Source organism: Rhipicephalus sanguineus, chromosome 8 (assembly GCF_013339695.2).
Source record: "Rhipicephalus sanguineus isolate Rsan-2018 chromosome 8, BIME_Rsan_1.4, whole genome shotgun sequence".
NCBI lineage: Eukaryota > Metazoa > Arthropoda > Arachnida > Ixodida > Ixodidae > Rhipicephalus > Rhipicephalus sanguineus.
The window spans coordinates 75,971,032-76,036,618 of NC_051183.1; the positions used below are offsets into that span (position 1 = coordinate 75,971,032).

The 65,587-nt window shown below is 46.3% G+C and overlaps 2 protein-coding genes and 1 non-coding gene across 3 annotated transcripts in view; 1 reads left to right on the forward strand and 2 right to left on the reverse strand.

The window, feature by feature from the left end:
• Nucleotides 1-18,333, reverse strand: part of LOC119403330 (zinc finger protein jing) — a 179,313-nt gene extending 160,980 nt beyond the window's left edge. Inside the window, exon 1 of the mRNA XM_037670273.2 lies at nt 17,892-18,333. Coding sequence (XP_037526201.1) covers nt 17,892-18,280 — 389 coding nt within the window. The 5' untranslated portion in view covers nt 18,281-18,333. The remainder of the gene's footprint in view (nt 1-17,891) is intronic.
• A 7,391-nt stretch (nt 18,334-25,724) lies between these two features.
• On the reverse strand, nt 25,725-58,453 carry LOC119402111 (phospholipase D1; the record flags this gene model as incomplete). Its single annotated transcript, XM_037669222.2, is given in 10 exon segments — nt 25,725-31,601; nt 32,130-32,477; nt 39,757-39,824; nt 42,759-42,925; nt 44,102-44,193; nt 51,352-51,462; nt 52,759-52,881; nt 54,597-54,715; nt 56,662-56,804; nt 58,395-58,453. Coding segments are annotated over 10 exon segments (1,455 nt in total), but the record flags the coding sequence as incomplete, so codon positions are not given.
• Nucleotides 58,454-59,677: 1,224 nt separating this feature from the next.
• Nucleotides 59,678-59,749, forward strand: Trnam-cau (transfer RNA methionine (anticodon CAU)). Its single transcript has one exon. It is a non-coding gene; the product is annotated as a tRNA-Met (tRNA).
• Nucleotides 59,750-65,587: the final 5,838 nt, after the last annotated feature.

Consider the following 65,587-nt stretch of genomic DNA (forward strand, 5'->3'; position numbering starts at 1 on the left):
ACAGCGACATTGCGACAAAAGTCGGCCACAATATAATACCTCGGCTGTACCTCGACTAAACCAGTACCTGGACTGTACCTCGACTTTTGTCGAGGTACAGTCGGCCGCAAAATAATACGAGACACGCCAGCGCTTGCCGAAATCGCCGTCAGCGCCGTCTAGTCTGCTGTCGAGAGCATTGCTCCGGGCTCGCATTCGCCATAGCAATGCTCTCGACAGCAGACGGTTCGCCACTAGGTGGCACAGACGGCAATTTCGACACGCGCTCGCGTGGTCCGTGTGCTTTTGCGGCCGACTACGTAGATGAACATTAGTGTTTTAAGACATAAAGACGCCCCAGATACAGCCTTTTATGGAGCACAAAAAACAGTCAATTTCTAGGGGGATCCTGTAATCACACAGAATGATAAAGTAGCCTAAACCTAAACACACGGACGTTGTGGCGTTTCCGCTCCATCGAACTAGGGCCGCTATGGGTTCGGGAACCAAACCCACGTCCTCGACAAGCATAGCAGTGCTTCACCTCAGTCACTAAAGCTACCACAACCGGTGTTACAAGAGCTGGCACGAGAGCAGTGAAATCACGCCTTGAGCAGTGCGGAAAACTAATTGAGGGAAGACGCACATATGCAAAAAAAGCAAATAAATTAGAAATATGCAAGCAATGCCAACGCTCCATTCGCCAAGGTCAGCGAAGACAAGATACTGACGCCTAGTGGCACGCGAAAGCACCACAGAAGAAAGGAAAAGGCGAGGCCGATTCAGATGAGTGATAAGCTGACGAAACAATGAACGACCTTTAAAAAAGAACTACGCTCCGAACTACAAGGAGTGGTTGGCGCGTAGCCCACAACGTGACAAACGGTCAGTCAGTACACGACACGCAAAGGGGAAAAAAAAAATGTCGATGATCGGTCAGCGAAGAGTATCCGATAAGGTGTGCAAGAACGAAAGTGTAGCCAAAGGTAAAATAACAAAGAAGAAACGAAAACAAGAACAAGAAAAGAACGGATGAACGACGCGACCACAAAGCCGTCCTTGAGCGGTCATACACCATACGTCATTTCAACAGAAAGGACTGAAGGGATCCGTTGCCAATAGCAGGCTTCGCAAGAGCTCGAAGTACACGAAATGCCCGTAAGGCATGGCGTAATATAGGTGGGGGCCACGCGGTTTCCGCGAAGCACTTCACTACATGTGCGATAGGTTTAACCCTTAGGTACGGAGGATTCGCACGTTGATTCTCTTCACACCATGGTGACACTGCACCAGCGTCATTCGGAGAAAGACTCGCAACAGGCCTTATAAAAAATAGCCATTGAAACTATGCTGCGCTTCTACTGAACTGATTGCATCAGTAGACTTTCCACTGAAACCTCATACTTGAACTCTTAGGTGCATGCGCAGCTCTTATGATCACGCTTAAAGGGACACTAAAGAGAAACAATGAATTGGTTTAGATTGATAAAGTGTGCTCGGATAACTCTTGTGCAGTTTATTTCACCACCATAGGTTCATTATTAGAGGAGAAAACCAAGTTCAAAGTTTCATTTTTAAATTTCGCGCCGAACTTTGTAATTCGTGACGTAAAAAATTTCAAAGAGCATTTAACGTGTTTCGGCGCCACTGGCTCGACGAAATTTCCACAAACTCGTTATGTCGCATTGTCCTCTGGTCCCCTCAGAGGACAATGTACTTCGATTTAACCGATCAGGAACTACGTAGGCCCAAGCAGGCGCCGTCAAAAATATGTGACGTCACGGCAAATGGTGCGGGAATTCCAAGGTGGCGTCGCCACCTGTATTTTCTTTTTGCGCGTTTTCTCGCTTATTAGGCGTCTTCGCGCAGAAAGCGTGGTGTTTTTGGTATCGTGGAAGACTACTTTACTAATGCGAGAAAAATCGTTTTGCTCTTTAGTGTCCCTTTAACTCTTGCGGTCACGTGCGCTATTAAGATCACGCTTTACTTTGCGATCATGCGTAACGCTTACTATCACGCATAATTCTTCCGACCATGCGAAACTCTTACGATCACGCATAATTCGTTCGATCACGATTAACGCTTGCTATCACGATCAAAAATTTTAGAACTCAAATTACAGAAACCCCTATTCAGAAAACATTCTTTAAATAATTATAGAGATGCCCTTCAACAATATCCCCCTTTTTTTTTCTTTCGCACGTTCTTCCCAGTCTCTTTCTTTACTTCTTTCGAAAATTTGGAAGGCTGAATACTGTAGTGAATACGCATGAACAGTGCGTCGCCACTTAAACGTTATGCGTCAGTGCAAAATGTATCGTGTTTGTAAATTGACGCAAACAATTTCCGAGAATGTTGGGAACGGTTCCAATACAACAGATATCGAACAATGGTAGCCACGGCCAGCTTTAGAACCGTGACGTCAGCGAGCACCTTTCGTTATAGTCAAATCACTCTGATAGCATTTTATTATCTTTTTGCGTTTGTTATTACTAAATGGATGACGAACATAACAAAATATTCTGCAGCATGTGACACTCCCCGTAACCCTTAAAGGGGTGCCGACACGAATATTTTCAGTTGTTTTTTTGCGTCAAATGAAAGGTCAAGACCTCAAGAGCCTAGAAAAGGAAGTGCTAAGCGCGAGTGCAGCCAGAAAAAGTAATTACAGTACGTTTTTAAAAGCTAGTTTCGGTTCCTACTGTACCCTGACGTCACTACACGGTATGAGCTTCTCGTCACGTGCTGGCACAATATATAGTGACGTTTCCACGGCCGCTCCTCATCGTGGCTCCGTTGATGACGCACAAGCGGCCATTTTGGAAGTTTTGATGATGAACAAGCGGCCATCTTGGGAAGTTTTGGTACCTAACGTCATCACAACTAGCCAGACTGCGGCGTGAAGTCACCAGAACTTGTACTGTAGCCTGACGTCACGCTAGTGTCGATGTCAGTAGGTGCGCCATGGAAAAATTGACTTTAATATCAAATTAAAATATCTTATCAGCATTTGCCGAGCTTCACATTTGCTCACAAGCCGACTCTTCATACAGGAGATTTTTATGGCAAACTCGCCTTCGAAAAAAATGGTGTCAGTACCCCTTTAAAAGTGAAAAGGCTGCTGCATGCGTAGTAAAAAAAAAAAAACATAGCAATTGTTGTGGTTTCGCGTCCGAAACCACGAGGGACGCGGCAGTGGAGGGCTCCGGAAATTTGGACCACCTGGGGTTGTTTAACGTGCACCTATATCTAAGTACACGGGCCTCTATACTAGCATTTCGCCTCCATCGAAATGCGACCGCCGCGGCCGGAGTCGAACCCGCGACTTCGTAAAATAACGAGGCTTCCTGTAAACGTTTCTTGTCCACGAAGACCAATGCTTTACGCTTTACGTGACAACAGAATTTTGACTTTATGACTGGACTGCCTAAGTCAAACGAATGAGTGTGGGGCGTATTTCAGTGCAGCTGTTTACCACACTCATCGGCTCAGCAATGCTGTTCTCCCTGCTTACTTATTATTGCTATTATTAGTATTTACGGGTAATCATTTATTGTTATATGCCGTTATTATTATTATATTCTCATTTTATTAATAGATTAGTATTATCACTATTACTATTATTATTATTAGTAGTAGTAGTACTTGTAGTGTAAACAACCTACATGTTATTTTTTCCCTGTTGGTTATTATACGTAACAAACTTTTCAACGTACACTGCTGCGTGTCATGTCTTGTTTGCCGATTGCCGGGCCTAGTCCTGCAAGCCACCTTTTGGCTTTGGCAGGCGTTTTAGCTATGATGCACCATTCAAGATGACAATAAAGATTTTTAATGTTATTATTGTCATTATTACTATTTGGTAGCAATGAATGTACAGCGTGGTAAAAGTAGCTTTTAAAATCGGGGGCCGGGATTCGAACCCGCGCCATCGTGCTTAGCAAGAGTAACACCTTGTAGCCTACGAAGTGAGCACGGCCGGTAGAATATAATCTCGCACACAAAGGGAAAGCGCATATGCAGTGAGCGCAGTAGTCAAAATTAGCCCACTTTTTCATTCGATGACTCACGCCGCGTGGTACCCGCTGACTGGGCTTCGCAAAAAAGTAATAAAAATAAGGAAAAGAAAACGCGTTTGACTGAGCTTACAAAAAATTACAAGAAAACGCATTTGACTGAGCTTGCAAAAAAAGAAAAAGAAAGAAAACGGGTTTTAAAAGATAGTCAAGCAACGCGGAAACGGGAAACCGACGGCTGCTTCCACGAGGAAAAAAAAAAACGTGAGGACAAAGAAAAAGAAAAAGGGGGAAAAAAATAAAGAGAAAGAAAATGTGGAACAATGCAACGGAGAAGCGTGCGAGCCAGCGAGAGAGGCGGCTTGCACAACGCGACCCTAAAAACCGCTGCTCCGCTTTCAGCCGGTCGAGCAACGCTGGTGACGAGATGGGAAAGCGTCCCCAGGTATGAAAAATAACAAAGAAAGAAAAATGCAATAAGAAGGCAAAGAAGCGTGGTCAAAACGGCGGTGCGAAAATAACCGCTAGAACAGTCCCGGGTGGAATAACACAGGCAACTGTGCCGAATCGGGAAGAGGGACTAAAAAAAAATAATGGGTCGCATTTGTTGTGTATGTGTAATATGTAAAGCCGAATTTCATTGCGAGAACAGGGGATCCGGGGCGTCGGCAGAGTGGTGCAAAGACGCACCTACCATCCCCCCTGCCCTCCCCGAAGCAGGTCAGGTGACCTGTCCTCGAACTGTCCATTTCGGCCGCCGTTGATTGGCCGGAGCCTGACGAGCAGCGCGCCTCCTGTTACCAGTTCTTCTTTCGCGACGTAATTTTCACGTTGCGGAACTTCCACAATTCCAGACACAACTGATAGCAATGGAACACGCTCCAATGAGGCGAACGCAGCCTCGCGAGATCCACAGTCTTGGCCGCCCGAATCTCGGAAGCTCGTCCATTAACTCTGTTTCGGTGATCGTGTTGGCCCTCGGAATTAGGTTTAACGCGGCCTCACGTTTAACGCACCTGCGCGATTACGCCACGCCTTGTGGCTTTTTGCAGCAACTGAACGAGCTGTGATGACGTCAGGCCGAAGTGGAAGTGTCCACATAGCTATAGTCGGATACAACTTTAGAAGTCAGCGGCATTTCCTCCTCAAAGGCGAATGAACACAAGCCTGCACCAATGGGCGCGCACTCGGGACTGACGTCATCAGCGGGACAGCCGGTGGCTCCGCCTTCGGAGAACATCACGCCTGCATGAGCGGGACTATTTCTTTAGTCGCGGAGGCGATCGGCTGCCGCGCTTCGTCGCCTGGGCGGGGCCTCTCCTGACTTCTTAAGTTGTATCCTATTATAGACACTTCCAGAATATATCCCCAGGTGCACGCCATTTTAACCAATCACCGGTATCACTGTACAGCGACCGCTGCGCAGTCATCAAAGTACACGGGATGTCTGCGCAAATGATCCGTCAACGCCTTCACACTGCGCACAATTCAGCAACACGATCTGCGAGGGAGACAGGCGACAGAAGGATTTCTCGGCCGCTCAACGGCGAACAGGTCTGCCGACACGTAGCCCAAAGCGGCATTCTCTGCGGGCCTAACTGAATGATGGCCCGTCCGTCAGCTCGCCAACTAAAGCATGGAACAAAGAGAGGCGTAAGAAGCCCAGGAAGAACGGAACAGAACGGAAAAGAACAACACTTGCAACGGAACAATACCGAACAGAACAGAACGGTGCTAAACAAACAGAACACGCGTTTCCATACCCTAGAGCACAGAATATCATACAGTAGTGCAACAGAAGGAAGTCTGGCGCCAGTGTCTACGGGAGCTGCAACGCATGACGCTTCGGCAAGCGTGGGAATGATGGGTAGAGTACACGAACCTGTCTGAATGTCGTTCTTTCGGCCCGAACAATGATTATAACCAAAATGCTGATTCAACGAGAATTATTTGCACAAATGTAACGGATATCAGCAACGTTATAGTGGCCGAATGTTGCACGTAGAGTTACATGTGATGGCTTCTGACTCTGGCACACGGTGAAGCCGTATTTTCTCGATGTGACATTATACACAATATGAGATTCAATCATCAACTCTATCGGCAAAGAAAGCATCACTGAACCCTCAAGAAATTTACAGTAAGTCTGACGGCCGGCGTGCTTCTGCTAGCAAAATAGATGCGTAAATATTACAGTAGTCAATAAATGCTTTAATGGCTTAGTCTCGGAAAAAAATATCTGTGCGTAAAGATTTTTTGTTCACTTTAACCTGTATAATTACCGCAAAAATTGCGCGCGTTTATGTCAAGGCGTTCAAGATCATACTCGCTCGCTCAGGAGTTCAATAACCAAAAACTTAGGTGCATTTGCAGATAGAAAGAAGCCTGCAGATAGTTAGATAAGCCTAATAAACTTTGTAGCAAACTATAATAAAATGTCGCATATTTACAAATTTTTCGAAAAATAGTATCTTCGCTCTTCAAGTTTCGAACAATGTTACTTTACTCTTTGTTGACCATACATTTCATACACAACATGTCTTTTTTTTTTTAACGGCAATATTTGATTTTACATAGTCGTGAACTTTCGAGAACGACAGGTAATGAAATGTTACGTAATGAATATGTTCCTCCGTAATAATATGTTCGATATTTTTTTCATCGTAAATTATGCAGTTAATATGAAAACTAAGTTTCTTTTAGGGCTACTGGGTGTTATGCGCATAAAATGTAAAATAATCAACCAAATATAACATATTCATTTCCGGATCCGCGTCGATCTCTTGTGGAATCACCCGTTTGCGGTAACCACGGTTAGGAGATTAACTGCGGTTATGTCTGCCGTGTAGCTACCTATAACCGTGGTTAGCCGTAACTCTAGTTAGCTTATCCGCGGTTAAAGCTGTTCGTGTGATAGCGGTATTAATGGGCTTTGCTTGAGACAGAGCGATGCCAACTAAGACAGTGACTAAATGGAAAGAAAAAAATCCGACGTTTCGCGTCCCACTCGCATTCTTTTTCAGGGTTTTCTTCCTTCCGTAGGGTCACGCCTAATCTCCATGATGTGCAGAATTCCGTTGAGGCAGACTCTAGATCGGCAGCGCACCTCTAGACCGCGTTGACATTACCGGCTGTCGCCTGGATAGGCCAGGATTCCATAAAAAGCCGCTTATAGTAATTGACCACTGTCGACGACGCGGGAGTTGTCAAATTCGATGCAGTGGTCGTTCATCATGCTGTGCTCGGCGAGTGTACTCGCTTGTCACTGGAACTTGCGGACGCCGTTTTTATGTTGTCGCAGCCTCTCAGGGATGTTAATTCTTGTTGCCCCCACGTACTAAGCGTCAGGGATCAGCACATGGTATGGTGTAAACCAGCCCTGCGCTTTCTCTTCCGGAGGCCTGTCTTTTGGGCACGAAAAGGCGCAGGTGCCAGCAAGCCACCTGCTACAATCCACTTCCACGAAAAGCATGTCCGTGCAGTTTCTCATGGCGGATTCCGCCGCTTTCTTCAAGCTTTGTGTGCCGATGGCCCAACCCCCCCAAAAGGCAGTCGGCGCGTCTTAAAGGGCCCGTAAACAGGCTGCGACTTTTTTTTTACACCCGCCAACAAGCTCGCTAATCCGTACAGTAGACCGCGGCGATCACGTTTTCCGAATATTACAGCGCTGCGCGCCCGCGCAGACCCTTCATTTCGAAAAACAATTTCCACGCTTCCTTCCTACGCCTGACCAATCCTCCTCGTACGCGCAGTGACGTCAACTCGGCGATCGCCGAGTTGACGTAGCACTGAGCTCGTCGATTGGTCTAAACCAGGTCTCAACAAACAATTGTCAAGGTAACGTCAGTTCCTGTTCCCACCCACCGCTACGAAACTGCGCCTTGTCAACACCTCCTAAAATTCTTCAGGCCTGCGCCTCACGTGACATGACGTCAGCTACGTCATCACTCGCCGTCCGACCGGTCCTGCGGGGGCGCGCCGCTTCTGGCACTCCTCCCGCAGTGAAGCAGTTGTATCGCGATATCGTACGCGGTTACGCGAATAGTTATTCTCAGCAATATTGTTTTTTTCTCGCGTCTGAATGTCTTCAAAGACACTAGGGAGGGTGTTGGAACTGATAAGAAACTTGTCAAATATTGACGTGGAAACTTCCTGTAGTAAGAGTTAGTTTATTCAACATTTACACACGAACAAGGACACGAAGCAATAATCAAAAAACACAAATAAATGAACATACTAATAAAATTACAAATATGATACATGAGCACTTTATTTTGGAGCAACAGTTTTCAGTTTCCGTGCTTTGCGACAGCTTTCGCATCAGCTTTAGCAACAGCAGCTGCGTCATTCCTCTCTTTGCAATAATTATTTAGCATAACATTTGTTGCACTTTTATCAACATATTTATTACCAAATCTGGGATCGTGCCATTCGCACCAGGTCGCCAGTTACTCAAATGCTGGCAGGCTCTCCTTCACAAGCTGTTGAACAATAGCTCTGTGATTTCGTGTCTGCAGAAAGCCCGCGGCATTTGTTTCATTCTGGAGCAACTTTGTAACAACACTTCAGTGTGCATCACTACTGTCACAACACAAGCGTTCGGAAATTTCAAGCCACCTCGATTGAGACTGCTATTAACGAATTAGCGTCACCATCGCAGCTTTCAGCAACAAGGTTCTCTTGACAGTAGTTGCACTTCAACGTTTTCACCACAGAGTTAGTACAAAAAGCCTCCAACATAAGCAAAAACAGCGACGCGTGTGCTTAAGCTGTCAAGGTCTTCAGGTTTGACAGTACTCTGAAGTCCTGTTGATTTGTGGCTGTTGCTGATGGAGGAGCCTCGTCAATGAAAGTCGTCACTAGCTCATTATAGGAAGAGTATTTTGTAGCGAATCCTGCCTTCACTCGCGTACAGCTGCCTAATGCTGATGTGGAATGACCACCAGCCATTTGCCTGTACTGGCCAAATCGGTTTTCGAGCCCGTCTGTCTGCAGTTTGCCGAGCAGGACATAGTTATAACGAAGCTCGACAAGGCAGTACTTGGTGAATTCAAGTATTGCATAGGCGGAATGCCATTAGAGCAGAGTGAGTTTTTCTCGCGTGAGGATGCCGTTGTCGTGTTTGTAGGATTCCCACACATCCAACCAAGTGACAAATGCATCGAGAAATTCAGCTTAGGGTCACCATTCAGCACGAAACTGGCTCTTCATAAACATCTCTGTGTGATAGCCTTTGTGAGGGTTTTAACGTTGACAATCTCCACCAGCGGAGAACTATCCTGATAAAAATTTGCTGTTTCTTTGGCATGCCATAAAGCAAGAAAGTTGGCAGTGGGCCTCCAGTGCCTCAGCCACAAAAGCATGGAATATTTGTAGAAACTAGTTTAACATTCTGCCTTTCGAAGTTGCTAGGATTTAGCGCCTTTGAAGAAAGGCGATAGCTGTATTTCAAAAGCTGAGAAGCCTCTAGCTTGTGCAGCTCCCGAAGATCTTTGAATGATGCCCACTGTATGCAGTCGGGATGGACACTGTTGTCTGAGAGATCGAACATGGAAAATATAGGTTTGTCCCAAGATTCTTTTGATTTATCCAGTTGTTTCGGATGCATTTTCAACAAGTGCACAGAATCCACAACATAAACATAGGTCGTGTTGCGTCTTTTGGATTTGGTAGACGATGCTCAGCTTGGGCGGATCTGAAAAACATACTGAGTGCCTTGCGATTTATTGCGTTGTTGTCTGAAACTACTGCAAGAACTTTAAAACCTATTTGCTCAAGGCCAATGATTACATTTTTCAGGACAGCATGAAGAGAGTGAGCATTCATTGTTCGTGCAGGCAGAATGTGCACGACCTCGCGAAAAGAACTCAGCATGCTTTGCAGCATAAACACATGAGCAGACGTAGCGGCCTCTTCACGCTTGCTGCTGCCCCTGAAATTTTTCCACCTTTAAAATCAAAGAAAGGCTGGATGTGAATTTCGTCGAGCATGAGACCACGGCACTTTCATGCGGCTGCAATTGTTTAAATCTGTGTTTTATGTACCTGAGAAAATTTTGACTCGCTGACTCGGTGTCAGGGTGACAAGTGAAACGAGGAGCAGACATTTCGGCAAGTACTGGGATGCGGCATGGCAAAAAAACCTGATCCCCTCAGAAATTTGTAGGCGTGGTGGAGATATGGTATGCAGTATGCAAGCAACCACCATACTTTCGGAGGAATACTGCAACCGCTGTTTTCCAAGCAACGCCACTTGTTCTCGCAAGAACCGAATGATCCGTTTCTTACTGTCAATGGCATCTCGTTCAAGTTGCTCAAGAAGGCTAACGACTACGTCACAAAGACCTTCTGAGGAGCATTTTTCATCGAGGATGCTTTGAAGCTTACTTAAGATGGCAGACAGGACATTCACATTCCCAATGCTTCCTGGCACGACATAAATCACCTATACGGCTTAATTTGGTACCATGAAAACATACACTGATACTCAGGTCGCTGAAAACAGTAACAGACGACCGCAACATCGGCATGCTCTCATCGACAATATTTAAAAACAGGGAACAGTTTGGGCGGTGAATTACAATCCACTGATTTGGCACAGGTGCGCTTTCAAACATTCCATAAGCTCAAGAAGCGAAGAAAAACAACATTTCGCTTCTTCATCGCGATAAGTAGCCTCCGATTCTGCGATGGCACGAGCGAGGTCAGCCGCTTCTCGGCGCATTTTTTTCGTTTCCGGGCATTCTCTCGGAGAGGGGTCATCCTTCGACAAGTACGAAGGACATCCTGGGAACAGTGTGGGCACTGATCCTGAACGCAGGCGCGGTACTTTCAGTGAAACCTCTAGCACTCTTCCTGTCATAGGATCCGTGTAGGACGACATGTTCTCGAGGCATGACTCGGTGAAATGCAATGCGCATACCTGCATACCACAGCAGTCGCAGAGTGTCAGCGAACCTCGCAATGCGTCTAAACATTGCACAAGCGCATCGCGAACTGTTACAATGAGTATGATTTCACCATCAGTGTGATGCAATGGTGACATCCAGTTTGCTCTTACCTTGTTGTTTTCCGTCGGGAAGAAATCCTTTCTTGGAATAGCACTGAGCCACTTCTTCCTTTGCACTTCATCCTTGGGGAATGAAAATACTTGAACTTTCTTCCCGGTCTTGTAATTACTTGAACATGCCGGCACACAACACTTGTTGGGCATGTCAGAAGCTTCGTGCAATAAAATTCCGGCTGCAAAATTCACTGCAAACACAACGCAAAGAAAATGGCTCGGCAGACTCGCGAAAAACACACGTGCAGCCCGGCCGTCACCACTGAAGCGAGAGGGAATTCGGGAATGCATGACGGGACCGGTCAGAAGGTGTTGGACCGGTAGGACGGCCGGTGGTGACGTCACGGCGGAGGAGGTGTTGGCCTTGTTTTTTGGCCCTGCGGTGATGCGGTTTCGGCCACGCAGTTGTCGCGCGTATATTCCTCGCACTGCATAACACCTGCACGCACTTCGCCTTCGACATGTTGTTTGTGGTTATGTAGAGGAAGAGACGCTTATTTCTGCAACCCAGTCGGGAGCACGGCGCAGCGTCGGCGAAGCGTTGTTAAGTTGCCGGCTGCAAATCGAGCGAGAGGGGAAGCTCCGGTAGCTCGGACGGGTCGCGCTTGCTCGCGCGGCAAGCGGGGTTCTCCAGGCTTTTCTCTCGCGCCCCTTCGACGTCTCGGAAAGCAAGCACGCATTCCTGCTGCATTGTGAACTGTCACAATGGTTTAAAAATAGTGAAGAGCCGAAAACTACCCGTCAAGTTACGGAGCACGTGCGACAATATAAACAATAAACAAACCAGGAGCCGCAGCAAGCGGAAGTGCATTGCTCGCCCATGACGTCATTTGTTGACGTCGTGTCACGTTGCCGAAGTGGGCGGAGTCACGACGACGGGCTACGCCTTTTCTTCCATGTGGCGGAGAAGGGTGGTGAGGCCGCGCGAAAATTTGAAACCAGCTGAAACGGATGTTCTAACCCCTGTAACTTCCTTATTATAGCACGTACTCGCAAAATTCTTGCGGCACCATGTTCACATAGCAAAAGTGCGCATATTTCTTTTCATTACAATTTTTGGACATCGGGGTTGTTTACTGGCCCTTTAAGAAATTGGTCGCCACAATTTGCGCAAACAAAAGCGATTCCGTCCGCGCTTTCTTTTTCAATGGCTGGCAGGCAGACAGCAGTCCGACGCTGCGACTAAAGAATTCGTCGGGTGGGCTGAAATTGTTATAATCAGTAATAACGCAAGATGTGTTTCAGCCCATTTCAGACACCACCTAGAGGAACTTTCTTTAAATGCGTCAAATCGACACGTTACTTTAAGGCACTCGATATTCTTTTGCAACAAAAATGATGCCAAAATATGCTAATTTATGTGTGTTGTAGTAATTAGTTTTAATTAAATTGTTTTAAGTCTGTATTCATTGCGAAGTTCTTCGTGCTCCTCTTTTGAATTAATAGGATGAAATATTACGCCAGAAATATAAGGCAAATTCGTTTTTCGGGTATGTCCATTTGGAGCAAAGAAAATATATACTTTTGAAGTGGCTCGTGGGAAGCGGCACGCCGAACGACTCGTCGAACAGTGTAGTGCCTTGAGCAAACTGATCATATACAACAGTACACTGCAAAAATGAAGTTAAATGAAGACACATTCATTGTGCAGGACGTTCGTTTCATCCAAAGCTTATGTATGTTGCTCTCGACCTCTTAGCCCCTAGTCGTTACAAAGGGCAAGGATGAGTGGTGTACACAATTGCGTACATAGCGTGTCAAAAGGTTAAAATATAATTTCGACAACATTTTAATTTAGCCACATTAAAAAAAAGTAATAACTCATAGAAATCCATCACATCACACTGTCATACCTCAGTGGGATTCGCGCGAGAAATTTATTTTTACAGCAGACCTTTAACCTTAATGTATTCTCCTAATAATGAAGGTACGAGCGCGACATTAGCAACAGATTTCTAAAGGAGTAATGTATCACTCAAAACTTGTCTAACGCTGCGTTCTTTAATGACCTCGCAAATGAAGAATGATCTATGGGGACGCGCGCAGGAACAGATGCTCACTTCAACCTTGCATATGACCTTCCACTTCTCGTTAAAGCGTTAGGAAGAAGAAAAAAAAACGGAATAGTCGTACCTGGAACAGCAATGAAACGTTGATGCTGTACGTTGTGCAGCGCTCTAGCTTTCACGGATGGCACGAGCGCTGCTCTTAGATCACATTCCTGGTGAACAGCTGTGCGCGTGCCGCACCGTGGTTAACGTCGAGCTAAAAATTTCTTTTTTTTTTTAAATACGCGACACGTCCATTGGACGCTAACTAATGCACACAATTTCCCTTCGGTCTCCTGCTGTGTGCGGTTGCGAAACGACACTTAATTGCGTGCATCACCCCTAGGCACGTACGCTGGACACTAAAAAGAAAACGAAAAGGTGCTTAATAATCGAGAAAACGTGCAAAAAGAAAATGAACGTACCATGTTTAGGCCTATTTGTGGTAAGGGGTCATAGTTTTATACATTTTCAAACATGTGCTGACAGAGGTCCACCTGAGGGTGACTTTTTTTTTTTTTTTACTTTGGGAGCTCCTTCCATATTATTTATCTTGCAGTTCTACTAATGCCTAATAATAATTGATTTATTGAATGATTGGGTTACTGAAGTGTTATAGTCCGTAAGACATTTCGCCTACGGGAACGCCGTATAAGAGAAGATAATTTTTCAAGGCGTTGGCGTCCAAAAGCCTGCAATCGCCTCGTTTGCAGCGCTTCTACGAGGTCTCATTTTCTGGTCATCCCGAACATCGCCAAGCGAAGACAAAAAGAAAGCAGAAACGAAAAAAAAATACGCAAAAAGAACACTCAAACACAAAGAGACAAAGAGAGGGAAACGTGTGCTCGCGACAGACAAGCAATCGGCCGTGCCCCAACCCAAAAAGCTCCACACCAAAAGGCTTTCTTTCTTGGCACATGCCACTGTCCGCTTAACTCGACTCCAATAAAGACGACAGGACCAACAAAGTAAAAAAAGAAAGCAAGAAAAAATGTTGGAGGGGGAAGGGAATGCGGCACTGGCTTCACTTTCGAGAAAATTACCGGCGCGCGCAAACTGCTCCCCTGAACGAGACGGAGAACGACGCCAACTGGCTTGTCCGAAACGTCACTCGATGGAGACAGCCATCAACAAGGAGAGTTCGAACGCGAGCCCTTCTACATTGCGGGAGAGGGGGGGGGTGAGCGAAGGACAAAGTCGCGTTGGGCGCTTAGGCATGGGGGAAAGTGTAGTGCCTTCCCCCGACGAGTTCTTTCCTTTATCACCCGAATACTTCGTGCTTACAACGGACACATTCTTCGGGTTCATTGTTCGAGGCCAGGGACGGAGCAAGGGGGCTCGGAGACTGTTTCCTAGAATTTACAACGTCGCGCGTTCAGTTACGGGAAAATGTCCAAAAGAGCTTGTTAAATGCCTCTAACCGTGTGTTAGACGCTGCCTTAATGAGAACCAACATACAATCAAGCCAAGGAAACTGTAGGAGTCATTATTTGTAGCAGGGGCGTAGCCAGAAATTTTTTTCGGGGGGGGTTCAACCATACATTATGTATGTTCGTGCGTGCGTTTGTATGTGTGCGTGCCTATATACGCAAGCAAAACTGAAAAATTTCGGGGGGGGGGGGGGTTTGAACCCCCCCAACCCCCCCCTTGGCTACGCCCCTGATTTGTAGTAATTCTCATATAATTACGATATCAATGTCAAGAAATTAAAGCGGACGAAAAGACAACTTGATGCCAGCAGGGAACGCACCTGCACTCCTTTCGTATGACTTCGCGTGTGTCGTTCGCCCTCTTTCAATGTGAAATGGAACCGTATAATAAGCAACACTCGGTTACAACCTAAGCAAACATGCCAGCTCCGCGCACAGAACCGCGGCCTGCCCTTCACCCGTGAAAGGCAGTCGTGCTAGCTGGGTTCCACTGGAACCGCAAGTACTTTTTCTCGGCTAATGTAGATACCACGGTTACTAAGAATTAAAGGTTCGTCGTTACCACCTAAAACATCACGTTTAGCTGAGCATCGATGCCAGTCTCCCCGACGAAATTCACCAGGACGTTCAAGTTTCCGACCCTCAAAGCAGCGACACAAACGTGTTTGAACATTCTTCAAACAGCGCAACGACGACGAGGACGAAGAGAAAAGAACCACAAACCACAGGGAAGTATGTTCAAGTACGGTCACCAACTAGCCCAGCTTTCAATCCTCCTATCCAAACGTGTGTCTGTATGCCCCCCCGCCCCTTTGGAAGGAAGAAGCACTCGAGAAGGGCTTGATGTCACCAGAATGACTAGGCGCGATTGCAGGGAGCATTTATGCCAATTCTCTTTGTGAGGGACGGCATATGCTATGGGAGACGAGATATCTTTCTTAGGTCGTCACCGAGTATAGCCTGGTTAACGACCTCGCTACGTTGTCCGCAACTATAACCCCAATGCCCCCTTGGCCCTTTTTCTAGAGTATTGCAGATAATGCGGTTATGTGGCTGGGATTGTGTACATTATGACTGCACTTGATGCGCGCTCCACGGCTGCTAAGCCTCCTCTGCTTGTTGACGGCACCGTTTGTACGGACAAAGGTTGGAAAACTTTGCGCTGTATCGGCGGTACAGATAAACACACACGGAAGGCACGGAAAACACAAGAACGGGTGCGCGCAATCTTGTTATGTTTTATTCCGTGCCCTCCATCAGTGTTTATCTGAACCAAACCAGCGCAGAGTTCCCCGACCTTTGTTCGACATGCACGAACTATCGCAAAAGAGTGCTTTACTGAAGGTACTTGAGGCACATTCAAGCGGTATAGCGCAGCCTTTCGCCTGAAGGACCCCCAACAATTTCGTTGGAAAATAAAAACATTTCTGATTTCTTTCTGAATGTTTTTTTTTTCCACCGTGCTTGGCTGTACAACAATAGGGTGGCCTTGGTGGCGTCAGCGCATACCGCCTACATACCTCCCTGACAATGTCTGCAGCAGCGTTAGCTCCAGAACCGCCTATGTACAAACGTCGACGAATTATTTATTTTAGACGATTGTTTCAATACGCAGCAGGCACGATTTGCGAAAGTACATAAAACGATGGTCACGAGCAGGCGTTTAGATTATATCGACGCTTATCAAAGCGCCTTTCCGAGACAATAGGAAAAAAAAAAAAAAAACGGAATGATTTCATATTCGAAGTTCTTTTCCTGTACACGCCCAGAGTCTCATAACAATGTGGCCGCATGGTTATCACATTGAAACATGTAAAGCGCAGTGTGATTACGCTGCATTTACGCCATCAAAGCCGCCATGTTGGTGCACCAGTACGTTATGAAGCTGCGTCGCACGATTATGCAGCGCTTGTCTTTCTTTCTGTCGCCACGTTGTTGTTCGCGCTGAACGTAACGTTTAAAAGAGGACAAATCGCAGCGATCAATACACAAGTGGGTCTGGATAGATTCTGTGAAACTTGCGTGAAACGTGGTAAACGCACATTCTGTAAAGCAAACGCAGCATCTGGATTACTCGAGTTCTTCAAGAGCGGTTAAGATTCACTATTGCTGCTCTATCACAACGGCCAAGCGATAACCGCCCCAGTATACCTAGAATTAAAACAGGTCCAAACTGTCGAACATTTCAGTATCTCGGCACAGCCGTACTGTTCTGTAATTACGCTACACCCCCCCCCCCCCAAAAAAAAAAAAAAGTTTTATTTACGTTCTCTACGTGTAACAGATACCTTGTAGGATATAAATTTTATCTCGGGCAGTCGTGGCGGGCAATCGAAGTTGAGGTCTCGACCTTAGCAGCGCAGAACACGTTAAGCTATGCCATGACGGGTACACCGAGATCGCGTGAACGGTAGATATTGACGCAAGCAATAGCGTGTGTAGTAATTGGACTCGCGACGTTTCGAAAATGAGCAAACCCTAGCTACACGCCTGCCTGAGCGACGCTAAAGTCACCTGCAAGATAATGCATCGGTTGTTGATTTTTGCTTAGTTCGGTTTTAAATCTGCACACCCTCTAGAGTTTGTTTACAAACGAGTTGCCCTGAACGGTGTGAAATGAAAGTTCCTTACTTCAGCCTAAGTCGCTTCTAATCATTGAAACCAAGTAAACATTCATAATCTGGCGTGCACGCGACGGGAAGGAAATGCCCTAGTCTCTCTTTTTTTTCGGGCAGCGTTTTGAGTAACACCATCACAACACTGCCGTCGCCGCCTTGGGTTCGTATCAAGCGGGAAAACAAAATAAAAATCACCAGCTCGGCTCCAACGACGCGCCCGCATAATACGTTCTCTCTCCTAGATGGACGATAAGGTGTTATTGACCCGGTTACCTCGAAGCAAGTCTCCCAGGAGATGCCAGGAAGGAAGAAGTGGAGGAGGAGAGGCAACAGCACTCAGCCTTCTTACCCCAATATCCACGATCGAAAGCTCGATCTCTCGTTCCCTCCTCACCCCCCCCCCGCCCCCTTTGGAAGGAAACCTTGGTACCTCGTCCTTGCCTCCCCCCTTATTTCCGGCTCTGTTTAACACACAACTTCCTCTGAGACCGCCCCCTTCAACACTTTCGCGCATTCTTCGTGGCTCGAATCAAAACAACGCGCACGGCGTTATGGGGTCAAAAACAAAAACGCTCCCAAATGGAAGATATGCGAGCTCACTAGGGATGCAGTTGCGTGTTTCCGTATCGCAGCTCCCTAGATGTAAAAAAAGAAGTAAAGAACAGAACGGCTAGAGAGGAGCCCCCTCAAGGCTAGGATAGACAAAAGGTAGAAGGCGTGCTGTTTTGGGGTACCGACCTGTCCGTGCTCGCAGCCCGATCGTAGCGATGGTTGCGGCGCTGCTCGGTCTCAAACTCCGGCGGCTCCTGATCACCGTCGTAACCGTCCCGACGTACCGTACTCGACGCTAGGCCTCGGGACGATGCAGCGGCGACGACCACTTTGTTGTTCACCAGCACAGACTGAGGAGCACCGCTGCCGAGCCTCTCAACGAGGCATTTCGTCAGGCCTGCCGGCCCTCCGCTAGACGCAGGCCCAGCCGTGGACCTGACGTAGTCGAACTCTGCGCCTCCGCGCTGGTGGTATATCCGTTCGGGTCGAATCATGTCGAGAAACGACGCCTTGCACACGCCGCCGTGTCCCAGCTCTTCGCTCCGTTCCCCGTCCAAGCATCCGCTGGCCGCCATGTTGGAAACACGCACAGACTCACCCTCTCTCCTCGCAGCGTCGCTCTCTTTCTCTCTTCGTTCAACCCTCCTCACCCTCGACTGTGGCGCCGCCGCTTTTGCTCTCTCGGCTTTACGCGAAGTGAGGAGAGGCTGTAAAACCCGAACGGAGAGGAGGTGTGCGTATACGAGGGAGTGAGGTGAAATTGTATTCATCCACCCCTCGCATCATCTCACCCCCTTGCTCCGCGTGCAACTCCTTGCCATCGACAGTGGCGCCGCCGCTTTCACTCTCTCGCCTTTAAGTGAGAGCGGCAGTAAAACCCGAACGGAGAGGGGATGTGCGTATACAGAGAGTGAGGGCGAAATCGCTTTCACTGCTGAGAGAGCGATGATGCCCCCTTCGTGCAAGGGCGCACTGCGCCTCCGGGAGGGGAGAACAGACCTCGCTGGCGGAAGGAAGCTCCCCGGTTCCGGGTGTTATGCAAGCGCATCCCGCCGGCCCTTTCAGCGGCGCTGAAGTCGCAAGCGATTGCGTCGTCGTCGTCTGCTGGGCTCGCTCTTCGCTTGTTTTGGTTTTAACGGCTTCGTCTCTGTGTGCGCTGTTTTCGCTCTCTTTCGGCGCTATTTTCGTCGGCTAGCTGTAACTTTCTATAAGCGGTGGCGGTTGTTTATGTTCCTGTTCTCTTTCTTCTTTCGCTGTCACTTCGCACGTTTCCTTATTTGTGAGATGCCATTTTACCTGCAATGGAAGGAACAAAAAGTTTCTTTCCTGACCACGTTAAGGACTTCTAAATGGAGATGGCTTGGGCGTCCTCGCAGTTCGTCGTAATGCAGAAAACACATTCGCATAAAAACGAACAAGGCACATTTGAGGTTGTCGCTTGCCCTGTCTTGACCTTGTCTTATGCTCATTTTCACGCTGTTTTCTGCAGCACAGTTTGAGCAATAACGGTGGACTAGTCAACCAATGACGCAATGTACAAAAAATTTAATTTTATAAGAATCCTTACATTGAGAGGAGCTCATTGAAAAAAGCCAAAATAAATATTTTACGTGAAACCGTTCATTTCTTACAATCAATGAATTCCTCCCCGTTCACATTTCAGACTATTTCCTGTACGTCTCGAAAAACCATCTCACGAAATTCACTTCTGCGAGGCTTCAATCGAATCGCATGCGACTCGTCACTTCTGGCGGCCTTTCCTGGCAACTGAAGAAACACAACATAAAGAGAACGGCAGCACGAGAACAAGCGAGCCTCTGTCGCATGCTCTCGCATCTAGTTTTTCCTCTTTGATGATGGCCGCTGACGCAGGAGCTCCCCTCGCCCAGGCGGGTGGTGCTGCATATCGGCCAAGAAATATACACACACAAACGATAAATGCAGAGAGCAAACGCGGCGGCAGTGCACGTAACAGCCTTGATAGGGTCACGTGCTGGCTACGTCACTAGTGCACGTGACCCACAATCAGCGGAAGCAGCGCGGGGGCCCGCTCCCTGGCGCGTGGGGGCCGTGCCATTGTCATTCATATTGCCGCTAGTTCCCACGCTTTTTTTGTGTGTTCTATTTCTTCTACCGCTGACGCACTGCAAACAGTGAAAGCGTGCGCGCTCCAGACGCGACGTGCTGCTGCGTCCCGTTGGCCCGTCGCCATGTTTGCTTGCGAGTTCGTTGCTTCAAGAAAGTCGGTGGGAAAGAGTGAGTTGAAAGAAGATGAAGTGAGACTGGAGGAGGGGTGTTTAAGAAGAGAAAGATTAGAAGTGACACTCTGTGGTAGGGGGAGGGGGGGGGGGCATCCGCTAATGACAGACACACGCCGAGAGTGCGACACGTTTATAATAAACACTGTGTGAGCCCTGCGCGCGCGGAGGAAAGTTAACAGGCGACGGCGTCGCACGGTCTCTCTTGGAAGAAGGCCGCGAGGCGTAACTGAATGCGCCCAGAACGTGCCGTAGTTCTTGCTGAGGGGATGCCCTAGCAGCCTTCCGCTGTGTCAGTGGTGAACGTTACTTTTTTTTTTTTTTAAGCCGTGATGCTCCCACGCAATCCGCCGCTTGTTTAGCGGCTTTGGCGTCGACCTGCAAGGCACGATCGAGGGCGCGGGTTCGAATCCCGGCCACAGAGACTTCGGTTCAACGCGGTTTAAGTGCAAGAAATCGGCTCGACAAGGGTACAATAAAATGCCGTTCTGAAAACCTTCGCGCTGTCATGTTCTTCAAATTTCCCAATTTCTGATATGTCCACAAGGAAGTACAAGGGCCAAAACGGTCAAATTTAAACTTGGCAGTAATTAAATGGCTTGAACAAGCAGTCAGCTAACGTTTTCTATTTGCTAGAAGGCTTTTGCCATATCTCATATATAGGACGTCTTTGAAGGGGATTTTCAGTGAGGATTCGAGATGCATCGGTACCGATCTCCAGGGTGAGCGAAATCTGGACGCCGATTCATATTTTTCGTTCCATGGTATATGTTTCAACATGGTGACGACATGGGGCGCTTCACGAAAAGAATGCTCGGGATCACTTACGTCTGTGTAACACATGAATATACTTATTGGGAAAATAATATATATATATATATATATATATATATATATATATATATATATATATATATATATATATATATATTGGACGAAGACTGGGATGTGCAGGACGGGCCGCTAGTAAAAGGTTCGCGGACCGTGGGTTTGAGACCCCTGACCTAGAAAAACACCACATCCGGAGCTGAAATTGGTTTTAAAAAAGAACGATTGTGACGTAAACTAGGTCATATAAAACGACAAGGAAAACGAATTATAACCTATAAGATAAAATTTCAAGGAAAACACCACTGTGAAGTCGTTGCGGGCTTATCTGAGGAGTAAAGTCCTTGCGGAAGCGTAACGCTGACTAATGTTGACCCGCATTCTTAAAGGGACTGTCTACCGCTCGGAAAAAAATTTTCTGATTGTGGTGAAAATGAGAAGATTGTTCGTCAGATCGGCGGCAACGAGCACGCTTTTTCCTCATAAAAAAGGAACCATGTTTTTAATTTTATGTTGAAAATCGCGAAAGAATGACCGCTAGCGTCACTCAACGGCGATGTGGTTCAACCTACTGGTAGGACAAGAAATCATCGCAGGTAGACTCATTTCGCTTAAAAACAAATATGTATAACTTGAAATTATATTTTACGCACTTGAGGCAGCTTTCGGTTGCATCAGAGTCAGAGAGTAAATTTTTGCTTCTTTTTTTTCTCTGACGCATCCAAAAAGGCGCCCGGTGGCGCTGCTTGCGGCGCCGTCTTCGATTTCGTCTGCTTAAACTCATGCGCTGTCATGCGGCCCTCCGCGCTGGTCGTACGGTGCCGCTGTGTTGTCACATGTGCTGCGCTGTGAAGGCGTGCATTTATTGTCCCTTTTTAGACCAATCAACTTGGCTTGGATTGCGGCAGCAGTGCTAAAATGAACGTATAGACTGCGATTACAGCAAAACAAGTGTTCTGTAATCGTATAATAAGGCGTCGTTTAACCGCTAGCGGGCTGAAAACGACTGTTACAATTCATTACATTAGTGTTCAGCAAAAATAAAGTAATCCCACTGAAGTCACTTGGGTATTCGGTTTTAATTTTTACCGGCACTACAATCGTCATCGCGTCCACCAACCAGTGTTGCGGGCATGTTTCACGCCAATGGAAGGAGACCGAACGCAGATCGAAAAGTTCTGTTTTAAAAATTTCTGCTCATATTCCAGAAAAACCGCTGCAAGGTTGGACACTTCAGACGGTACGCTTTCTATTGCGGTACAAAACAGAAAAGCGGTGAAGGACGGTAGACAGTCCCTTTAACAATGTTGACCAGTGTTGACCAGCTGTTCGCTAATGTAGGGCAAGCAGAATAAAAAAATTCTGGAGGCGCCCATATAATGCAACACTTTGGTCGATGGAGGTAGTGGCGCTCGCATGTCGGCATTGTTAGGCCCTGGTGTATTCTTTGGGTTAACTTTGTGTTTCGCGCACTGCCATCGCGGATCTCAGAGGCCACATAGAAAGAAGCGCGTGGTTGAGATTTACTCCTCCAGGTGCCGCCACGATCCCAGCTGCTCACAATCCTTCATTGAACTGAATCAAATAATGTTTATCCCAGCAGTTCACTAGTCCTTATCTTAAGTCGCGTTATCCTCCAATATCATATCTATCCAGATATGATATTGGATAGATATTGGATATATTCGACAGATGAGAAGTGTTGCCGCTGAATGGCATGAGCAGCCAAGGCTTTCACACGCATAACAGCTTCGGGAAATCGATGGTATAGTTTGTTGAAGCGCCCATCGGCTTCCCAGTCGATGCGGTTGGAGACGGGGAAGTACCCAGAGATCTATTTTGCCCCGCGCCTAAACACGGCTGTGAACTCATCGTCGGGATCGTCACTTCTCGTCGAATACAGCTTGGTGGGCTCACTGTCAACGTCGCTGAATTCGCTGCTCCGTCTCCCCGACGAGGTCACCGACTGGGTTAGCATGCCCGGAGGGTGCGCAGACTATAGTATACTTCCGGTGTAGCCCGATGAATTACGGAGGCTTCGTGACTAGTAATGACATAAAAACTCACAGGTCCTTTACACATTCTCCTAAGACGACTTCAAGGCGAAAGCCGTCTTATTTTTCTTCTCCTACCCTGCCCCCCTCCGAAAGCTTTCTGCACCTAACGTGGTTTTGCAATGCCTCCAGGATCGAAGGTATTGCAAGCTTTCGGCACCTCACCTGCTTTTACAATGCCTCAGTGATCGGCCAACATTTGACCAAGCGACGATGCCACGCGCTGACGTCATCATGTGACGTCATGGTGACTTACAAGTGGCGATCTGTGACGCCCTGGTGACGCCGCATGGTGACGCGATCTCGTGATCATCTTTTGCGTCACTGGTGACGACGCCGACGTAGCGGGATGAAGCTCGACGACGACGGTCAATCATCAAATTAGATGGGGCATCTAAAGGCTTTCGCCTAAAGAAGGTCAGCAAATCCAGTCACCCGTTCAAGACAGCTCTGTGCAAGAGGCACATTTCGCCGAAGGGCTCAAGAAAGACCCAACCAGATGTAAGGGGGGAGTCCATTTGCGCATCAACAACGGGCAGTCGCGTGACCTGAGCCGAAACGTCATGTAGAACGTCACTGGCAGAGCGGCGTGTCACTGTTGACCCCGGTTCTGGCAGTAGTGACGCTGGCAAAGAGAACCGCGAAGTGCCACGGCGTAACCTGTCAGTGCGTACGGCTCAACTACTGACACTGGCCATATAGCGATACTTATGCAACGCCAGTTATAACCTTACCTTTCATTCAAATTGTGCGGTGGTGGTATGACGTCGATCGTGACGTTTCTGCTTAGGCCACGTGACTGAGCGACTGACGGGAAAATGGACTCTACCAAATGTAACTTTGCCACCGTCTGAATTACTGCTGTTATTGTGTGTTGATTAGGATAATGCGTTATACGAAGATGGCGACCAATTATAAAGCATTCCTATCTGAGGTGAAAGACACGGTTAACAAATTAGCTGAAAGATTACAGGGGCCTTGCTACCGTTCGTGAAGCTTCGGGAAATGTTTTATCTGCAGTATTTTCTTCCCACATCGTATCAATAATTCTGCGCAAGGGCGTAGCCAGAAAATTTTTTGGGGCACATTAGCGACCGTTTATGCGATCCTTTATGTTTGTATTTGTTCTTTTGTATAACACATGTAAAAGTGCAAATTTTCCGGGGGCGGGGGGGGGGGGGCGTGGAACCCCCCTCCAACCTCCCTCTGGTTAAGCCAGTGCGTCTACGGTTTCCGTTGGCTACCTATGACAAGCAGTTTAGAGAACGTTTTAGAACAATGACTACAGAGCATGGAAAAATGTGATTTAGGGATGAACTTGCGAAGAAACTAGAGTGCCTCCAGACATTCTGAAACGATGGTTCCTATGATGAACAGTTCGCAAAAAGCAGCTCTTTCCCACAGAAATTGATAGCTTGTTTCCACTCGCGGTAGAGGAGTGCCCTTGAGTCCCCCCTCTACGGTCTTTCTCTCATTGAAGAACTCTCCTAATCCCATAGAGGGCTAAGCAGATAAGTTCCTTCATCGCACGGTCTCGCTCTCCACTGTGGCTTTCAAAGTTATACCATGGTATTGAGGGACCATGGTCATACGGACGGCCTCCAATCTAGGAGGCTTTGCTAGCCTCGAATGCGTAATTAGTTCCTTTTCGAAGCAAATAGTTACTGAGCAACTTCTTGTGGACCGTACGCAATGGAAACGTGTTTGCCGCTCTCTATTTAATGAAGAGCTAAGGGAATAGCTTTAATTCAAGCAATACAAAAGGTCTTTTGTGCACTGCTAACTTGCACACTAAGCAAAGGTACAGGGTGAGGGGCAGTTATTGCGCGGACGCGTAGATCTTCTAACCTGTGGCTTAGCCAGGGTCTGGTTTCGGGTATTCTCTGCCCCCCCCCCTCCCCAAAAATAATTATCGAATTTTCTATGTATATATACGCGCACACATACAAACACCCGTACGAACATACCGAGTCGGAACACGCCCCCTGAAAAAAAATTTCAGGCTGCGCCCCTCCTCATGACCGCAAATGTTTACGGCAAGACGATTTGGTTCGTGACCAACTACGGGCTGGTACACTACCATCGATTCAATGTGGCATGTGATAGCGCGCATGTGGCTACATTCGATCAACGTTGTTACGCTTGCACAAAATGTCTCTCGATTTAATTGTTTGTTGTTTGAACCATTGCGTACAGTAACGCGTTATGTTTCATCGGCCCTCTGTGAAGCTGCCCTCTCATCCTGGTCATCCTCGCAATTGCAAAATGAATTCAATTCAATTTACGAGATGCCACGTAAGATCGAGTTCAGCGGTAGATGTCCAGGGTGCGTGAGGGAATGGGATACTGTTGTGTTGCTGGGGGGAGGGGGGACTATCCCTGGTTTCGTGATATCTCAATCGCTCCCCCCCCCCTCCGCTATTTTGTCTTGTGTGCCCCGAAGTCGAAATCGGTGGCTTTCAGTTCGACAGTGATGTATTATGATTTCTCGGTTAGAACAGCACTCCCGGAGGACATTCTCGCCAAATTCCACATTGCCACTGTCTCCCCATGAAATTCCCGAAACCACCTACCGACAATTAGAGAACGCACATAACATGTCCAAATAAGAAGCGACTTAATCATCTCGTGCCTATAAAGCACGGACGTACCGTAGAAAATCAGCCAAGTTTTGGTTAAATCGAACGCACTTTACTATAGGGTCCATTCCAGAAAAGGAAAAAAAAAACCTTGTGAATCCAGCCCCGGTGAGCTCTCGACCTGCTGTTTATAATAATCCGCTGCGGCAGCTGCTTTCGCTTTCAGAAGTGCTCTAGTCGGAGCTGCTGCTGCTTGACGCCAAGGAACGAAGACCAGGAAATTGGCAGGACGCCTAACTATTCGATTTCGAACTTTTTTTATTTCAGCTTTTTGACAAACAGGTGAAAGCACGGAGAAACGTACCAAAGCACCTGCAAGAGCAGCGCGATCGATGCACATGGTCTGAGGGCAGTGTCAAGACATGGTGCTTGCACCAAGGATGATATCATAGTGGAAAGAAAGCCCACAAAAGGCAAACAGATCCCCACAATTCACACATAGTGGACACCTTAATTTTTTTTTACATACGTTATTACAAATAAGAATACACCGACTTATGAAAGATGACATCAAAAAGTTAGTCAGGAATACATCTAGTTGTTGAAAAGAAACAGTTTCATAGCGGCATGCGAGGAGGTTTTCATCAACATGAGCCTGAAAGGCAGAAAAGATGGCGACATGACAACATACAAGTATAGAGATGGAGCAGTTCTGGTATGATCTTGAAAGCACGATAAAAAATAGTAGACCAGGATGGTAATTCCAGACGGTTTGACTAAATGCCAGCTACATCCAATACGTAGACATGGCAGGCACAAGTTCAGGAGACGTGGAATTTTAAACGAGCCCCTTAGCAATGCTACTCCACTTTATGTTAAATGTAGAGCGATCATGACTCATCAATTAAGAATGCAGTGTTTTATGTTGTAGAAGATTCTAGTCAGAGTGAGATGGTAGACCACGTGTAGTGTTTATAAACCTCCAAAGCATACAACACAACACAATAGAACAAATATGACATGCGAGAGACATCTCCTTGCTTAGAACAACACAGGTTACTTAAATGTTTCACAACATGTCACGACCCACCCAGACATTAATAGCATCACGTGATGGATACCAGATACAGAAATAATGCAACATATAGTACAGGTCAAAAAATGACGCTGAGGCACGCCAATGAATGTACTTTTATGCACGAAGTTTTGCCGAAGATGTATGACGTTTCTAAGCACAACCAGAACAAGTGCAGTGCTTTATAAACCACGGCTAGATATAGGCTATAATTTTTCTAACTCTCCAGCTCATCCATAAGCCGATGTGAGCATCCATATAGTAGTGCAGAAAAATAATATCCGGCGCTGCACATAAGAAATGTATGACCAGATAAAAGCACCGAAAAGGACTATGCCTCAAGGACAAGGAAACACCGGGAATGATGATAATATGAATAATAGTCATATTTTTGTGGCGAATAATTAAAAACGAAAAAAAGTTATGTTTGTGTCATGGAAAAATGCTAATACAATTTAGCTTAGAAAATTGGCATACTGAATTACAGAAAGCAATTCAAACAACACGCAAATAACCAAACGGGTATGCCTGCATCAATCTTTCATGACACATTGCTGACAACTTCCTTAATCAGGGAGGAAGTTTTATTAGAAAAAAGAGACCGATATCAAAAGTTGACATCTCTCTCAAGACTAGATAACCATGGTTGTGCTCACCCCTTATGCGTGCCCATTGTTCTGGTGTAAATGCTCACTTCTAGCTGGACTTTACATCAGCACTATATGTCAATAAAAAGGCTCGACACCTCTGAGTCATAAGCAAATCGGGTGAAGAATTGAAGACGCAAAGAAACGATGTTCAGTGAAACGTTCGGATTAAAATTCCATATTTCACACCGCCGTAAATGTCATGTGGGGACACTTAAAACACGCACCAACTTCTTGACAATGTCAAGCCCCAGGAGCTCAGGCCCCAGGAGAAGAAAGTGCACACAGACATACAGCCAAATAAAGTATTCAGTACACAATCCCCCACAATAACAAAGGGACACAGGCTCACAGCTACGAAAACTTTTAACTATAACGTTGCATCACTGCTCCGGTAAAAACTTTATTAACAGGCTTACTTGCAAAGTTGTTGTGCGTATACCGAAAGCACGTTTATGCTAATTTCACCACTGCAGTAGCATGCGTCTCAAGGTGACTAGCAAAATGTTCGCTGTGCAATATGAAATCAGCTTAGCTGTTTACTATCACACATAGCTATAGTCTCACTGGCGCAAACATTAAGCAGTAGCGCTTTCCTCGTTAGCACAATCCAACCGCGGAGAGACGGGAAACATAATGCACACGGCTGGCAGCAATCCCACAGTTGCTGCGATTCCTGAGTACAGGCTCACCGGGAGCCGCATAGTTTCCGTAAGCCTAGGTAACACATTACACATAGTTATCATTTCTAAGCATTGTAGCAGTGAGATTAACAAAAACAAAACAGTATATAGCAAAGCCCCTATTAACAATTAGGCACAAAACCATGTCAAAGTACAGATGGTGTGACAACAGTCGGCCTCAATTCACCGGAAGTTCTTTGCTGACATTCAAAACATGCTTGCAGAATATGATGAAAAGCCTCAAAGTAACAGCACAGCCTGTTTTCTTCACCACTGCAGACCTCAGCAATGAAGTTTCTTCGTGCACTTTACTGCAATGCTGCAACAATGCTTCCATCCCAACAAAGGCACTTGCTGCCCTTCCGGCAGCCGTCCAGAGGAAGGGCACGTCATATACGTGTCGAAACGCAGTGAAAATCGAAAGCTGAACAACTAGGGCCCTTAACATGACTTCGCGTCCGTGCCCTAAGTAGAAATACCATTCAACACCCAAACTGACAAACGAGGTGATAAATTAATCGGATGGATGTCGCGTTACCGCAGTGAGAAACAGCGCGCACACAGGTTGTGACGGAGAAAGATACAGAAGCAACGATACCCAAGCTTAAGCGGCTGAGCTTCGGAGCTGAGAAAAAATGTTTGCTATAACTTGGATGAAACCAGCAGCACGTAGCCAACAACATGCCTATGTACGTTTTACTTCCCTGCTTTCTTGTTTCCGTGTTTGCTGTGGAAGCTTCGAATAGTCGAAAAACTTGTTAGTAGAGGGTTTTAGGAGTAGAGGGTGGGTTTCTGCCATGGACTTCAGGTGCCCACCACTCTGCGGGTCTGGTCCAGCAGGCCTCTATGCGCCTGCATTTCAGCACAGACGAGAATCGCGTCCGAAGACTTCGTCTTTAAGTTTTCGCTTAATAATTTGGAGCTTAGGGATTTCTCTTTTGGCTCTGAAATCACACGTAACCTGAGACAGAGATGGCTACTCTCCGCGTCATGGACAGTCGGCCCTGGACCTGGAAGACCAAATGGCGTGCTACCACCATAGTTGTGGGTAAGGGTGTGTTTGTATTTTTCGACGATCTCTGGCCGCTGGACGATCTCTTTTGGACGATCTCTGGCCATCGCACGCCAAGAGATGTCCAAGAGACTGCAGAGTGCGAAGCAGGTACTGCAAGTTGTCGCTAGCGAGCTTAGGCGTGATGTCACTCGGGGTTTGAGATGGAGGTCGTATCCCTCCTGCTCGGATGTCAGCTCCACTAACCAAAGTCTCTACGCACTGTTTTCGTATAGAGCTTCCTGCCTGGGCAACATATAACGTTATGTGGTGTAGAAAATTTCCGCCCAGTATGTCTAGCACAGCCTCAGATATTCTGCCTTGTAATAAGATTCGGCAAACTGCCTGGGGATCTGTAAGCCAACTGTTTCCTTTTCACTCATGTTTTAATCGCTAAGTTTCTCCCGAAGGTTCCTTCAGGGAAGAAAGAAAGAGCACTGTTCGCAGGATAATTTGTCATGGCATGCTGCTGGTTCCATCAACAAAGCTCATTGTGTTACTGTGCAGTAATAGAAAGATGACGCACAAAACGTTAAACATAGCGAAGGGCGAGAAATCGCGCGTATTTATAGCGTACATACATCCCTGAAGATTTTGGAAATGAGATAGATCATTCACCCTCCAGCAGCAATAAGGTGGCTATACTAGAGTGAATGGAAGATGACAGATCCAGCACGAATGAAGAGAGCAGCAGAAACAACCCCTAAAATTCCATTCTACAGCACTTACATAATTTCTCACTTTAAGATACCATAAAGGACGTTTCTGTGGGCTTTGTCATGCATTTCTCAAGTTATGGAAGCAGGTAGACTGAGTGAAAGTTTGCACATACGTTCATTTCAAGCTTCATTCGTGCGATTCAGCAAACGAACACTGAAAACTGGCTTTTACAAGTGTTATACCTGGTGTTCTATAAGTAGCAACAGAAAGATCAAACGACATATGTATTTCGTTTCTGACAGCTTTCTTACCAGAGGCTCTTAATATGATTTAACTGAGGAATAGCAAGCACAGTCGAGCAATACATGAAAGCAGTAGTGTAGCTTACACCTTTAAAGCACTTATTATAGATTTATACTCAAACAGCGATGGCCTGTCACATTTTCAGTTTCTATGCAGTTCCAACACTCCACACGCAAAAGTACAATGTTCCGATAGCTAACCTTACAACAACTTCCCCACTGCGCAATGAAGGCCGGGTAACTGATGCCGCAGGCTTTAGGCCAGAAAACACGTGTGCTAACAACTGACCACTGCTCCACCAGTCATCCCTCCTTCCCACCTCTAAGCTAACTTGAACCTCTGCCTCTGACCTGCACAGATGTGAGCTTTCCTATCACTCAGATCGGCAGAACTGAAACACTCACTCATCCGATCAATTTGTTTTACATACACGCTTTTCGGAGAGTGCACTCTGCGCGTAACAAAAAAAAAAATGCTCCAATGTGTCCGACATGTTTTGCTATTACTGCTTACAGCTGTCGGTGCTTTTCATAGAAACTGAGTTCACGCACAATGATGTGCCACTGTATTATATGTTTATGAAGATGAAAAGCAATATTGAAACAAATTTCTAAATTAAGGCATTAGAATGTTGCTATTTCTAGTTCCTGAAGTTTTCCCACACAGGTGATCACCTTCTAGGTAATATTAACATGATCGCATGGTAGAGCCAAAGTTGCTAGAACAATGCAGCCTATGTATAACGCCTAGACATCTTTGGATTGTATTCTCACAGCAACTGCACTGTGAAAACGGCATCAGAACGCGAAATCAAGATGCCAGTTAAAATGTCTTGTTCGTAACGTCTCACTCAATACACCTGAAATAGGTAACAAGAGTGTGCATAGATAGATGTTCTTTAGAAAGTATTTCTTCATTGTTGTTGAACATAGTTGAGCTTGAAATGCAGATATACTCGAAATTGAGCAAGCCTCAATTCTCTCCACATGGGAAGCCCAGCACAAGTGTATCAAAATTAGAATTTTATGTCTTGATACCCCCTCCCCACACCATGAGAAAGCAGGAAGACAGCAAACGGTTGGCGAAATAGAGTTCCTTCCTGCCCTTTGAATCAATCGCAGCACCAATACGCCAAAGCAAAGTGAACGTAAGCACTTTAGAAGCACATTTAGTTCAAAGTTATGTCCCCGACCTTCGAGACCTGCTTGCTGTGAAGGCATAAGATTCTTTTTGCGCATTCACGTGTGGCCTTGCGTCTCAGTGCCCACCGATTCACAGCCACAGCTAGACGAACAGTGCAATTAGCCGGCACCACTGAATCCAATAACAACACACGGTAAGCAAATACATACCGCGCGAAGCGCCAGAAGGTTACGCAGCTTGTCTAACAAGCGCTTACGCATATCAGTAAACTCCTGACGCCGAATAATCGTGCCTCACGCAGTGGGAAGACAAGGAAAGCTTTTTCAATGTACGGACATTGAAACTTGCTGTGCACAAGTGTCCGATGCTCAGAACCTCGAAATGCCTCTTTCAGGTCCAGAGAGCAACAGGCATGAGGGCCTCCTTGGTACCGGATGCCGGCGTGAGGCTCTCTTCAGCAAGAAAATCCATGGGCATGTCAACCAGGTGCCCTTTGACCTCACGCAGTTCGTTGCGGGCCTGTTCAGGGTCAGTCTCGGCGAGACCAGGGATGGCAGTGAACTCCCGCAGCCCCACGAATGTACGCACGCTGTCCGATGGAATACAGCGGAATACCTGCGTTAAACGAAGAGGGCATGCACAGGTGTTTTTCGTTAAGTGATGCCCTGTCGTGTCAGCAGTCATCACATACCAACTAGCCGAATCGAACGCAGAGATTGGTGGCTATCGGTATCCAGGTAGCAATCGGTATTCTCGGTATCGGTAAGTAGTGCATGTGTGCGTAACGTGTGTAACTTGGGCCAGTTGTTGTGATCATTTTGCCATGTGTTCGGTCGCCGCCACCAACTCTGCCTGATGTAAATAGGGCGTTGAGGACTTATTCAAGCGATCAGTCGCCCTTTTTTCACTCCCTCTGTCAACATTGTACTGTATTGGCGGAAATAGGTAACTATTATTATATGTGTTGATAAAGGTGACAGTTATGTACAGCGATCGCAATACGAAGTTCAAATAACTAATGTGGTAGCACCCTAAGACATTCAGTACATTGCTTGACAGAGAACAGAGCACTACCAAGAAAAAAAAAAGCCACAGTTACACCCAAAAGGAGAACCACTCACTGCAATAAAAACGTATCGTCACCTTCTCGAAGATCTGCGCGTTGCGGCGAGCCGTGGTCCTCCAGACGCCGTCGTAGAAGGAGGACGCCACAGGGTCCCTGATGTCGATGCCGTTGGAGCTGCCGTCGCCTTCCAGGAGGCCCAGGTGCTCGCGGAACAGGGTGCGCCGCAGGGCTCCGGCGAACCGTCCCGCCGAGTAGGTGCGGCCGTCCATGATGCTCTTCTCGCGGTCCGTGTCGTGTACCACCACGGCCAGCTCACTGTCGCGCCTTCCCAGAAGGCTGCGGTCGTTGATGTTCGCCGAGCCGATGATGGTCACCTCGTCGTCTACGATCATCAGCTTGCTGTGCACGTACACAAGCTCCTGGGTCTGCGAGGCGAGCATGCAAGAGACATCAACCACAAACAACCAATAAAGTACCCAATAATAATTGCTGGAGTTTAACGTGCCAAGACCACAATATTATTATGAGGGACGCCGTAGTGGAGGGCTCCGAAAATTTCGACCACCTGGGGTTCTTTAACGTGCGCCTAAGTAAGTACATGGGCCTCAAGCATTTTCGCCTCCATAGAAAATGCGGCGGCTGCTGCAGGGATTCGATACCGCGACCTTCGGGTCAGCAGTCGAGCACCATAAGCACTAACCAGGCACGGCGGGCAAGTAACCAAGGGCGCCCTTCAACTTTCACTCTAAATTTTATATAAAACTCTTGGTCGTGCGAAATTGTAGTGCACGTTCATCTTTTCAGATATATGCACGGGCATCTAGTGTATATATATATATATATATATATATATATATATATATATATATATATATATATATATATATATATTAGGGTTATGGGAAGTATCACGGAGGCCCTGGTACTGTAGCAAGGTATTTTAGACACGACGTACGGAGGAGTTTTATTTCGACGTTTCGGCCGTGGGACCGGCCATCGTCTAGGATTTCCTAGACGAAGGCCGGTTCCACGGCCGAAACGTCGAAATAAAACTGTGCTCTGTACGTCGTGTCTCAATTACCTTCCTATATACATATATACCGGGTGTCCCAGCTATCTTTAGCCAAGGGTTAAAAAATACAATATTAGAGGCAGGCGAGTGAAATCAGTCGCAAATTGCTGACAGCCACTTTGCGCACTACAGACAATGTTTTGTTTTGTAATTAACTAATTTGGTAATCAGGACAATTTAACTAAATTGCTAAATATTGACTTTAGGCAAGAAATGCTGCTTGCAAAGTTCGAGAGCGTCTTCAGAAACCCCAATTGCATTATTTCCGATGAAGAAAGTCTCACGTATACCATTTTTTCCAACTTGCAAAGAAAGCCCGCGAAATACAAAAAGAACCACGTGACTAGAGCTCGCGCGCGCCGCGAGAATGCTGCCCTCAGCCGTGGCTTGAGCGAACGAAATCAGCTGCGGCCGCGACTCGCTGGCTCCGTTGCAGCGGTAGGCTGATAAGTGGGCGGTGGTTTCTTGGCCCGTTGCCAGCCAGTTGGCGCGCGTGACGGTGCAAGTTGTAGCGAGCGCGGGCCAAGAAACCACCTTTAACTTATCGGCCTACCGCTGCAACGGAGGCGGCGAGTCGCGGCCGCAGCTGATTTCGTTCGCTTAAGCCACGGCTGAGGGCAGCATTCTCGCGGCGCGCGCGGGCTCTAGTCACGTGGTTCTTTTTGTATTTCGCGGGCTTTCTTTGCAGCTTGGAAAAAAAATGGTATACGTGAGACTTTCTTCATCGGAAATAAAGCAATTGGGGTTTCTGAAGACGCTCTCGAACTTTGCAAGCAGCATTTCTTGCCTAAAGTCAATATTTAGCAATTTAGTTAAATTGTCCTGATTACCAAATTAGTTAATTACAAAACAAAAAATTGTCTGTAGTGCGCAAAGTGGCTGTCAGCAATTTGCGACTGATTTCACTGGCCTGCCTCTAATATTGTATTTTTTAACCCTTGGCTAAAGATAGCTGGGACACCCTGTATATATATATATATATATATATATATATATATATATATATAATATATATATATATATATATATAGAGAGAGAGAGAGAGAGAGAGAGAGAGAGAGGGATGATTGAAGCCGAACTGGGTTATGGGTCACGGGCTTACGCGGCACAGAGCAGAATAGAACAGCCGGTCTAGTGAACAGGCGTTGTGTCTATTTCTCTGCGTTTTTCCTTGACAATGGCGTAGTCTGCTCTGCTCGGTGTTATTGCAAGTGACCTTAGTGATCATCTACCAATATACATGGTATTGCCGCATGCCCACAAAGTCCCAAAACCCCGATCTGTAGTGCAAAATATGTCTTCTCAGAACTTCGAGCGTTTTCGCGAATTGCTGCATGACTACTTGCTGGACTGAGGTTCTTACTTCTAACGATGCTCTGAGGCTTGTGATAACTTTCCTCGTAAATTCAAAAATTTATGCGACACACACTTTCCATATAGATACTACACACGTCCTCGAGAGATACGAAAGCCTTCGATCACTCGCGAGTTACACGCTAAAATTAAAACAAAAATTCCATGCATAACTCATTAATTCTAATTCGTGACCCCGCTTTACTTAAAGAATTAAAAAATTACCGTAACCATTTAAATAAAGAAATTCAGCGCGCTAGAGATACCTACTTTAACAATATGTTTTCAGAGGTGTCGAAGGACGCTGGTGCAACATGGAGAAAGCTTAACTCAGTACTCGAGAGAAGCAATAATATTACCACACATGAAATTAATGTAAATGGCGAAGTAGTTCGAGGTACCGAACTAGCCAAAGTGTTCAGTGAATATCTTTCAAATTTATCTTTTTCTGCAGCTCCAGGTAATCCTTTAAGATACTTGAAAGGTGGCCATGTTGATTCGGTGTATTTAAACCCCATCTAAGAAGTTGAGGTTTGCCTTCTGATCAAGCAGTTAAGAAATAGTAGTTGATGTTATATCTTTGGAATTCAAGTGCGTCCTGTTAAATTCATTGCAGATTTAATTCCTAAACCTCTAGCTCATGTATTTAACCTTAGCATTTCGAACGGTATATTCCCTGTTACACATCAAAAGGCTACAGTTTGCGTCTTTACGCGAATTATAGACCAATTTCAATATTGCCCGTATTCTCCAAAATACTCCAAAAAGCTCTCTATTCTCGGTTAGTGTCATTTACCGATAAAGACAACATAATCACAGAATCTCAATTTGGCTTTCGTAAAAACTATTCCACGCAACTAGCACTCCTTAATTAAAAAGAACTTATACTGCAGAACATTAAAGACAAGAAGTATGTACTTGGTATACTTACAAATATTGCGAAAGCATTCAATTCTCCTAATAGAGATATTCTTATCCAGAAATTAGAATTCTGTGGCATTCGTGGTGAAGCTCGAAAAATTTTCCTATCTTATTTTAGTCACCGTAATCAGTGTGTCTCTATCGACAACACAGTATCTTCATTAAAAAGCACTTCCTCTGGAGTGCCGCAAGGTAGCATTTTAGGACCATACCTTTTCAATGTATACATTAATGATATAGTTAATGTGGACTCCAATGTTAAATATATTATCTATGCCGATGACACGACGCTTTTTTTGGCCGATGATGAGAGTGACCGCTTATACCAGCGTGCTAATCAGGTTTTGCTTAAGCTGGCAGAATCGGCGTAGTGTAATGGTCTAGTTATAAATGTTTCCAAAACGTGAGCTGTTTTATTTCTGGCAAAATCCAAGAATTTTCTACCGTGCAATTTACTCCTGCTAAACGGAAGCCCCATTGAAGTTGTTAATTTTAAAACTCTTGGTGTAGTATTTAATCAACATATGTCATGGGACTCGCATACTGAGCATGTAGCTAGCAAAGCGGCTCGTGTATTAGGACTTCTCTATCGTCATCGCGACTCATTGCCAATAAAGAACAGACTTTTGATTTAAAACTATCTATTTATGTCCTACATCGAATACTGCTTTATTGCTTGGGGAACCACCATTTCTACAAACATATTGAAACTTAAAAGAATCCAAAAGAAAATAATAAGGGTAATTGCTAACACTGCTCCCCATCATTCAGCTGAACCGTTACTTAAAAGTACGGCTTAATTAGCTTAGACAACCTCTATAATTTTAAACTAAGTTTGGCACTGCGGAATAAAATTAAGAAAGACACTCATAGTCTACGCACCATGGTTAAACTAAAAGTAAACGCGCGTAGCTATAACACTAGGCATCTTGAATATTGGGATGTGCGTCTCAGCAGAGCGAGCTATGGTGAAGTTGACTGTGTTGTCTCATTCCCAGAAAGTTCAATCATTTTTATGAACAGGACATACATATAGAGTACTTCACATTCGACCAGCTTAAACAAAATTGCATATAACATTAACTGTATGCTTTATTCTATTTTTTATCCTCTTTTTCGTGACTTTTCTTTCTTACTTTTATTCTGAAATAAACTCAAAAGTTTCACAATTTGTCTGCTGTATAAGGATGCATGCAGGATCATGTATTATTTATTCACTGTATTGTTTTCGTTTATAATTTGTACTACTTTTCTCGATGATAATAGTGTGCAAACTTGTTATTTTAATCATTTGTATATATGACTTTTATATATTCTATTGATGTATTGTATTAACAGTATGTCTGTGGCCAAATGCTGACCCGAAGTCCAAGATACACTGGGTGAGAGCTTTCTCAAGCTGCCTAAAAGCAGCTTGAGAAAGCTCCTCTCCCTCCTTATGATCTCTATTGCTTATGAAATAAACATCTATTCTATTCTATAGTAACGAAACATTTTGATCCCACGATGACTGGCTGCTGTCAACACTGCGGTGAGGCGGCTGAAACCCAGGGTTGCCAGGTTTGGCCATTTTGCGCCAATTTGGGAACATTTTTAGGCCGGCAGCGGCAGAAAAATTCGACTTGCTTGGCTACTTGGCTCCTTTTTGGCTACTTTCTTGTCCCCTCGATTTGAGCAAAATTATCGATATCTGGTGATGTGGCAGCCACTGGTGTTCGAGTATATGATGCCAAAACATGGCAGTCAAAGCGTGCTTCCAGCTTCGAAAATGGAATTTTCACCTTGATTACGCAGATAATGAGCTTTATTGAACAGGATGGCGCAGTGGCCTAAGCAGGTGTAAGGGTCAATGGTCGATCATAACATAAATATCAAAAACTACACGTTTATAACTTGACAGTCAAGCAGGCCTCCCGTGCACACAAAGAAAATGCTTTTGAATGCTTGATCAGGGCTTAGCGGGAGCTGTTGCATGGGGCCTCATTTTGCAGATCACCCACTGATGAACGCGGCTTTAAAGCACAATTGCAAGTAAGCAGGAATCGAAAGCGCTCCGCCTCTGTGCTCATCGGCATTAGAAATCGGATATGCGGCATTTCAAGTGAGCACTGAAAAAAGGCCAGGCCTGCGCTGAAACCGCAGCACAGTCACAGCGAAAGCTGGAAGAGCGGCGTTTCTAGAGCCCGTTAAGCTCTCTTGGGGCTACAACACAAGTACACTAGAAAGGTACCCACTACGTCATAAATCACAATTTTTGTGAACTTGCTTCTGCGGAGAAGCGAGGCACCAGCTACACGTCTGTAAGGCATTATGTGCACTTTGTTGACGCGACGAATGATGACAATGAAGAATTATGGCTCAGCCCTTTGTAATGGGTTGGAATCTTTAAACGGCCCACCAGATATGTAATTTGCATTGGGTGACGCCCGGTCGCTATTTCCCTCTCCCGTCATGCTGTATAACATACGTTGACGTGGGAGAGAGACGGGGGGGGGGAGGTAAGAAGAACTTTACTGAGACCCGGAGGAAATGGATCATGCGCTTATGGTCTTCCTTGACAACCAATACACGTGCACTTGCGAGGAACCCACTACGCTATAAATCATTGTAATTTTACTGAGACCCCGAGTAAGTGGATCATGCGCTTATGGGCTTCCTTGGCAACCAATACAAGTGCACTTGCGAGGAACCCACTAGGCTATAAATCATTGTAATTTTTTAGAAGTAGGGCAGCAGGCACTGTGCCATTTTTCGTCATTCTACGGAGAGCGTTGGTACCTGCTAAACCCATGTAAGGCATTATGCGCACTTTGTTGATGCCGTGCCTGATGACGATGAAGAATTATGGCAGAGTCCTTTGTAATGGGTTGGAAGCATTCAACCTACTCGTTGCGCAATTCGCATTGTGTGACGCCTGGTTACAGAATTCGCTTGTGCGACGCTTGATGCTTATTTTACTCTTCTACCACGCTATATTGCATATGCTAATGTGGTTCCTTCCCGACATGAAGCCCGTATAGGACCTTTTTGCAAAGCAGTGTCAAGCACCGGCATGGCTCAGAGGTTGAATACTGGGCTCCCACGCAGAGGGCCCAGGTTCGAACCTCGTTCCATCCTGGAATTATTTTTCTTATTTAGCTTTTTTTCTTATTTTGAGCGATACTGGTTATGGACACCGGCGGCGGTGGCGGCGGACAACTACGGCGCCAAAAACGGCCGGTGAAATGATCTCATAACAGCTTTCGCTGTAAAACCAGGGCACAAAAGGCAAAGGCGCCAACAAAAGCGCTCACTAACAACAGTGCGCGCTTATGTTGGCACCTCTGCCTCTTGTGTCCCGGTTTTTTTTTTTAGTGCGCTCTTTAGAATGTCGCACCTACTCGCCCAACAAACATCTAGGATATCCAACGAACTGCTCGCATCATTTCTTAGGCTTAGTACGGACTGCGACTCTGGATTCATCATCACGGAAGAAATTTTTACGAAAGTGGCTTCATTTTATGCTTTAATGCAGTAAATGAGATTTTGAGCCCACCCATCATGCCGTAAACTCGTTTTTATTGTCGCAACTTCTTCTAAATTCAAGAAATGTCATGCAAGACGCGTGCAGAGCATGTCATTTTTTTTTTCAACAGCACGAACACAGCGTCGTCATGCATGAAATGTTTGCTAAAGTCAACAATTTATTCTCGGATCTCCGCAATTATGATTGCGAATTGTTCATGCGGCCCATATTTGCATTTTCGCCGAAAGGCTTTTCCATTTAGTCATTTAAATAAAAATGTGGAAGGGGTTTTTTCACAAGCGTGGCTACTTTTGGCTACTTTTAGTGCCCTTAGCTCAGTTGGCTACATGTTGGCTAGTTTTTCCAATTTTCTGGCTATTTTTTGCCTTTTCGACCTGGCAACCCTGCTTACACCTATCACTTGGTTCGGGCCTGCCAGCAAAATTCAGCTCTCACCCCCCCTCCCCCTCAACCTTACCCGATAGGGCTGGGAGGCGGCCCTCCTGGGTTGTTGAGACATTCAGGCTGAAAAGGCCCTAGTCAAGAGAGCCAGACTGGCGGCTTCGAGCAATGGCGTTCCAGGCTGAGGACTCCACCTAGTATGTTAGGGTCGTAAGGAATCGACACCTCTCCTGTTTATAAATGCTTTACAACGCCACCACCCCTGCATCTGTGTTTTTCCACAAATATAACCTAAAATGCGCATGACGTCGAGGGACGCGCAATCTACTGAGAATTACATGAAATTCAGAAGGTAGATTGTTGAGATCAGAAGCGACATTTAGTATTCGAATATTCATACAGCTGATACAGAAACAGGTGATGGTGATTCTTTGATGATGACTATACTCACCAGCTTTCCGTGCAAGTCGTCGTGTTTCCTGAGTCCAAAGAAGTCTATGTACTTTGTCGGGTCAAGAACTGCGCAAGAAGAAAAAGAAAGGTTGCAGAGAACTGCTATACAGATGGGGACGGTCACAAGTGCCACCGGAAGCGGCTGAAGTTGATGAGAAGCACTATACGGAAGTTTACGAGAAGCACTGAAGCACTGAAGTTGATGAGAAGCACTATAGCCGCAAGAAATGTGATGACAATGACTGCTTGATGACGTCATGGTATTTAAACAAAGCAAATCCAATACGGCAAATGACAAAGCGTTCGTTCTGTGTCTTTCCCTGTCGATGACTCGGACATGACACCATCATGGTTCAAAAATGTCAAACTAGACAAGGCCGCGAAACAAGACCGCAATCCCATCTGATTAAGCACAAGTATATAGTTCCGTCTCCTTTCGGTTTTTACCTAGTAGTAAATAGTGGTGACGATATCTGTGGTGAAAATCACTTTGACTGACGCTGACAAATTTTCTGATGCACCCTCTAGAACAATTCGTCGAAAATGGCCACACTAAATTGCCCACGATACTCCCACATCTGGACTATTGTTACGCCCCTTAGATCCCTGTTATACTTCTGCGAATAAAGCCAATTTTACATTTACAGATAAATTATACGCATCACGCGTTTTGAGAATCAGGGCAAGCATTTTAACAAGAAATACAACGTAACACTTAATGTTCGTTCGTAAAGAAAGCTAGCTGACGCGAAAGACCGACATGAAATATAATTACCCTAGCAGCGCGCAATGTTGCCTCAACGTTGAAGCAACATTCTTAATGTGGCGGCAACGTTGTGTCGGCATTTGGCACTACTATGGTATATTGATGGCATTCTGATAAGGCTGTGTCATGCCTTTATTCCGCAGAAAGTTTGATCAGTGGCGAACGTGTGAATGCCAAACGCCGTCATTCTATAATTTCTCATTTAGCACGGTGGCCACCAACGCTCGGCTTCGTAGATATTCGCAACGCCCATAGACTGTCGCGCCGCCAAGCGGAATTCAGGAGCGTCCTCTCGAGGAGGGTTAGCAGAAGACAAAATGGCAGCACTACGCTGTCGCTCCCTTGTTCGGCTGTGCTAGCCTCAGTGTCAACGCGTTGGCAAGAAAAGAACACTACCATTTTGCATGGTTCCTGCATCAGTGAACAAACCGGGCCCTCCGTGACACGAGAAATCTGATTCGTTATTGCGAGACGCGAAGCTTTCGTAACAATACGTGGCAACTCGCGCTTTCAATGATAGGCCAAAGCGTACACATTCAGCTTCGCGAGGTTTTCTGTAGCCACGTAGGTTATTTAAATGTTATCGTCTGACATTTTCAGTTGAAACTGTTTTACTTCCATACAGCCCTCGTCAGTGTTCTTGTAGTGCATGAATCCCGTAACATTGTAAGCGGGAGGTCGCAAGTACTCGCGATGTGCTCTTCTATAACAGAGCAGTCTCAAGTTGGCGATACATTTAAAATAAGGCCTCTATCCTTTGTCAGGAAAGAGCTGTTATGAATCGTGCGAGCGACGTTTCAGTCATTCGAGAACGCGTCCGCTCCACGCCTTTCGTGGAACGAACGCTCTCAACACCGTCCGTCACCAGTGTGTTGGTTTCATAGCCAGCGCTGCGCTGCTTGTTTTTGTACGTTTGTTGATAGGTGGCAGCACACTGCAAGCAAGTTGCTTGTTGAACGGTTTGAGAGCAAAATGTTCTCCGCGCCCAGCCGTCTCTCTAAATGTAAACATTGTGTCGCATAGTGGTCGAAATTGTTATGCGGTGGAAATTCTTCAGATTGCTTTCAGCAGTGATGTTCAAAGAAACCATCTTGACAACGAGGATTTTACACTGGATATAGAAGGCTGTGAAAGCACCGAGAGTGACAGCGACGATGAACGATCAGCTGTTAACTCACGAGGAGCGAGTTGCACTTCACGTCCCCTCGTGCGTTAATGTTTTTTCACGCTCGTAAGTCACTTTGATTGTATTTAACGTGTAATATCCTTGAGCGAGATCAAAATAAAAGCATAGTTTTTCTTGTGCATTGCATGTAGCGCAATTATTGTGGATATTACGGAGCGCCGCATGCAGCCAACACGCTCGAGCTCAATCAGCGAAGCGAAATGGTTAGAGCGATGAAACGTGGAGTCCCGGCCACAATCCACGCCTCTCGGCTAACTTCTCCTGCATTTGTTGTTCGACGGCATTGTTGTTCGACGAATCGATCGCAACGTCGAAGTCTTCGACGTTGCGAAAAGCATACGTGTGCATTATTCTTTTCGATATTAGTTTTTAGATTGTGCTGATCGAGCCTGCAACATCCTAGTCAAGTGAATTGCACACGGCTAGAGTCTGAGCATGACTGTGACACTAGCGCTACTGAATTGGATGCTGCGGAAGAAACGACGATGGCGTAATATATGTTTGGAAACCATCGACGCGTTAAACATGTGGTCCCGTGCAGCAGCGATGGCTCTACTCGCTAGCGGCCTACTACTGCCGCAAATCCATCAGGCAGGCTCGGTACGTACTACCTCGGAGTGCCGTTCATTTCATACGTCAATTCTAGTTCATGCAGTCTTCTGTAGCACGCCCGAGATTTCGCGAAGCATCGTTGATGCACGGTAACGGAGCTGAAATGTAACCTTTCACACCGCAGCAAATAATTAGGTCGCGAGCACTTAGCACTTTCCATGGTTTGGGAAAGTATTTTGGTCTCATATCCATTTCAGTGCAGCTCATGGATTCAACCAGTGAAAGTGGCACGGGCCGTACGTCAACACGTTCTATCTGTTCCCATGCTAGGAAACGAGCTGACCCTCCTCCGGGCGCCATCTTGAATCGGACGGCGCGCCACCTATAGTTCGTGGGCATTGCGAATAGCGTATATGCGTGACCTCCGTGATAGTGCAGTGCAACAACGCGCATCGCACGATTTCAGAGTCCATGCTGTTTCGCGTGGCGAGCTCACCATCGGCCGCCTTGAGGCGCTCGAGAATCGAAGAGTCCCCACGGCACATGGAAGCGTAGTTCCAGTGTGTGATGGCCTGGATGGCCACTCCCGTGTCTGTGCCCACTTCGCCTTCGAAAGCCGGAAGCAGCGGCATCACCACGTACACCCGGAAGTTCTGCTTGTTCCTGCGCGGAAGTAGAGTTGATTATTAGGATGACCACCATCTTTATCACTCTTTGCGACACGCATTATGATCGAATGTCTATACATCCGTGAAATTCACATAATTCGTTTCGCAGGTTTTGAACTAAGAATTTATTAATAATATCAATAATAATAATAATTGTTGGGGTTTAACGTCCCAAAACCACGATATGACTATGAGAGACGTCGCAGTGGAGGGCTCCGCGGAAATTTCGGAAACCTAGCGTTTTTTAACGCGCACCTAAATCTAACTAGACGGGCCTCAATCATTTTCGCCCCCATCGAAATGCGGCCGCCAGAGCCGGGATTCGATCCAGCGACCTTCGGGTCAGCAGTCGAGCGCCATAACTAGGAAACCGCCGTGGGGGCTGAAAAATGTAAAGCAAGTGGAAGTGTTAGAATAAATTACAGTATCTTACAACAATTAATTTTAATTACAACGCAAATAATTATCTAATGATTGTACAATCAGTAACGCTGTACTTCTTCCAAACCTAATTCGACTACCTACTCAAATTACATGCGATAGTTATCTGCTGGCAGCAAGCATACCTAGAAATGCAAAAAGTAAACAAATCTAATTCTTGCCGAAACGTCCCGTCCTACGTTTCGTTAAACACGGTACTGCCTTCACCAAATTGGTCGCGTGTAGCAAAATATTTTTAAACAGAAGCTATACAAAGAAACTTCAGGCATCAAGAATGCTTAATTTACTATTAACTTTTAGTTTGTGGTATCTTCCTTGCCAATGGGGCACAAACATGACAAAAGTAAGTTGCGTCTCCGAATGAGTACGCCGTGTCGCAATAAAACGACTGCCGATCTCCGCAATCTTTAGTTACACCTACCTTCTGCAGGATATGTGAGGCTGTATCTAAGAAACCTTGCGTAACGTATCTAACGTAAGCGCATTCAGATTAGTAAACAGACTACATATAAAGCTCAAGAGTATAAGTCCCCTTGCGCGAGCTGATTACACATCTTCCGCACGCGACATGATAGCTTTCTGCTTTCGAAGAGTACGGCGCTTTCCTGCATCAACGATTATGGTGAACAGAATTCGTTGACGTAGTCATGAAAATGAGTGAATACTCGAGTTAGGGGCCGTGATGGCAGCGCCATCGCAGAGCGATCGACGACAAAAAACGCTTTCTGACCTGTGCGCCTTGAGGATTCTCTGAAACAGTGCCTCGCCGATTTGGTTCTCGACGGTCGGGTTGCCTTGTTCCAGTGTGATGAAGAACTGGTTCTGAAATAAAAGATTGCAACGATAATTAATTATCAAGGAAAATCAGCGCCACGCGGAATGTCCCGCATGTAGGGGCCTTTGATACTCTGTGTGTGCGTGAGCATTCGTTCGCGTTTACGGTTTGTTCATGCCCATATGCACAGTGTTACCCGAATATGTAATCGTGACGTGAATTTACCGCTGTGATAACATGAAGTAATTAGCGACTATTAATAGTTCGACAGCACAATGCCACAGCATTTCCATTTTTTGTTTGATGTGCTTTTCTAACAGAATCGACTCGATATGCCAATGCACACGGCACCTATAAATAAAATCAGCCGAAACCAATTGTTGGCTAATCATAATTTACTAGTGTTAGTAACCGTAGTTACAGTCTGGGTTGGTGCCATTGACTAACTCTATCAGGTAGCCAAGTGTACTACCAATTTTACAAACTCCACTTACGAAGAGGTTAGTCCTTGTTGTGACAAGTAAACGGTTAATAATAATAATAATAATAATATAATAATAATAATAATAATAATAATAATAATAATAATAATAATAATAATATCTGGGGCTTAACGTCCCAAAACCACGATATGATTACGAGAGACGCCGTAGTGGAGGGCTCCGGAAATTTCGACCACCTGGGGTTCTTTAACGTGCGCCTAAATCTACGTACACGGGCCTCAAACATTCTCGCCTTCATAAGTAAACGGTTAGTGTTTAGGTAGTGAATATGCCGGCGACGAGGGCACCAGCTGGTTTTCGTTCGAAGCAGAAGTACTTTTCTTGTGCTAATGTAAATTCTAGGCGTATGTCCGAAGTATTTGGTTTGAGCGAGTACTGATGTCAGAATGTCCGGTAAAAATTTGTCGGCACGTTGAATTTTTTTTTCTCTAAATCCAGCGACGCAGACGGGTAAATTCGACTATATTCAACACGCACAACCTTATGTCGCGAGAATGAGTGAAGCTAGTTGGCTGGAGCGTCTATGCAAATTCTTTTTTTTTTTTTTGCGTTGAACTGCGATGGCTGTGGGCAGAAATTATCTTCCGCCTTAAAAAAAAAAATTGCAGGCAGTTCCACGTCGTGGTACCGTGATAATAGTGAATAGTGATAGTAACAGTAATAGTAATAATAGTAATAGTGAAGCTATCTGAAGTCGTCACCTATTTCGTCATATATTACACTTTGCTCCTAAATTTCGGCGATTTTTTCACTGAGGATTTTTGTGATGTATTACACTTTGCTCCCAAAATTTCGGCAAATTTCTCACGAAGGCTTTCTTTGTTCTTTCTTCGTTGTTTCTTTTTTCTTCGGGTTAAGCCATGTGGATACCGCGCGACGATATTCCCAAGTACGCTTCTTTTGTTACTCTTATGCAACTGATCCGTTGCGCCCGTAGCCGCTGCCTTGAGCAAGCCGCGTCCTAATGCCTGGGAACCTTCCAGATTATTTTAGAATCTTCTGATTGGCTTGAGCAAACAAACGCGAACAGTTGAGTTTATTCTAGAACTAACGCGGACGCCAGCGATAAGGCTCGAATGTTCGATGCCACATATATAAATGCCGTCGCGTCTTACCGTAGATCAGTTCATTGACGACCGACGCTCTGTTCGCCGCTATCAGTGCCCAACGTGTTTTGCTTGTTGTTTGACTTATCGTTTCCCGGGCACAAGTTCGCCCAAATGAGGAGTTTTGTCCTGAAAACGCTGTCTACTGCCATCGTCAACGTCACGACCACGTGACTATATGCTCATTCATGGCCACGCTGAAACTGTACGGTGTGCTTAAGTGCAGCCGTGGCTGATTCCACCTGCACACTCGCCCAATAGACGTATTACTAACCCGGCTGCGCTGGAACGCAACCAGCGCTGCTCCTGTGCGTGACATGCACGCCGCGCTGGTCGCGTTCCATCGCGGCCGCAGCTATCACACGCTCTTCGGTCACACTTCCTCTCCGCTGTCGATCACGTGACATTCTTCCCTTGCCCTCTCTCACAAGACTCCTCCTTTCCCCCAGGTGGCGTAGCTTATGTACAACGCATTCATATGCTTCCCATAAATTCATGTTGTGAAAGCGCCCGGTGGTTATAACACATTTCTTCGGACCGTGAGGGCCCGGGTTCAAGCACTGCCTCCACAAGGAAATTTATCTTGTTTTATATATTTCTTTATTCAGGCCCCCTTCAGTTACCCCTCATTTCCTCTCACGAGGCTTCTCTTTACTCAGGGACATGCGCCTTGCTTTAGCTAATTATGCCCAAGGAGGAGGAGGAATAAACGTTTATTGCACGAAACGATATCGCGGTGCTGGTTCCGCTTCTACCCTAGATAGGAGGTCTCCAACTTCCAGGAACCCTCTGGCCTTCGCAGCCTCCTTGGCCCTGGTGACGAGACGTCGTTGTAGGTCCATATCCTCTGAGGCAAGCTTGGCCTGCCACGTTTCGAGAAGGTCTTCGTTTTCTTGACCGACGTTTTAGGCATTTGGCGAAGGCGATGTGTCTGTGTGTATAATGCACGGGCACGCGAGGATCATGTCGGCCGAGGTGTCAGGTACGCTGCGAATTTGGCAGACATTCGTGTAACGTTGGATACAGTCTGTGCATTAGTATACCGTGCGTGTAGGTGTTGCTCTGAAGTCTTCTCAGTATGGTGATGTCCTCTTTGTTGAGCTTTGAATGTGGTGGTGGGTACTCTCTGCGTTCCAGCCTTTGATGTTATAGTATCGCAGAGTATGTGATGGGTATGGACTCGGCCTCCGCGGACGCACTCCTGGCGTCTAGAGAGTGGGAGGGGATAGCCCGGTAGGAACCCACGTCACAGAGGTGTACGGCATAGTAGTGCTTCGGCGCTTCAATAGAGTGTTTGAGAATTGGTGCCCCAAGGAGCTTGGGGACCCAAGAAACTTGCGAGCCTCCAGGGCGCATGCGAAGAAACCAAGCCACTCTTGGGCTCTTGCGTTCGCGTTGACCCAAGAACCAAAAATCTACAATTAGCGTGAGGCCCCAAGGCGTCTCGGGTTGCAGGAGAGACGGCGTAGACGCAACGTGGGGGCATGATGAAGTATGGCCCGCGTCTCGCACATATTTAATTTCGCCACGTGTGGCGCCCCGTGCGTTTGACCCAACGCAGCTTGCGTATGACCCAATTTTCAAACTCTGCTGCTCCTCCGAAATAAAGAGTAACCAAGTGTCTTGGGTCCCCAATTCTCAAACTCTCTAATATCTTGAGTGCTTGGGCCGACACCCGACCTTTGCTGTAGTTTCACACGGCTGCTTGCGAATCTGTAAAGACGACAGCTGCATCCAAGCACGTGGTGGTTGCCAGTGTTGTTGCCACCTCTTCCGCAGTTTCTGGGTTTCGGGCACCAACTGTGGCAGATGTGAGCCCTATGCCCCGAGAATCTACGACGCTCAAAGCGTAGGCGTTTCTATTGAAATATTTGGCTGCGTCTTTATATCTGGCGTCCGGATCATGGATGTGATTTCGACGTGGAACATTCACTCGGGCTTGCGTTCTTTCCTTGTGATGCGTGAGGTGTATATTGCGTGGGATTCGTGCAATGCAAAAATATTCGCGGATGTTTGGCAGAATTCGTTCTTTTCGATCCCTGTCTGTGTCGGCTACAAAAGCCTTTGCTGTAGTTTGGCCGTTGAAGCACTGATCTTCCAGTGGGCGAGAGCTTTAACTGTTCTAATTGACTAGCCTTCAATATTTTTAAAATCATCCTTGATTATGCGGGCACAGGGTCGTAAAATAAGCTGCACTGAAAAATGTTTGACACTTCAGTGTTCAGCGTACTCTACCACGGTAGAGCGGCAATCTGTCTCAAGTGCTGCGCTTATAAAAAAAAAACTCGCAGGGTCTCTTATGCACTCTTTTCAGACGACTTGAAGGCGAAAGCCATCTTCTTTTAACACAAAAATGTTTTATGCCGGGGTCCATGAAGACTTCAGTGACGTATTTCCGTTACGGAAGTGACGTCGAAAAAATGCACACGATCAGATGGAAAAGAAAAACTTCTGGAGGCATAGCAAACTCGCCTTTTATATCTCACACTTCCCTCTCGCAGTGCTCTTGGTCGGCGGAGCTGCGCCTCCTGGCGGGGTTGTGTCGCTTTCTGGGAGTGGTAAAGTGAATTAATGCTTCATGACCGTAGCCTCCGCGATTAGCTCCTGCAATGTGTCGTTGCTACGCGTCCGTCCCATTCGGCGCGTTTCCAATATGAGAAGTGCAATTTTGTCAAACCCTTAACACACCGCGACGTGGCGACCTTAGCACATGCCACGTACTCGCTCACAGCAACCATCCACATTACAAATAGCCTTGGATGTAACAACGCCTTCCCCGCTTACATTCGTCCCGAGAGAAATCGCGGCCGAGCTAGAGGGGAGACACGACGCGCGACGCGTTTCCCTCTACTCCGACCGTAGTGTTCTTTTAGCTCTTTAACACGCCGCGGCATGGCGACCTTAGCACAAGTTCGGCGTCCAATCAGCGACGACCTTCTGGCTGTCACGCCGTTTTCTCTGTTTACACTCTCGCCGTTAACTACTACAGCTACCACAAACCTTTAATAATTGACCATGAATGTTGGTCGTTGGTATGGTGATATGCCATCAAGCGTCAACGTGAGTGCATCCGCGTTAACAGTGCTATAGCTGCCAAACACCAATAGACATTGTGCAAGTTCTCTTATACCTATGTACAGTAAACATTCAACTATTTCTGTAAAGACGTGCTTTAGAATCGCGTTACACAGATTCCTATGACGGAAGGATCAACCACGTTTTTTTCCTTCTCACTCGATGTATTCATCCTGTCCCGCCACCACCCGAAAGCTTTCTGCATAGTTAGGTACACCTAACGCGGTTTTCCATTGCCTCCGTGAATGGAGGCACCGCACCTGGTTTTGCACTGCCTCAGTAATCGGCCCACCTTTGACAAAGCTGCGATGTCACGTGATGACGTCATCATGTGACGTTACGTCACGTGACGTCACAAATTTTGGCGATTTTGGCGATATCACTCGTATTCACGCCGCCTGACTGGGGCGGGCGCCGACGAGGGACGCCGGTCAATTTTCGCGTTTGCTTCCGCCTTAAAATGTTCGACAATTTAGAGTACTGTGTACTCTATTATGGGAGAGCGGCAAGCTCTCTCTGCGACTCGGGTCAGAGCCCACCCTTACGTCTTACTGAAGTCGCAACAAGCCACTGGAACTTCTTTAACTTACGCACAGTACTTGTAATATTCGCTGCATGTCGTCTTGTAAATTGGTCGCAGTTGCTCTGGCAACGACCGTTATATCACAATATATAGTCAGATGACAATTTGTACTTACAGCAAGACAACCAATCAGCTTCACAGTGCTTGGTATGCAGCTAATGGCCTTTTAACGAACATGACAACATGAAAACAGCCGCTTTTGAATGGCACGTACAAAATGAGAGGGCGGATGCGTAAACTTAAGCTTACTCATTAGAGAGCTTGAGAATTCGGGTGCCAAGGAGCTCGGGGACACAAGATGTTCTCGAGCCGTAAGGGCGCATGCGCAGAACCCAAGCCACTCTTGGTCTCTTGCGTTCGCGTAGTCCCATGACCCAAAAATCGAAAACTAGCGGGGGCGTCTTGGGTCGCCAGCGAGACGACGCAGACGCAGTGCGGGCCACGAAGCATATGGCCCGCGTCTCGCATAAATTTCGCCATGTGTGGCGCCCCGTGCGTTTGACCCAACGCAGCTTGCGTTTGACCCAATTCTCAAGCTGTACTGATCCTCCGAATGCAAGGCAGGCTACCAAATGGAGCTTGGGGACCCAGTGTCCTGGGTCCCCGATTCTCAAACTCTTTTCTAAGCACCATTTTTAGCATTGTTGTGCTGGGTGAACTAAGCCGTTTCATACATCAGGTGGAACATTGTAGAGGCTAGCGAGAATCCTTGCCATGCTTCTTTGCAGTAATTGCTTTCGCACCTATAAATATTGCGATGTTTTTACCGCCGACAAAGTGATCGCTTTTGCTTTTCTAGGCTGAGTAATGCATGAAGATGTTCAGTGTCCTAGAAAAAAAAAGAAAGGAAGCTGCCTTATACGGCTATGAATATGTCGTTCCACATCACAGCCTTTCGCTGTTTTCGGTTCTCGTGTTTAATTTGCAAACGGTCTCGATGCCTCACGCGCAGGCTCGTGCTTGAATCGCACAAGCATTTACAACCACGAAAGCTGACTACGAGAAGTGCGGAGTTATATATTTTGCTGACGGAACTTCTTGCATAACTTCCACAGCAGGCAATCTGGGGCGCACTCTCGTACACGTTCTGTGATAGAACATTCTATCGCGCCGCACCGGATTGGTCGAGGATCGTTCCATGGTCAGATGTGAGAACAACAACGGAAAAGGCAGTGCTGTCAATCAATTGGCCATCTGCCAGGAAAAAAAAAAAACAGGCACAGAACGGACGGAGACACCGTTCCATCCGATAGAACGAATACAGAACGGTTTCCGGACGACTTCGATCGAAACATAAGCGCTCGGGCCAGAGAAGCTAATTAGCCTGTTTTGTGTCTGACTTAATCCAATCGCGCGCCGACAGTTTGCGAAAATGGCCACCCACCACCATTGGGTGCCTAGAGTGGAACTTTGACACCACTTAGCACCCAATGCATACATTAAAAAAAATATATATGGTTGAAGTGATCGCGCTCTTCAATTTCAAGCTTTGAAAAACAATGCCCCCAAATATTGGTACTCAGTTACACAAGTACCATATTTTTCATGTGTTGAAAACGTTTCTGAATTAATTATACGGTCCCCCCGCAGACGATCAAATGGTGACGCATTCTTCCGGGGCGCTTTCCCTTCGCCCATTGGCTGTTTGCTCGCTCTCGCTCTCTCGTGACGTTGCGTTCCGTTCGATCACAAAATGCGTATAAGATTTCGCCCCAGACAAGACAATCGCTATGCAACGCTTATGACGCGGGACTATCACTTTCCCCAGCGGTACGAAACGCGCGCAAACCGGACTACCTTCGCGTAGGGGTACATGTCCACAAGCTCCGCCCCCGTATATTTCACTTCATTGCCACGAAACGTTGTCCGCGAGTATACCTATTCCTTAAAACAATGTCATGGGTGGTAAACGTTTGACTTGGTCGATGATGTACTGACCTCGATGTAGATGTAGTGCTTGGCGTTGACGATGTTGTCGATGTAAGCGGAGTGGATGGAGGACTCGACCGCCTTGATGCCCGTAGACCAGTTGCTTGCACTGCGCAATATCTGAAAAGAGTAGCGCGGTGGAATGGATAGCTTGCACGCGACGTCGTGGACGCAGCTTCATAACGTACTGGTTCTCCAAGATTGCGGCTTTGATGGCGTAAAGGCACCCTCATGACGTTGCGGTTAACCTGCCTCGATATGATAACGACGCTGCCGCAACGTCATTGGCCTCTGTGCGCCAATAACGAAAGAACGTGCATGTGACATGTACTAATAACATTAACGCGACGTTACAAACCTTGCGTCCCACCATGCGGTGCTCCAACATAGCGGTTTCAGTGACGTCAGTACAAACCTTCTACATGGTGTGCAACGCGCGGATGGGATATTCACAAATTGCTTAATACGAGGACCATCCCACTCATAATCATAATCAGGCTAGAGGCACAAGGGTGTTAGACGGTTATCTGAGAGCTAAACCCTCATTCATCGGACTGAAAAAATTTAAAATAACTGATAGTCAATGCATTCGATGTTTCGCGATATTATTGATTCACGTCGCGATATACAAAAGTAGGAAAAAAAAACTTGGAGGAAGCTTGAGCTTCGCCTTCAAGTGTAGAACGCGATAGCGTAATCAGGCCCCGTGCGCATCGCCTTCTCAAGTGCTAGCCTTGCTTCTGTTCTCGGTGCATGTCTCAACCGTGCCGTAAGGAGACGATCGACTGTGAGCTTAACATTGGCAGTTTCAAACTATCCTAGAATGCATACTGCAAGTATACAGTTGTTAAGTGCCCACTACGCGATAATTCTTCCTTTTGAAAATTGGTCATGTGTCCACTATGCGGCCGTAAGGTGCCACGCCCACCCTCGCAGCTGCACTCATTGTAATGGGTGGGCAGTTTTGAACCACCAACTCGTTGCATAATTCACAGGTTTTGACGCCTGGCTCAATTCTACGCTTCTGCCACGCAATACTACATGCGTTAAGGAGTCTCCTTCTACTACATGACATTCATATAGTGTTTCCGAAGCACTTTCAAGCAACAGCATGGCTCTGTGGTAGAGCACCTGCTTGACGCGCAGACGGCCTGGGTTAGGTTCTCACTCGAACCTAAAATTTTTATTTATTTTATTTGCATCTTTCTCGATTTTTTGTTCACGGACAAGATTTTTCGCTCGTAAACAACGACACCGACGCCGTAATTTCTGCTAAACGAGCCCTTTAATGCTATCGCGTTCATAATCGCCTAACAGCCCACGGTGGCGGCGCCCTTATGTCTTATGTAAAATCGTCTATATGGTAGAATAACCATGCATGAGTTGTGCCCCCGTTCGATACTCCCGACAGCGCACCTGGCAGTCTGCGGTGAAGAGCATGCCGACGGCAGACTCCGGAAGCGTCGACTCCAGCTCCACGTGCTCGTAGGACTTTGGGAGCAGCCACGGGTAGTTCTCGTGCTGCTTGGCCTTCTCGAACTGCAGGGGGAGGGTAGCGGAAGAGAAAAACGCAGCACAGAGATAGTATCAGTACAGCATCGAAGCCATAGGCAGGACAGATAAAAAGAAGAGCTAATCTGTTACTACATCCTGAGAGTAGGTCTTCGGGACGTTATCACAGCAAAAAAAGTTAGCACTAGCTTGCACTTGTGGCGCAAGGCTGGAGCGAACAGGGCAGTTTGTGATCGACCTAGCTTCTTACAGGTTTAGCTAGGCTTGGCTAAGGTTCGCTAGGAAATGCTAAGGGTTGCTAGTTGTGACGTAATTTTGGCGGGAACAAGTCACGTGACTAGTCGTTACGTGATTTTCGCGGGAACATGTCAAGTTACTAGTTATTACGTGATATTGGCGGAAACATGTCACGTGACTAGTCGTTACGTAATTTCTGGCGGGAACTTGTCACGTAACTAGTTACGTGATTTTGGCGGGAACATGTACTGCCTGCGCTCTTCCGTTGTTTCTCTCTCTTTCTCAGCTTCTTTCTCTTACTCGCTGATTTTCTCTTTTTTGGTGTCTGCTTCTTTCTATTTCATTCTCTTTCTGCCTATTTTTTTCTCTGTCTTCGTATTTCTTCATCTTAGTTTCCCTTCTTCCTCTCCGTCAGTCTATCTCTTTCTTTCCATCTCTCTCTTTCTCTCTCTCCTATCCGCTCTCTCGCCCCTCCGAGTTATTGCATCCCACGCCGGACAAGTCGGCTCAGCGGGACAGCGCACGCTGGGCGCGCGTGTTCGGGGAGCGAGGCAGAAGATGAAGACGACGACGAAGGCGCGCGCGTTTCCACATCCTAAAGAGCACAACTGCGGAACTTCCGGTCACCGTCGCATGCGGAAGATTCACGTGACCGGAGCAGAAACGTCACGTCTTACGTCACTGGTAGATCGGCACGTAGCTGCCGACTCTGGTTGTGGTATAGTAGTGATGGTGGCAATATAGTGAGAACCGCCAAGCGGCACGGGATAAGCTGCCGACTCCTGGATAAGTTGCTGACAAGTGGGTTTATTAGCGGAATAACACAGCTTAAAAATGCCAGAGTGAAGCATAGGAAGTAAAAAGGAATAAGATAACAAAGTTTCAATCACGGCAACAACGTAAAGCGCGTAAGTACTTCCTTGCTTCATAATGAACCAGTGCGGCAAAAAAAAAAAAATAGTGTTGATGTTGCATACGCTTTTACCGCGCTTTCTTTAACAGTGTTAAGCTGTTGTATCTCGCCGTAGCTCGTGCGGTGTCACCATATAAACTTTTGAAGTGGGTATGCGCCACAGCAATTGGGCAAGCCCCACTACCGAGTACAGCAGGTGCGAGTGTCAAACGAAAACGAACACGTGAAAAAGAGAGAGAGATAGAATGAAACAGACAGGAAAAGAGATAGAAAAAAGAGAGATCAAGATATAAACAGAAAGAAAGAGAGAAATAAAGAGAAACAAAGAAAGAGAGAGAGAAAGAAAGGGAACAAAGAGAAATAAGGATAGAAAGAGCGAGAAAGAGAAAATATAAAGAGAAAGAAAGAAGAAAAAATACAGAGAAACAAGGAAGGCCACCGACTGCGCTCTTCCTTCAAGCTTGGTACCACTAGTGCGAAGCTGGCACAATTTTTTTTTTTTTTGCTTTTAGAAAGGCATCTTTAGGCATCAATAAACTTTAAGCTTCCTGCAGCTAGCGTAGCACGTACATAAAGTAGCGCATGGACGCACCTTGGTGAAGTTCCAGCGTTGCACGAAGTGCCGCGCGATGTCCCGCGCGGCGGCGCCACTGACGGCTGCTCCGATGTCGTGCCACGGCATCCGGGGCGTCACGTTGCGGTCCACGATGTCTGCGACGTCATAGAAGCGACCGATAAGAAAAGCGATCATAAAGAAATTGAAGTTTGAGCCCGTATTATACGGACCATTCTTGGTTTATCCGGAAACCTGTTGTCGCTTGCGGATCGTCTGGTTGTGGGGATTACTCGTCGGTTTATGGGGATTAAAACACTGTAGAGCAGTATAGCACAGCTTAAAGCATAGCGAGGTTAAAACCATTTTACGATTATTAGGTGTAGTTATATGTACACTTGCAATTGGTGCCGGATATATAAATAAGGTTTCCTGTGGCGCCAGGAACTGCCGAGGTCCCCAATGCATTCGCCTAAGCCAACTCGAAGGCAAAAACCTGCTTTTCTTCTCAGTCGATGTTCTGACCTTCCCCACCCCCAGGGTTGCCAATGGTGGCTACTTTTCGCCAAATTGGCGAATTTGAGAGGCCCGTGGCGACCTAAAATTATGAATGGCGGCATGGCGAATTTTTGGCGATTTTCAGCTTAGGTCTCCGCTGAGTTATGCATCCTAAGCTCAGTGCCTTCCCAACGAATGAGCGGCACTATTTTCTGTATTTTTCTGGGTTTTGAGGTGCACATTACGCGCCGTTCTGTATGTCCGTCCTGTAACTCGTGTGTATCTCCTCAATTCATCTAGATGCTTCTAACTCAATTCATCTAGATTCATCTAAATGCTTCAGAGCTTCGCTAAAGTTTCGCTTCTGAAGGGGCTAGATGACGGGTTGGTCGTGTGTTCCGGCCATTTGTTCCGCCAAAGCTCCAACTATTCTGAATAGCTTGGCGACCTATTCACCGCTGCAGTATCCCCTAATCGAGCTCGTACAGCGACGATGGGCGGATACGCGGGTGTTCGTGCAATAAAAAATTATTTATTCAGGCATTTTCTACTGTTCTCGGTGAGCGTGTGCAAAGAAAACAATTGCTATATAACATTTTACAATGTCTACCTGTTCAATTATAACGCACTGGATTGACGCGGGTAGATATAAGTGATTATATATGAAAGGGACAGTGGCGTCCGGTATCACATTAGTTCACACTAAAAGGTATAAGACTCACTAATGAACGATACTTGTAAGAATTCTGTCTTACTACTTTCAATAAACCTGTTAATCCTTTTTTTTTCATCTGAGGGGATGTAAAGCTGTCTACAAACAACGCCTTCGCGGCTTTCGCCCAAGGTTTACCACACTTTTACCTTTGAAACGAGCGCACAGGGATGGAAGGATATCATGAGCGTTTTATCCTTTCATACTCGCGCCTCCGCGCACATCTTGCGGCTAGTCGGAGAACCAGGTACACCCAGCACTCCCATGGTGAAGGGGCGATGCGCCTGGCATTGAGAAATGTCAATATACTTTAAGGGCTTTGAATGACACTGTATTCTACGGGGCTATACATCAGTGGAAATTCCTATTACTAGGATATGCCGCACACATCTAGAATGGCGACTTTTTTGGCGAAATTTCTAAAAAAATGGCGACTTTTGGCGACTTTCTGCTCGTTGTTTGGCGACATTTACTCGAAAGTCAGTGGCAACCCTGCCCACCCCCCTCCGAAAGCTTGCTGCACCTAACGTGGCTTTGCATTGCCTCCGTGATCAGCCCACCTTTGACCAAGCGACGATGTCACGCGATGACGTCATGATGTGACATCACACGTGATGTCATGATGGCATGAATTTCAGCGATCTGTGACGTCATCATGTGGTGATGGCTCATTGCATCACTTGTGTTGACGCCGCCGACACTGACGGTCAATTTTCGCGTTTGATGAGGCATGTAAGCCTTTCGACTGAATATACATTCAACATAGGGAACACTTTGGTGACTATCTCAATTGTTCTGTGTGGTAACGGTAACGTTGTGCTTGAGCGAAAAACCGCCATGCAGGCGAATCGTTAAGTGTTCCAAGTTGACTGCGATGGAAATAGAAGGACTCACCGACAAAAGGGTTGTCCACTTCGGTGAGGTCCTTGAAGATGAAGTTCGTGTAGTCCTTGCCGAGCCAGTACTTGGCTGAGCCTTGGAGACCCAAGTCGTCTTCCAGAGAGCTGGCCCGCAGCTCTGAGCGGGGCACGTCGCAGCTGCGGAATTTAAGCGCGCGAAACGAAGCGTCAGACGCTGTGACCTGCAGCCATTTGTACTAAGCGATATTTTTGTACATAAAAAACATGTGCTTGCGTACCCACGCGGTTGTCAAACGGCAATCTGTAAATGGTTAGCGGTAGTAGCCTAACCTACCATATTTACTAATAACAACTGCACCGCTTGTAGGAGTGGCAGCATGCTCGCAAGTGTTGACTAAGTGGCGGCTAATGCCAGCTGGCGTTGTCTGGAGGATGCTCAATTTTGCGTAACACGGATTGATTGTGACTATATATGGCTAAATTATGGCGAATTTGGCTAAATGATGGCAAAATACGCCATGTATTGGCTAAATAATGCCCAATTTCGAATATTGCTAATTGATGGTGGGTAAATATGGCCAAATTATTGCTCGCGTTGCTAAAGGTTCCCTTTAGTGGCTAAAGAATGCCCAATGTTGGCTAATGTTGAGTGACGCTAGCAAAATATGGCTAAATCATTGCTGAAGTCGGTTCGTATTAGTTGAATGCGTGCACAAGTAGGAGTGAGCACCTCTTACTGTGAGTAAACGTGAGTTTTAACGCGAGTGAGTGACGGTGAGTGCGAGTACACCTGCTTAGTGCTACGCTATAAACGCTGTGCTGCCTCCTTTGCGGGCCCAACATCCTGAATATCGACAGAACCGCCAGAAGGATATCCGGGAACAGCGGAATATCAGCAGATACTCTTGAAGAAAGTATTCCTGGATTAATTGGTGTCTACGCCTGCTGCGCACGTTGTTCCTTGAGCAAAGTTCGAAGCATGCGTAGTCCTACGTGGTCCTACGTAGTTTCTAATCGATAAAAATTAAGCACATTGTGTACTGAGGGAGCCAGACATTTAACAAACCGAGTTTTAGGAAATTTTGTTGAACTAATGCGGTCATAATGCGAGAAAACACGTTCAAATGCTTGACGTCCACATCGAATAATCGGTGGAAAATATGAAAGTGAAGCATTTAAAATTGATTTTCTCATCTATTTTAAACCTATGGTGGTTAAATTGACGACGTTAGAGTTTTGAGCGAACAATTTATCAGTCTCAACAAAATTGTTTCACTTTAGCGTCCCTTTAAGACAATCCTGGATTTCACAAGTCTTTGGCGGAGGCTGCCAGATTCTGCGAGAACTAAAACCTTTGTTAATTCGAACTGGGAAGAGATGGAGAAGCTCCTCCCGATATTTGATTAGTATTTATTTATTTATTTATTTATTTATTTATTTATTTATTTATTTCACATACTGCTGGCCAAGATTTCTCGCCCCTGCAGGAGGGGCAATACAATGGACACAGATACATTGTAACACAAGAGTGTAAGAACAGAATGTTGAACGAATGAAACGAAAATGTACGAATAATTTGGTCACCCAATAAAAGTTTTTCTCAAGATTTCACAAAGCTAAAGGACTGGAAGATGGCCTCAAGAAGACAGCTCCAGTCAGGAACGGTCCGCGGGAAAAAGGTGAATTTTCGCGTATGATGAGGCGCCTAAGGCTCTCGCCTGAAAAAAAAAAAAAAAAAACAGACAGTCATGCTCGTTCTTGACTTACGGGGTATTGAGCGAGTCCAGGGATCCCCTTCGTGTGTGCCGATGGAAGGCTTGCATACCCTGCAAAATAGATACCGACGTCAGCAAACGGCCGCTGCGCTGGCAGCACGAAAGAGGCAGGACTGGCAGAGGAATTAAAGCCAAGGCGTGCGTTGTGCTCAGTGCGAGGTGGCAACACAGAAAGTCGTGCACGGGCAAGATGCGCTGCTGCTTTAGCGCGACTCACATTCGGGCAAGCAGAAACTGCGCATGCGCTCGGGAAACAGATTATACGTAGCCACTTGGTTACTGCTACGTCACGGCTGGTGGGGAATGGTAATGTAACGCGTTCTAACGTCACAAGTGAGATGCGATGCCTCGAAAACAGACGGCATCGAAGTGAACGTGGACGTTTTGAGCGACAGCGTGGCCTCCAACATTGTAACAACGTCCCTTTTCTTCACTAGGTCTTGGAGGCTACGCATTAAAAGACGCTCGCGTCACTAAGTGGCCTCCCAGGCTGCCTCTAAAACAGAATGAATGCGTACATCCCGAACAGGACAACGAATCAGCACTGAAGCAAGAACAGAGGGACGACATGGTACTCGAGACATGAAGTAAGCAACAAGCTCAATCAAGACTGCTCACAACAGAGGCCACTTGAAGCATACACGAAGGTCACACAACTGAACATGAGAAGACACAAAGCAAGTTCACAGAAAAGCGCACAAAGAAGGACTCAGGAAGGAAGATGTAATGTGACGAGACAAAATAAGAATGCTCACGCTACCCTTACTAGACAGCAGTTTTCTCCACGAAGTGCGGTATCATTCCTTAACCCTTAAGTGGGACACCAGACGACGGTTGTAAGGCGTATCAGACAGACACTTCGAAGGTCGCAGGTTCGGTCCCTGCCGGAAGCAAGTTATCTTTTCGTCCACTTTACTTTCTTCACATTCATATCCTAATTGTTACAGATAACATCCCCTACACTTTCCTTGGCATTATTGTCCGTTAGTTCTCATTAATGTTGTGTCTGACAAAGGAAAACGAGCCCTTAAATAAAAAGTCATCTCTTTCCTTCATTCATAGCGAGGGTCTCGTTCAGGCAGACTTCATGCCTTCAGGTAGTATGCGAGGGATTATTGGTCAACTGCCAGCTCGTAAAAACATCACGTGCTACGTGACGCTAAAAGACCGAAAACGAGTGTTCCACACTCGCCGCCATGGCTGCAATCGGCGCTGACTAACACCCCTAGGTTTAAATTCACATATATACCGCATAAAGCGGACGAGAGGATGACCGCCGCCGTAGCTCAGTGGTAGAGCATCGGACGCATTATTCGAAGGTCGCAGGTCCGATCCCTGCCGGCGGCAAGTTATCTTTTAGTCCACTTTACTTTCTTCACCTTTATATCCCAATTATTACAAAATAAACATCCCTTGCACTTTCCTTGGCTTTATTGTCTGTTAGTTCTCATTAATATTGTGTCTAACAAAGAAAAACGAGCCCTTAAAAAAAGTCGTTTTCTTTCCTTCACTTTAGAAGAATTAGGAATGTGACATCAAATACAGGTCATGTGTACGGCGGGAAAAATGCGATGTGCAGTGCCATGCATTGCTGTGCGGCCGAAAAATTTCACAGGCAGCAGTGCAATTGGGCAGTGCGACTTAAGTGCGTTTGGAATATGACTGCTAAGAAATTCCAGACGGTGTGAATGAAAGCCTACTTATAGAAAGTACAGGTATAAAAAAAAACCTTTACACCCAAAATACTTTTTTCCGTCGATATATTCCTTCATCCTTTTTCCTTCATTATTACGGTTTGGACTAATCTAATTACGCTTTTCTTACTGTCAGTTCGTCCCAGCTTATTTCTGTAATGTATTTGTTTATTTATTTCGTGTTCGCTGAATGATTTACTGCGTGCTACGTTATTTTATTGATGTGTATTTTTTGTATGCACTCACAAGCAAAATGTATGCCAAAATATATTAATTATATAATACCTGCAAGCGTTTTTAAAGAGACACTAAAGAGAAACAGTGAATCGGTTTAGATTGATAAATTGTACTTCCAGAACTATAATGTCGTTAATTTCACCATCATAGGTGTATTAATACACGAGAAAATGAGGTTCGAAGTTATATTTTCAAATTTCGAGCCATAATCTCCACGCGTGACGTCACGGATTTCAAAGTGTACTTATCGTACTTTGGCGCCATTGACTCAAGATTTCCTCAAACTTCGTATGTAAACTCTATGGCCCCCTCAGAGGACAGTGTACTTCATTCTTACCGTTTAGGAACTAGGTAGGCCCTAGTACGATTCGTCGAAATATGTGACGTCACGGCGAATGGTGCGGAAACTTAAAGATGGCGTCGCCACCAACATTTTCTTTTTGCGCGATTTCTCGCTTACCAAGTGTCTTCTCGCAGCAAGCGTGGTGTTTTTGGTATCGTGAAAGAGCAGTTTACTATTACGAGGCAAATCGTTTTGCTCTTTAGTGTCCCTTTACGGGTATAATAAGTGATCATGATTAGGGTTGCCATCTGTCCGGTTTTGTACCCGCCCAGCCGGCTTTTTAGATAGTGGGCCGTTGCCGGTCCGCACCTAGGACCGGTCGCCATTGGCAGTTTTTTTTTTTTTGTCATAATATCGCACTTTATTTTCTGGGGCGTTTTATAAGCGTCGGTTCAACAACACGACAGTAAATATTTGTCAATCACCAAAACTCTTACGGTATTAGTCAACCGCTTTTTACGATCGCTCCAAGTGTAGCGACTATTGGAATATAGGGCATATCAATGCGCGCGTGTGTGCATTTTAATATGCTGTAACATTGTAGCATATGCACTGTATACATTTTAAGGTTCGATTATGTGCATTTAATGTCACTGGCCTGGTGGATTCAGACGCATAGAAGAGCTTTTTTATGAATGAGATATTTGCGGTTCCTTTTCAGTGCAGCATATTCAGAGCAATAGCCAAAATGCCACTTACTTTTAGTAGAAGCGTCATTGCATTCACAGGAATTTTTATGCCGGCCTTTAGAGTAGTTGGTTAGCTCAGTGCTAGTTTTTGTACACATGTACATTAAGCTTATTTCGCTTAAGGAAAGCAGTGTTACATTAAATGGCACAGCATGCCAAAGACTTAACATCGTATGAATTGTTCAACATCAATTTCATCTCTCGTTAAACCCCCCTCCCTTCCGAAGGGCCGGTTTTTTTTCTCGGGGAAAAGTGGTAACCCTCATCATGATCATAATATGAACGGACGCTTCCTGGAAGGATATACAAAAAAAAAAAAACATTTGGCAGAGCACATGCCTTGTGGGAATCGGTCTAATGCCAAGCAGTCGGCGAGTAATTGTGTGTGCTGCATTTTGTGGCTTTGAGCCAAGAGTCACGAGGTAGATCAACGGGTTTGCGTAAATTGCGTAGTTCTGTGAACATCGTGGGCTTACCAGGCTCGTCGACTACACTAGCGCTTAAAGGGTAACTTATAGTCTGACGTAACGTCATTTAGAGCACAGACGTGAGTATTATCGAAACAAAATGCACTTTACTGTGCGGTGATGTGAAAATCATATGTAACTTTCGTTAGCATATTCATCCGGGGTCGAGCAACGCTTGAATATTGCTTGCTGAATCATAGGAATACAAATGTAACGTTTATTAGACTGCTATAAAAGCGGAACCAACACTGGAACCATAATTGAAGTTAACCTGGCACGAGGCCTATATCGTAGGAGTACATATGTGATGCCCATCGCTGTTATAAAATTAGATAGCAGCACTACAACCCCAACTGACGTTGAACCGACGTTACGACTGCATAGGGTCTTTTTCTAAAGCAGTTTCAATACTAGGCGTGGGTCTGTGGTAGAATACCTGACTGCCACGCGGGAATGCTTGGGTTCGATTTCTGCTCAGATCCTGATTTCATTCTCTGCATTCATCTGGTCAACGCTGCCGATGTCGGTTTTAGATGCGAAGTATCTTATGGCAGAGTTCAATCCGGTGGTGGTGGTGGTGTGCGGCGTGACCACCCTTACTGCGCATGCGCATACCCTCTCCGCTCCCCCTCTCCACTTCCCCCTCCCCTCCCCCTCTGCACTTCCCCTCTCCCCTCCCCTTTCAACTCTTCCTCTGAAACGCAGGATAGACATGCCGAAATTCTCTCCTGCGCAACGCCGCGATGAGCACCAGCGCATGCGCGTCCCCTTCCCCTCTCTCTCTCCTCTCCTACGCTGCCCCCCTCTCGCGAGCCTGTCGACCGCGTTCCCCGCTCGCCCTGTGAGAATTAACGGCCAGGCTAGAGGGAAGACAAGACGCGCGTAGCGTTCCTCTTCGCGTTCCACAACGCGAGGTCGGTAGCATGCCCAGAGAACGCCAACGGAACGCGATCGTGCAAGTGCTCCGGCTTCGCATCGCCTCATGGTCCCCTTTAGCGGGAAATGGTGCAATTTTTGTTAAGTTACCAATGTCTGTTGTCGCCGTTACTTGGTAGATATAAACTGCCAATCACCTGTGGCGCATACCCGCATACTGCGGCCCGGAACAACGGGCATATGTGTGCCACACATGTGTGGAGGAAAGGCTTTGACGACGTACGCTACACGATTTTTGCGTTACTGACGTCATGACAACACAGTCATGTTCGTCATACCCTCATCCCCTCCCATGCCAATTTTGGTCCACACCAAGTCAAAAAGGCGACCACGAGAGCACGCAGGCGTAGGCGGCTACATACATACATACATACATACATACATAGATAGATAGATAGATAGATAGATAGATAGATAGATAGATAGATAGATAGATAGATAGATAGATAGATAGATAGATAGATAGATAGATAGATAGATAGATAGATAGATAGATAGATAGATAGATAGATAGATAGAAACGCTCAATGTGCCTTTGGTTCGCTAAGAAATTCTACGAAATTGAAAGCGAACACATGTCGAAATTGAAACAGACTTGTTGACAATTTAATCACTGGATTGATCTTGAATGAAGACATCGCTGGTGCTACAGCAGCGGGCAGCCAACAGTCGCCTTCACTCAATCGGCGCCATTAATGCGGGAGGTGATCGTTATGTGCACGGATTTGCGCCCCATCTGCTTAGTACTAGTGGGTGAAACATTGCGTTTAACGGATGCGGACAGAAGAAGAAACGATGAAACACAGAAGGGCTTCGAGTGTTACACAGTTCCTTCTTGTGTCCGTGTCCCTTATGCGCGACTTTTTTACGTAATAATGTTAGACGAGCAGGCCCAAATAGCAGCTCTGGTGAATCAGTACTAGCTGGCTGCACGTGGCGTTCCCTTAGATGGCGCGGAAACATTACGATTAGTGGCCGAAACATAAACTAAACATTAGCTGCACTCGCTTCTCAAAACTGCCTTGAGCACTGACTAACATCAACTTTGACTTCAAGGAGTTCGTGAGAGAGGAAAAGCAAACCTTTATGCCATAGAAACTTATATACATGCGCGCGCACACACGCACGCACACACACACACACACACACACACACACACACACACACACACACACACACACACACACACACACACACACACACACACACACACACACACACACACACACACACACACACACGAGTGCGGTGGGTACAGTAGTGGCGGCAGCATCAGCATCTGTGACGTAACCGGTGTAGTTTATGATTACATTAACGATCGTACTGATTATTGTCGCATAGTGCGATGTCCACCACCGTCACGACATTTGGCCACCATGAATTAAAAAATCTTTCTTTGCATCGCATATTTTTCGCGCATACAGTCGTACCCGCACATATCGAACTCGCAAAAAATAAAGGCGGAAGTTAGTTCAATATATTTGACAATTTGATATACAACTTTTAATGAGGTTGCATTTTAGGTGCGAATTTAGGTTCGCAAGCTGGCTTCACGGCACTGCTTATTGATAATGTAAAGAAGACGCCTTCAGGGGCAATACGCGGCTTTTTCTGTGCGTTTTGTATTTTCCGTGGTTTGTAGTTGGGGGTGCGGGGTTAGATGCAGAGGCGGATTATGCGCGAGAAAATGCGGTATCGACGCAAATAGTGCCTCAAAATTGTCATGCGCAGATGGGCGTACTCGTCGGGTGCCAGAAGCATCTGCTCTGCTTGGCCCAAATGCCGGCCTTGGTTTTCAACCGCTCACTCAGCGTGCTTCTTGGGATGCTGTACGCAGTGGCGACGTAACGCTTCTTTTGAGCAAATTCGACTGTGTTGATTACCGTCAGTTTTGTGGAGAAGACCAGGTTCTTCTGTTTTACGGCGGCCATCGCGTTTACAAAACGAGCGGGGATGCGAACGGCGACCCCGCACGACGGGCAGGCGGCTTAAGGGGTACTGACATGAATATTTTTAGTTGTTTTTTTTTTTCGTCAAATGAAAGGTCGAGCCTTCAGGAGCCTAGAAAAGGTAGAGCTAAGCGCGAGTGCGCCATGAAAAAGCAATTGCAGTATGTTTTTAAAAGCTAGGTTCGGTTCCTACTGTACCCTGACGTCACAACACGCTAGGGGCTTCTCATCACGTGCTCGCGCAATATATAGTGACGTTTCCAAGGCCGCTCCGTACCGTGGTGACGCACAAGCGGCCATTTTGGAAGTTTTGATGACGCACAAGCGGCCATCTTGGAAGTTTTGGTACCTAACGTCATCACAACTTGCCATACAGCTACAGTGTACTAGAAGTCGGCTGGAGAGATGCTGGAGAGATGTCGGCTGCCTCTCGGGGAGGCAGCCAACATCTCTCCAGCCAGCGCTGCAATCATAGCGGCAGCGTGTTTCCTTTGTATTTCTTAACGAGAAAAGCGAATGCGTGTGGACAGAATTCCGACCGTATGGATAGCAAGCATTTGTTTATAATTACACAATCCGCTAAAATTACCCGCAACGCCCGCCTAGCGTAGCCGCGAAACTTGTAAAACCGCATAACCTTTCAAGAGGAAATGCTAGTGGCGCCATCACTCGGAGGCAACATGAGGTGCCTCAGTCGACGCATGTGTCTGAGCCCACAACCCCTATTCTAGTACACTGTAATACTGCTGCGTGAAGTCACCAGAATTTGTACTGTAGCCTGACGTCAAGCTAGTGTCGACGTCAGTAGGTGCGCCATGGAAAAATTGACTTCAATATCAAATAAAAATAGTATATCAGCATTTGCTGAGC